Source organism: Lactuca sativa, chromosome 3, assembly GCF_002870075.4.
Source record: "Lactuca sativa cultivar Salinas chromosome 3, Lsat_Salinas_v11, whole genome shotgun sequence".
Lineage (NCBI taxonomy): Eukaryota > Viridiplantae > Streptophyta > Magnoliopsida > Asterales > Asteraceae > Lactuca > Lactuca sativa.
The window spans coordinates 17328308-17400396 of record NC_056625.2 but is presented as its reverse complement, the minus strand read 5'-3'; the positions used below and the strand labels follow the sequence as shown (position 1 = coordinate 17400396).

At 38.6% G+C, this 72089-nt stretch overlaps 1 protein-coding gene and 2 long non-coding RNA genes across 4 annotated transcripts; 1 reads left to right on the top strand and 2 right to left on the bottom strand.

Annotated features, from left to right (window-relative positions):
* Nucleotides 1-2363: 2363 nt before the first annotated feature.
* On the bottom strand, nt 2364-3569 carry LOC111893773 (uncharacterized). Its single transcript, XR_002850948.3, has 2 exons — nt 3063-3569; nt 2364-2718 (listed from the first exon to the last, which is right to left on the bottom strand). It is a non-coding gene; the product is annotated as an uncharacterized LOC111893773 (long non-coding RNA).
* A 24794-nt stretch (nt 3570-28363) lies between these two features.
* LOC111893771 (cellulose synthase-like protein G2) lies at nt 28364-33149 on the bottom strand. Of its 2 annotated transcripts, XM_023889853.2 has the most exons (6): nt 32586-33149; nt 32199-32348; nt 30185-30310; nt 29631-30065; nt 29110-29457; nt 28364-29013 (listed from the first exon to the last, which is right to left on the bottom strand). In XM_023889853.2, the coding sequence occupies exons 1-6, from the start codon at nt 33147-33149 to the stop codon at nt 28471-28473; spliced, it is 2166 nt and encodes a 721-aa protein (XP_023745621.1). In that variant the 3' UTR covers nt 28364-28470. The 2 variants fall into 2 exon arrangements, with proteins under 2 accessions (XP_023745621.1, XP_023745622.1); XM_023889854.3 differs by lacking the exon at nt 28364-29013 and having other exon boundaries at nt 29197-29453.
* Nucleotides 32586-33397, top strand: LOC111893772 (uncharacterized). The gene is made up of 2 exons (XR_002850947.2): nt 32586-32724; nt 32839-33397. It is a non-coding gene; the product is annotated as an uncharacterized LOC111893772 (long non-coding RNA).
* Nucleotides 33398-72089: the final 38692 nt, after the last annotated feature.

Here is a 72089-nt window from a genome sequence, read left to right as displayed (position 1 = left end):
CCTCCCCAACTCTCACTCTTTTAATTTTGTCATCTGAACTGCTATGACTTCATATATTCTGCCTCCAAACTATTAGTTTTTCCTCTCCGCCTACCCAATCCCTACTCTTTCAACATACTCAATCTTTTAACCTCACATGACACGACATATTTCAAGGTATAGCCCTAACCCGAAACCCGACACGAAAATAAACGAGTTGACACGACACGACACGTTAATTAAATGGGTCGGGTTAGGGTCAAGCTCTTTCAACCCGTTTAGTGTTTTGACACGACACGAACCCGACACGACACGACACGATTGCCACCTCTAATCAAGGGTCATGTTAATTACATCATTTCAAAACAGCCCTTTTATTGGACCGAAAGACCTAACTTATATTATTCGGGGAATATGACTTATTAAGGTAATTAACTTTTCGGTATGTTCACATCTGGGTAAGTATCTTTTTTTTTGTATATATCTAGGTAACAAACTTGTTGAAAGTGTTCACATGTGACCATTATGATCTGCTATAGCAGGTTAAATCCTAGATGTGAAAATTTTAAACAAATTCGTTACCTAGATGTGTACAAAAAAATAGTTACCCAAATATGAACAAAACGAAAAAAAAATTAAATTACACGAATGGTCCCTGTGGTTTGGGGGAATTTGTGTTTTTGATCGCTAACTTATTTTTTTAACTTAGATGGTCCCCACTGTTTATTTTTGTTGCGCGTTTGGTCCCTGTTTTACATAAAAAGACTATTGTGCCCTTGTTAATTTATTTTTTAATTAATTTTCTTATTTATGTATTTATTTTTTACATATTTAAAAAAATTAATAGACCACACATATTTGTATATCCTCGGATGATCCATACTGTTTATTTTTGTTACATGTTTGGTCTCTGTCTTACCTAAAAATACTATTTTTCCCTCATTAATTTTTTTAAATTAATTTTCTTATTTATGTATTTATTTTATATAAAAAAAATTAATATACCCCACATATATGTATCTCCTCACTGTAAACCTGAAACCACATTTGAGAAATTTTATTTAGGTCTTACCTATCACCATCTCATCTCTCATCCTCCCCATATTCTATTTCTTTTCCATCTTTAGTAACATCGACGTCTTCACTATCCTTCTTTTTTTTTGGTACTTCAACTCTGACGAACCAACACCATAACCTACTGTCTCTTCATCTTTAATGGATTGTGGTGTTGATTCGACGGAGTTGAATGACCGAAAAAAGAAGTGATGATGAAGATGTCGATATCACTAAAGATGAAAAATAAATAGAAGTTGAGAAGGATGAAAGATGGGATAGTGAGGAGATACGGTTATGTGGGGTTTACTAATTTTTCTTAAATATATAAAGCATAAGTACATAAACAAAAAAATTAATTAAAAAAATTTATAAGGGCATAATAGTCGTTTTAGGTAAGACAGAGACCAAGTTCGTAACAATATAAAACAGTAGGGACCATCCGAGTTAAAAAATTAAATTAATTAAAAAATAAACAAGGGATAATCCGAAGAGATACAAATATGTGTGGTCTATTAATTTTTTTAAATATGTAAAAAATAAATACTAAAATAAGAAAATTAATTCAAAAATAAATTAATAAGGGCACAATAGTCTTTTTAGGTAAAATATAGACCAAACGCGCAACAAAAATAAACAATAGAGACCATCCAAGTTTAAAAAAAAAAGTTATGAACCAAAAACACAAATTCTCCAAAACCACAAAGACCATTCATGTAATTTAATTTTTACTTTTCATTTTGTTCATATTTGGATAATTATTTTTTTTATATACATCTAGGTAACGAACTTATTAAAAACGTTCACATTTAGGATTTAACCTGCTATAGCAGGTCATAATGGTCATATGTGAACACTTCCAACAAATTTGTTACCGACATGTGTACAAAAAAAATGATAGTTACCCAGATATAAACATACCGAAAAATTAATTACCTTAATAAGTCATATTCCCTACTATTTGATAATAAATAACTATATTACTGCATCTAGTTAAATAATCCATTTGATCTCATAAACTTTATAAAACTAATATAAAAAAAAAAATATCCATTGGGTTAAGCCTATACACGTACTAACATCATAAAGTTTATGGACATGGATTCTCCCTAGGAGATGCAACATCAATGTAATAAGAAGTAGTAAATATACATAATTTATTTATTTATCCATGGATAGCTTTAGTTCTACTTTTATACTAATTGTTTTTGTCACCTAATGATGCTATTTTTTTAAGGATTCCTTATACACTTAAAACTTTATACCACTACATGGATATATAAAATAAAAATTAGGAATATATATATGTTAGACACATTAATGATATGGAATTTTATAATTAAAAAATACCACTGAAGTGGCCTTTTATATATTATTTCAAGTTATTTATTTACAAATTAATATTTATAAATATATACATTAAGCAACTCCATGTACATTTCAGGAACAATTTTGGTTACACAGAGGGACACATAACCACCCTTGCTTTACAGGTTCCAAGGCCATCACCATCCTTTCCATTTTCGCTTTTCCTTTCGCAATTCGCACCACCATCCTCACTGCTACCTGTCAATCGTCTTTTGATACAACAATGACGTATCAAAAGGCACTGAAATTCAAGCTCAAGAGACTGGGAGAGTGATGAAAGTAACCTTAACCTCAATGATCTCATATGCAAATGCACAACTGTAGTCCAGCAGAAAATATTAGTGTGAAGCAAGAAGACGAAGGGTAAGCTACATTGCAGGATTTAGACCTAGAAACGGTAAATCTTAATACTATGAATTTTGATTTTTCTATATTGCTGGAAGTGATCCGAGAAAGATAATCAACCAGACACTTAAACATAAATACATTAAAATAGATAAAGCAGACATACATTGCTATCTAGAGAGAGAGAAAGTTCAAGACGCGGAGAGGAATTTAGATTCAATCAATTTAGAGTTTTAAGAATTAGAATTCAGATGTAAAAAAAATAAAATTTTCTAAAGACAGGAATCAAAAAACCATAAGCCTGTTCAAGAATTTACCTTCGGAAAAGCGTTGTCAGCCAAATTTTGGTCCATGGTTGGTTGATGAGACGGTAGACAGATTTGAAGCAGTTGTTGGAAAGAAGATTAAATTGCAACCCAACTCTGATTTCCAGTTATCTTACATGGAGAACGAGATCGTGGGTAGAAGAGAGGAGGCGTGGGGCAACACTTTTGTAGTTGACGATCGTGGGTATTGGAGAGAAAACAGGGTAATTTTACAAAGGATGTTAATAAGCTTAAAAAAAAAGAGTTTGTATATTTAAAAAAAGTGTTTTTTAGAACAACTTTTTTTTATAGGAAAAATAAAGCTGAAAAACCATAGTTTTTTTTTTTTTTTTTTTTTTTTTTTTTTTTTTTTTTTAGCTTTTAGCCATTTTACTTTTAAAAAACAGATTTTCTTATTCAAACACTTTTTAAAATCAGATTTTCCTAAAAGTCATAAGCTAATAAACAATTTTTTTAAAAATCACTTTTTGTGATTAAAAAAAAAAAAGCTAACCCAAACACACCCTGAACCGTGGGGGTTGCTGCGATTTTCAGATCGTGGAAAGGGATTTACAGGAGAATGTTGGTAAAGAAAAGGAGATAAATATCGTTGTGTGTGGTGTCCGAGTGAAGGCCACCGACTCACAGGTGTAGAGTACAGATCGGTGCTCAATGAATGGTAGTCGTTGTGGAGGCAGTGATGAAGAGGTTTGAGAGAGGCGATATTTAGGGTTCTTTTTGATGCTAATAAGTGATAACTATGGACGAATCCGAACTTTATATAGGCCGAAATTGAAGATCATGGGTGCGGTTACCTTATTGTAGGTTCTTTCTGCTGGGATAGTCGGAGGAGACAACCGTCGAATGTGACAAACATAGGGAAAGAAGAAATGGGAGGAGATTGCGGGCTATGAAGAAGTGGGAGGTTGAAGGAGTATGAATCGTTGTGAGTGGTGTCTGACTGCGAGGAATGTGAGGGAGAAGAAAGACTATGTGGCTGTGATTAAAAGTTGAAGAGATCAAAGGGCTGAAAATGAAGAAGCGGTTATTTGTGACCTGCTATTAGTAATAATAATAATAATTTATTTTAGAAAATCTCATACATCCCACCATTATCAGACATAAACCGAGTCAAGAATCACACGTTGGTTTATAAAAAAAACTAAAATGGCTAGAAAGATTAACAACGTAACATTAACTTGAAAAACAATAAACTAGAAACAACCTAATCGGTATTCTATTTGGATTTTAATTGATTAATGTTTAATTACTTTGTATGACAATCTTTATTTGGATTTTTAAATGATTATTATGTAATTTTGATTTTATATGACAATTTATATGTTTTTATAATTATTCAACAACTTCATCCATCACAGTATAGAACAACATAATGATAATTCGCACAGTCGGTCGGTCAGATGTACACTTAAACAACATGTTTTTTTTTCCAAATTAGAAAATTTTCTCATACAACATTTTTCTTAGACAACAACTATCAAACGAGACCTTAGTCTTTTAGTCTTTTTTGGTTTTATAGAATATCATTATATTTTCAATTTCGGTTAATGTCTTATTCGTATAAAAACATTCATATCATTTTTTTTAAATATTTTTCTTAAACTAATATTAGATTTTTAAAGAAAAGAAAATAAATAAATGACCCTATCCCACCCCTTAGCTCTCTCCTTTACTTCTCTCCATTTTTGACCACCTCTTCACGTGGCCACCTCTTCATGACGGTGACCATCCTCACCCACCCATATAAAATTTTCCCACTGTAAATTAAGCACACCCTAGAAAATGTTGAAACCCACAAAATCAACCAAAAAATCTCTAAAAAAATAATCAAAACCCAAAAAAATTCTCACTTCTCACCAACAGGAGATGAATCAGATCCAAAAGAAACATTAAACAACGCAACTAAAATTTATAATCACAAAAATATTGAACACATATAAAAGGTGAAGGGGTCGAGGGTGGACAAATCGTTTATGAAGTTTTTGTTTTATTTTGTGCTTCAGTAATCTCCTTCACTATGTCGGCTCCGGGAATCAACGACTTGGATTGTGATGGAAAATCTCATCCCGATAGAATAACCGAATGGATTGTGAAACCGCAATGTTAAATGATGATCAAATACATGTACTGAAATCAAGATGTAAAAGTATGTATACATTAGTATTACTAGTATTATCACCCAGAAATTGTGACTTAGGCCCGTATTGACACATATAGATGAATAATACACCATCAAAAGCAGGCTAAAGTTCAAAAGAAAGTCTAAGAGGAAATAACAATAGTAGACAATATCGTTGTTTGAAAGTATTTGTGCCCAGATATGTCGGAAGATTTGATTGATATGGATGATGTTTGGTGTCTTGGAACTCATTCTACTTCTTTCGGGTTCCATAAAACTTGATTGATCAAAGCCCATGTAATCTTCATTTTGGTGTTCAATGTCATGTATAATTGGAACATTGGAATTAGAACCAAATTCTTGATGAGGAATGTTAAAGTAGTTTTCTACATTTGTAACCGCCTAATTCCCAATCGATTTGAAACGTCCCAAAAATACGGTCCAAAAATTTCGTTTTACATCAGTAATAAATAACATCAATCATATAAAATCATAGTCATGTACCTAAAAACATCATCATCAATGTATCAAAATCATATATCATAAATCATAGTGAATCCTCCCAGGCTAAAACAATGGTGTGTGTCATGCGATCATCCCGAGCCCTTCCATTTGCTAGTGGAAGTACCTGAAACCAAAACTGAAAACCGTAAGCACGAAGCTTAGTGAGCTCCCCAAACTACCACATACCATACACATAACATATCACATAACTTTGGGACTCTGCCCAGCTGCATCGGGACGAACCCGACATCGGCTTACCCGGCATTGGGCTCCGCCCGACATCGAGCTTACCCCAACATCAGACCGCGTCTGGCATCGGACCTCGTCCGACATCGGGCTTTCCGCGGCATACATACAACATATCATGCAACATAAACAAATAACATAAGCATATAACTTTCATCGGGCTTGCCCCGACATACAACATATCATATAACATAAGCACATAACATAAGCATATAAACATTCACCGGGATTGCCCCGGCATCCGACCGGAGTCCGAAACATATAACACGTAAAATATAGGTTAACATATATCGGGTATGCCCCGACATCGGAACGAAGCCCGAAACACATAACACATAACATGCAAGAATCACAAAGACATCAAGCATACATAAACATTCCTTGGGAGCGCCCCGACATCGGATCGTAATCCGGAAAGCATATAACCTACATCGGGCCATGCCCTGCATCGGACCGTAGCCCGAAACTACTAACATCTAAATGTGTCAGCATTGTGACCTTAGACCCATTCATACTGGAGAAAACTCACCTCGTAAAGCTGTCTGCAAAATCTCGCAGTAAGGAATATCTGATAGCTGCTCCAACAACTCCCCGACTATCAATATCACAATAATACTTAGTCACAATCTGATAATCCTTCTCAGGGTAAAATGACCATTTTACCCTTGGTTAAAGTCAGCATTCTGTCAAGGTCAAAGTCAAGTTCAACTCCCAGTCAACCCAACTCATCGAGTTATCTCCTAACTCGTCGAGTTCTATGTTATCCAGTCTCATGATAAACTGAGTCAACTCATCGAGTCCCTTCACAGACTCGTCGAGTTCTATCTTGTACAGAGTCGGGACAAAACGAATCAACTCGTCGAGTCCCTCCATGGATTCGCCAAGTTATTTGGTTTTCGAGTCCTAATCATGCCCATTTTGTTGAGTTATTTCCTAAACTCAACGGGTTCACTCAAACCCAGAAAAGGTTGGGGAACCACGACCTGACTCGCCGAGTCACATGAACAACTCGTTAAGTCCCACATATGCCAAATTCATACAGTCGATTCTAATCAATTCCAATGCCTCCAACTCGTTGATCTAGACTCCTTAAACTACCATTATACATAAAGTTGCTAACTTTACATGCATGCATGGTGTTATGAAGCTCAAACACCCACCACAAGCTAAAAATGGAGGTCTAAGTAATGGAATAGGGCCATGGCTGAATAAAGCTGGCAACTTTGAGTTTCTAAAGCTCAAGAGTGCCAAGATCTAAAGTCCTTACACCACCAAGGGTTTAAATCTCGGGAATGACCTTGGAAATGGCCCAAAAGTGACAATATACATGCTCAAATGAAGATCTAAGAGAATAGAAGCCAAGGTATAAGCTTTATACATTTATCAAGACAGAAATGTAGTCTAAGCTCTGGATCTTTAGTCTTCCTCTTGCAACTCCAAGTCTTTGCTTCCTTCTTTTAGCTTTAAATCACAAAAATGGCAAGAAAATAGCTCAAGATCACTCAAGGTTGATTAGGGTTTCGAGATTAGGGTTTGGAGGTGATAGAGGTTGGGGCGGAGGCTAGATATGATGCTTATAAAGGGTGCAAGCCCTAAAGATTAGGGTTTCATCTTGACAGTCCTACTCGTTGAGTCGAGGCTCCCGACTCGTCTAGTAGGTCACTTAAAACCCGTGCATATTATGTTGGATTAGTGTCTAAGTACATAACTATTTTGGTATGTACTTGACCCGATTATGAGCATGGTCCTTTTGGGTTGCCTTCACCATTGCAATATGTAGGATGATTTAAGGAGAGAAAGGTTTAAATATGATTTATTAATATATTATGAGAATAATATATTAAAGGAGAAATCATATTGTTTAATTAATATTAGTCAAGAATTAATTGATAATTAATTTTGTGGCTAAAAGAGATTAATTAAATTCAGGGGACTGGACTGCAATTATTGGATAATTGAGTTATTGGGCTAAGGAATGCTAAAGGAGTAAGGGGTGAACAAAATTATGATGGAAGCCCATCTTATTTTCGTCCATGGCCTTATCCAGAAGGTTCCATGGGCTGCTTAGAGTTTAAGCTGTCCATTAGGGTTTTGACTGAAACCCTAGCAACCCACACAAGTATATAAAAGACCCCTTAGGCCCCAAAAACGTGGACAACTGATTCTCTAGGGTTTCTAGTCGTTTTGGGCAGCCTCTCTTGTTCTCCTTTTCATCCAAGTTGCATAAGGTGTTTGTGACTCCATTAGAGGTGCAGCACTTGAGGCACTAAGCTTTTGAAGCCAATTTAAGCAAGGAATTGATTGTTACTGCTATATAACAATCAGAGGTAATTCTCTAAACCCTAATTCAGTTCATAATATGTTAGATCTAAGTTTATTAGTCTTGGATTCAAAGCATGTACAATAGAGAAACCTAGATCCAAGCATTAGGGTTTGTATGAGCACATAGGATTGTTCTTATGCATAAAACCCATCAGTGGTATCAGAGCCTTGATTGGTTTCAGTTGTATGTGATGCTTAACTGCTTTATTTGATGAAAATCGAGTTTCTTGGCCTCTGCCCGACCTGACTCGACGAGTCAGTGGATGAACTCGGCGAGTCTGTCTGACTCGGCGAGTCCAGTCCCTGACTCGGCGAGTCCAGGGGTCAGACAGAGGGATTTTCGGGTTTTTGCTGCTGTTTTGTCTTGGATTTGATGCCTAATTTGTTTTATGAAGTTAAAATCCGAATTTTATCTTAATTATATCTTAATCCTTTCCAAAACAATGGATAATTTCAAATCCTTTAAATAATAGTTTCTTTATATGATAAATATGGATTATTTAAATTTTTTGGTAATTATCTTATGAATAAAATGAGATTAGGTCAAATATAGATAATCACCAAATTAATTGTTTAATTTATGTTATTTGTTATTTGATCCCTTATGTTTTTGAAATGTTTCAAAACTTGCCCTCAAGTTTTGAAATTTAAAAGTTGATTAAAAGTTTAATTTTGAAATGTTAAATTCTAAAACCCTTGTAATTTGAAAAAGTTCAAATCACACCCTTATGGTTTTATTAATTAATTAAAGTGTATAATTAAAAGTGATTTAATAAATCCATAAAATTTTGGTTTGCATTTAATTAAATTAAAAGTATAATTTACTAAGTTAAACCACCTAGTATTTTAAAAATGTAAAATACACCCTATACTATATATAACATTAAAAGTCTAATATTATATATGTATGAGTAAACAGTCAGTTTTACCGTTAGTAGGCCTCATTCACGAAGCTGGTCTATAAGGGGTGTTTAAGGAAATTGTCTATAAAATGGCGATTGAATGGGTATCCACTCTTACCCACCGCACTCTTGACTAGTGGAGGGTCGTTAGCCGAACGGGTAGGATAGGACAGAAACCTTCCATTATAAGTATAATGAAGTATAAAGTAACTAAATGCTTTTTCAAATTCCCAATTCATAGTTACTTTAGGAAAAATGTGAAATTGTATGCTAATCCATAGAATTGCACTTCGTACCCCTGTCAAACGTTAGTGGAGTGTGTGTGGTTAACCGGCACACTAATTTGGGGATGACATTGGTAGCGAAGGGTGACTCGATGTTTGTCATAGATCAATGGAGTGCGTGTGGCTAACCGGCACATTGATTAGGTGATTGTAGCATTGGGTGCACCACGTGATTCTTATGGTTATTCACACCTTGTTTGTGATCCTCGACATCCCAGTCACAAATAGAAGGGCATAATCGAGATTAAACATGCCATTGAAAAGTTCAATGAATCTCAAAAGATCTAGGAGTTTCAATTCATTTAAAACTTAATCTTCCTTTTCGTTTTTCATGGTGGAAATTGGTAAATCGTCATTTACCTACCTTCAAATATTTTGCAACTAGATTACGGCATCCCTTTTCTAGGTTGTAGAATATTGTGTTGGATCCTAGCCTTAATAACTCATTTGAGTGTTTTATTAAGGACTCAATCATCTTAACTTGAATTTTCTCCCATTTTGTAGATGTCTGAATCTGACAATGGTCTTCCCAAATCCTTTGGAACAAGCTTTCCATATGAAGATGACGTTCCAAGATACGATCAAGGAAATGAGAGTCACGCTTCACTTCCTCCACCTCCTCCAATTATTCTCCCTGACCCACAAGTTCAAAGGCTTGAAAAGTTCAAGCTCACTCAAGCCCTTTTGGCAAGTAAACACGAAGATGGGAAACCTGTATGTGCACACGTCTTAGAGATGAAGTCACGCATTGATAGGTTAAAGATGTTGGGTGTCAAGATTTCAAGTGAGTTGACTGTTGACTGGGTTCTTCAGTCACTTCCTGAATCATATAGTGAGTTCGTTAGAGAGTACTATATGATGGAGCACGACGTGACCCTAATTGATCTCACCTATTTGCTTATAGCTGCTGAATCAACAATGATTTGGCGTGCTGGTCAAGCAAATTTGTCTGGTGAATCAAACTCCCAAACTTCAATGGACACTGGCAACATTGGAAGTCCAGAAAGAACTAAGTCTGTGATTGTCCGATGTGCTGTGCCAAAGGATTCCATTTGCTTTTATTGCCAAGAGAAGGGGCATTGGAGACGAAGTTGCCCTAACTACCTGGGAGATCTAAGAGATGGGAGAGTCAATACGTTTGGCTCTACTTCAGGTAAAATCCATTATCTAACTCTTTTAAGTTCCTATTCTAGATTCTTAATACATGATGTGATAAGATTACATTTTGATGTCTTGTAGGATCGAAGAAAAGAGAGGAAACTTGAGAAAAGAAGTGAGCTGAATCTAATCATGAAGAAATGGATTGCGATCGCATTACTTGAAGAATGGATTCTTGAGCTACTACTTGGAGTTAGAATAGATTGTTAAGAAATATGTAATGACATAGTTTTTCAATTGATTTGCATTGTAAGGACAAATTTTTTCCGCAATAAAATGAATTTTGATTTTATCTTATTTGTTTATCCTTGCAATGAAATATATGAAAAATTGATGTTTGTGTACTTCTATTATTAGCAAAATGGATTTGATTCTTAATCATGTTATTTGTGGAAATGTCAAAAGTTTACCAAATAGGGAGAGTTTCTCATCGCCCAAGTTTCAATTGGACAGAAACTTGGAATCATGCAATGTGTATTGTATGATGAATGAAAAACTTTCACATTTAGGAAACTTAGACTAATTCTTTGACAAAGTGTAAATTGAAGGACTAGGAGATCAAGTACACTAGGTTGTGCATTGATCAAGTCCACCACAAGAGTTACAAAGATATTCGTCATGATTTACTAAAGTTTAGTAAATATGATTATACTTATAAGATCAAGTGTAATTCTGAGTTGATTGAAAAAGTTTCAATGAATAGTAGAACGAATAAAGAAGAATCAAGTAGGCAGAAAGATAAAAGTTTCTCTATTCTAAGAAGAAGAGAGAGTACCTTTTATTGTGTTTCATGATAAGTCTTAATGATTAAGAACCATGTCTCAATTGATTCTTAGTGCAATTGCATGTCTAAGAAGAGGAATCGAGAATTGTAGAAATGGTTAAATCAATAAGTCAATCATACTTCGTTCCAATATCAAGTCTTAGAGTCAAGATTATGAGATTGAGTGAAAAGTCTTAAGTAGGTTTATAACACTCATCAAATGTGGAACTTGGAAAAGTTTTCTTATTCTTGCACATTTGAAATTGATAAGTTGTGTTGTCTTGGATAAGACAAAGACCAACTAGGACCAATTATGTGAAGTGTTTTGTCATGATAAGAACTACACTAACTCTTGAATATTTGCTTTGTCAAGAAATGTTTCTTGACAAGAGAATCTTATATATCAAGGAGTCAGTGGGAATCTTAATGGTCTTGAAAGGTTTCAAGATCAAATCAAGAATAAACCTTACAAATCATCACTAGCACACGACTTGAGGTTTACAACATGTCGTGCTGACATTATTTTTGTTTCTATGCCATTCCAATTGATTTAATTGTATGTGAGTTCTATGAGTTCTCATTTGAACGCATACTAGAGCCTTAGTCGATGGAAAGTACATTGATATGTAAGGACAAGTTACTAAACTACTTGGAAGACATGGTGGGCACTCATGTTACCATAGGGCAAGAAATCAAGATTAAGAAAGTTCAGTCCATATGAGTTTGGATTTGTCGCAAACCTTGGTTTTGGCAAATTCACATGGATAGGAACTCATACACCATAAAATCTAAGTGTCATAAGATTCCCTCCTTCATGAAAATGACTGTGAGGAAATACTTTCACTAAGAGAGGTTTTAAGAAGATAGCAATTGTGAAAATTGTATTCTCACATTCGATTATGGTTACGGCATCCCTTTCCATAGTTCGAATTGTGAGATTTGGCAATTAGTTTGAACATTTGGAACTTAGTAACATAAATTCTAAATTGCTTAAACACACATATGATCTATCTAAGGTGAAGGTGTATAAGTTTAAGAAGCTTAGATAAAGGCTTATCGAAGCATCTGGTATTAGAAATATGAATTTCAGAAATTCAATAGGCTTTGTTTTCTGGAAGTTCATTTGTTTTCTAAATACATGTCAAAGCTAGTGGGAGCATAAGTGTTATGCTTATATGATAATAATCATCATGATAGTGGGAGCATAAGTGTTATGATTATTATGGCAAGTATTGCAAGTTAGCAATATTAATTATAGAAAAACAAAGATTCAATTTGCAAAGTTGCATGGGTTGAAAAGTTGTTTTGATATAATTAAGGGAGAGAATATTATACTTCGTTTCAACATCTAAAACTTAGATTGAGAAATTTTAATAGTTTCAGTCAAAGGATACATTGTGAGTTCTTAAAATTCGATTATGATTACGGCATCCCTCTTCATAGTTCGAATTATGAGAACATGACACATAAAATATTATGGCAAAAGATTGGTAAAGTATCATATCTTTATGTGAGACATTATGCATTGTGTCCCATACACTTTGGGTATAGGATCGATTGCAAATGCTATAATAATTTACCATTCTAAAATTTTCCAAATGTCTAGCGCATTAAGAGGGAAAAAGGACTAGAATTGGTTTTGACTAAAACTATTGAACAACTATTAAAGGACGATCCAAAGTTCGCTGAGGATTGGTCGCTTGTAAGTAGTTGGAAGTATGGTATTGGATGGACCATATCGACATTATTATGAATAGATAAGATTCTATAAAGAATGAGTTGTCATATGGCAAATGTGGAAATGTTTCCATATTGGGAGTTGGATATTGAGTGTCTATGCCTAGATTAGAAACTTTTATGCAAGAAGGATGTTCAAAGGAATGTACTTTGAATGTGAGACTTCACGTCTATAGAATTATCTTGTAACAAATTCTAAGTAAGTACTTTGTAATTTCATTAGCCAAGTCTTGGTGACTTTTGTGCTATGACTTTACGAAAGGATCGTTGCGTAAAATGTTAGAATCTAGCATATTCTAGTAGTGGCAAGAACCTTGTGTTCTTACACTAACAATGGGGATTAAGGAATTGTGAAATAAGCATCATTGAAGAGATTTTTCAATTGATCTATTTCACAAAGCATGGACCATAGGAAACAAAGTGTGCATGCTTAGAGCATGGGACAATTGTTGTTGTAATTCAATTAATAAGTTGATTTTCTGAAACAGTAAACGATAATAATGAGTAATCAATATGGTGGATAAATAGAAGTGTTTTATTTACTCTCACAAGTTTGAGGCCATATAGGATTAAGTATTATTGTTATGTTTCAATTTGCATGTTTTGACTTCCAGAATAACTAGGGTATTCAAACATCCACAGTCGGTCATACGTTGGGAGTATGTGTGAATAAAGACTGTCATGAATCTGTCTGTAGATTGTTTGAAGTGTTTAGACATGGCACAAGTTTGCTGCAGAGTTCATGAGTGCTTTGATAAGATTAGAGTATTGGATTAAACCCACGCTCACTTGGATCACTTCATGGTTTTATCACGAGTGATTAGTGAGACGATAATATTGTATATTCTTGAAACCGAGACGTGTGAGTTGTTATTTGTTGGTCGGTTGCACATTGATAATAAGTAAACGCACCAGTAACTTGGTGTTATAAAACTTATTGTTGTGTGTGATTTGATCAGTAAATGCAAGCGAGTATATGAGTCAAAGTTTATCCATTCCTTTTACCCAAAGTGGGATAAAAGCGATATCTGTGGGCCTCTCAATGATTTAGTGATGACACCTAAGCGCTTGGCCAAGCCGGGACTAAGTTGATGTGTTCAATTGTAGTCTGTTATCAGTCGTCATAAATCGGAAGTCGGGAAACAGTATAGAGAGAATGATTAAAATTCATGTCTCTTGTCTATACGATATCTTGAGAATGGAGGAATATATAATCCCTTATCTAGAGGACACGCTATCTGATAAGATCAGAGTTGACAGCGGCTTTTGAAAGCTACGATTGCTGATCAGGTTCTGAAGTCATACGGAAAATAGTTATTAGACTTATCCAAGTGGGAGACTGTTGGATTAGTGTCTAAGTACATAACTATTTTGGTATGTACTTGACCCGATTATGAGCATGGTCCTTTTGGGTTGCCATCACCATTGCAATATGTAGGATGATTTAAGGAGAGAAAGGTTTAAATATGATTTATTAATATATTATGAGAATAATATATTAAAGGAGAAATCATATTGTTTAATTAATATTAGTCAAGAATTAATTGATAATTAATTTTGTGGCTAAAAGAGATTAATTAAATTCAAGGGACTGGACTGCAATTATTGGATAATTGAGTTATTGGGCTAAGGAATGCTAAAGGAGTAAGGGGTGAACAAAATTATGATGGAAGCCCATCTTATTTTCGTCCATGGCCTTATCCAGAAGGTTCCATGGGCTGCTTAGAGTTTAAGCTGTCCATTAGGGTTTTGACTGAAACCCTAGCAGCCCACACAAGTATATAAAGGACCCCTTAGGCCCCAAAAACATGGACAACTGATTCTCTAGGGTTTCTAGTCGTTTTTGGGCAGCCTCTCTTCTTCTCCTCTTCATCCAAGTTGCATAAGGTGTTTGTGACTCCATTAGAGGTGCAACACTTGAGGCACTAAGCTTTTGAAGCCAATTCAAGCAAGGAATTGATTGTTATTGCTATATAACAATCAGAGGTAATTATCTAAACCCTAATTCAGTTCATAATATGTTAGATCTAAGTTTATTAGTCTTGGATTCAAAGCATGTACAATAGAGAAACCTAGATCCAAGCATTAGGGTTTGTATGAGCACATAGGATTGTTCTTATGCAAAAAACCCATCATATTATGCCTTCTACTCGATGAGTTAGGGTCACCAACTCGTCGAGTAGCCCTTCAAAAATGAATAAATAAATAAGTTAAATGCATACCAGGAACCAGACGTTACAATTCTTCCCCACTTGTCTTAGACTTCGTCCTCGAAGTCTGCTGTATTTGAAAACAACTTTAGGTAGTGCTCCCTTATCTCCTCGCCGGGCTCCCAAGTCCACTCCGAACCCTTGCGGTGCTGCCACTGCACCTTTACCAACTTCACCCTTTTGTACCTCAGATCCTTTGACTTCCTGTCAAGGATAGCTACTTGCCGCTCAATGTAGTTCAGGCTGTCATTAACCTGAATATCCTCAAGGGGTACGACTGTTGAATCATCCACTAAGCACTTCATCAACTGGGAAACATGGAAAGTATTGTGGATCTAGTTGAGCTCTACTAGTAGATCCAACCGATATGCCACCTTGCCCACTCGGGCTATAACCCTAAAAGGTCCAATGTACCTGGGGCCCAGCTTGCCCCGCTTTTGGAACCGAATGACACCTTTTCAAGGTGACACCTTTAGGAGGACCATATCGCCCACCTGGAACTCTAAGTATGAATGTCTCTTATTTGTGTAGCTCTTCTGCCGACTCTGAGCAGTCTGGATCCTGCTCCAGACTTGTTGGATCTGCTCGGTAGTCTTGAGTACTACCTCAGTACTCCCCATAACTCTCTGACTGACCTTGCCCCAACAGATTGGGGTCCTACACTTCCTCCCGTAGAGCATCTCAAAGGGAGGCCGGTCTATTCTAGTGTGGTAATTGTTGTTATACGAAAAATCTACTAACGGAAGATATGTATCCCAACTGCCATCGAAATCCAGAACACATGCGCGTAGCATGTCCTCGAGAGTCTGTATCGTCCTCTCGCTCTGTCCGTCTGTCTGAGGGTGGAAAGTGGTGCTGAAATGGAGACCAATACCCATCTCCTTGTGAAACCGCTTCTAAAATCTGGAAGTGAAACGAACATCTCGATTTGACACCACCATAACAGGCACTCCATGTCGTGCTACTACCTCACGCATGTATATCTCAGTCGGGATACTCTTCTGGATCGGGATAAAATGAGCACTCTTGGTCAACCGATCCAAGATTACCCATATCGAATCTACTCCACGTGCAGTCCTGGGAAGCTTGGTAATGAAATCCATAGTGATATCCTCTCATTTCCACACAGGAATGTCTAATGGCTGCATCTTGTTGTGTGGTCTCTGGTGCTCAGCCTTGACCGTCCTGTAGGTCAAACACCGCTCTACGTACAAAGCAACGTCCCGCTTCATGTAAGGCCACCAATAATCTAGGCGAAGATCCATGTACATCTTTGTCACCCCCGGATGGATGGAGAACCTCAACTTATGGGCCTTATCCATCAGAAACTGTCGCACTCCGCCCCAGTACAGAACTCAAACCCTCCCATGCAGGGTCAACAACCATCGGCTGTCATAGTCAAACGAGGCCACCCGGCCTACAATCCACTCACACTTCTGGCGCTCCTCCTTCAGGCCCTCAACCTGTGCCTCTCTGATATGCTCCAGATGTGGATTAATCACTATCATCCTTAGACATATGTCTCTAATCGGAGTCGCCACCGCCTTACGGCTCAGGGCGTTGGCCACCACATTGGCCTTGCCCGTGTGGTAAAGGATCTCACAATTATAATCCTTCACTACATCTAACCACCGACGCTGCCTCATGTTTTGATTCGGCTGGTGCATGAGGTACCTTAAACTCTTGTGGACCGTGTAAATGGTAAAATGGACTCCATAGAGGTAATGCCACCAAATCTTGAGGGCGAAAACCCCAACCCCCACTCTAAATCGTGCGTTGGATAGTTAGCCTCGTGAGGCTTCAGCTGCCTCGAAGTGTATGCTATCACATGACCTCACTGCATCAATACCGCACACATGCCTGTGATCGAAGCTTCATAGTAAACTATGAAGTCGTCGACTCCCTTTGGCAAGGTCAGAATCGGTGCCTCGCATAACCACGGTCTGAGAGTCTCGAAAGTTGCCTGCTGCTCAGGCCCCCGGCAGAATGCCACTGACTTTATGGTCAGTCGGGTCAAGGGAACATCGATCTTGGAGAAATCCTGGATGAATCTCCTGTAATAACCCGCTAACCCTAGGAAGCTCCGAATCTTAGTTGGAGACCTCGGAATCTCCCACTGTATCATGACTTCAATCTTGGCCAGATCGACCATAATGCCCTTCTGGTTGACAAGGTGACCCAGAAATTGAACCTCGCACAACCAGAACTCACACTTGGACAACTTTGAGAAAATTCTCTCCCTCCTCAGTGTCACCAGCACCTCTCTTAGGTGCTCCTCATGCTGCTCCTAAGTCTATTTTAGGAATATCCTATTTGGTGATTTTAGAAAGTGATGTTCTTTTGAGAAACCGAATCTCCAATAAACTCTCGAAAGGAAAAAACGAGTCATCAGAAAATTCATGTTCAATACTTCTCTGCCTCCTTAACCCTTCCAAAGCGGCGAATCGTCACCACCACCACCCACCACAGCCACCGACATTAGTGACGGTGCCGGAGATGGATCCATATTATGAAGTTGAATCTGTAATTAAAGTGTCTCGGATTTTATCTTTTCAACTATCAAATTCCTTTGCCTTTTCATCTCTTCATCTTCACGAATGTATTACAGCGGTACGGTTTTCCACACCTTTTTCTCCAGATAGCATACAATTGAACCAATTTGCTTGACCTGCAAATATAAGAGAATGGGAATAATAAGGTGGTGGATAAATAGAGGTGGGTTGGGTTGCTATTTATTTCTTTATTTCTTTTCTTTTAAATAATATTAATTATAGAAAAATTAAAAAAACATTAAAAGGTGTAAATAAGTCATTTCATATGGGTCAGTGACTAACCACGATAGAAATTGAAATCATAAGGACCTTTTATGAGACTAAAAAAGGTTAAGGACTAAAACTGTAACACCCTGACTCCCACATATAAATTTCAAAGCTTTATATTTATGTTTTTAAACCTCCTCGACGAGTTGGATGCCCCAATTTTTCGAGTAGAAAAGGATCCAGCCGCATGAACTTTGGGACCTACTCGACAATTTGTAAGACCTAACTCAACGAGTTGGAGCTCGAATATGAAACCCTAATTTCTAGGGTTTTGCACCCTATTTAAAGGCTCATTACCCCCTATGCCTCTCTTATCGCCTCCTTGACCTCAGAAAACCCTAATCGTGTATTACTCCTCATTTTGTGTGTGTAAATAGCTTAGAAGGTGGTTTTAGTGAAAGAAGCTTCAAGACTCAAGAGCTTGTATCAAGGAGAAGCTTGTAGATCCAGTACGTACTCCGTATTGGCTTCCATTTAAAGGTAACAACTTGTTACCTTGATCATTATAGTGTTATATCTCCTCATTCAAGGGTTTTAGGCCATTTCTAGCATATTTGTGGGTCATTTCTAGTATTGAGCATGATCTGAGGTTGTAACTTCACATCTAGACTCCTCTAATACCTCATAGTCATAAAGTTATCAAATTTATCAAGCTTTGGTTCTTCTCTTTGGATTAAACCTCTTCCTTAGCTTGGTTTTGGCATTTAAGGCCTTGTATGCACGTAAAGTTTGCAACTTTATGTGGTAACTATCCCCAAAGAGGTTAGATCTACAATTTGGATCTTTGGGGTAGCTTAAAAACGTCTGAATGAGAAATTACTGAAAGAACTTGACGAGTTGGATAGCCAACTCGACAAGTTAAGTCGGGTTTTCCCGCTTTCTGGATTCTGCATGAACTCGACGAGTTGGGAGTTGACTCAACAAGTTGGTCAGGGTTTTCCCGACATTTTGGACACTGCATGGACTCGACGATTTGTTTGGAAACTCGGCGAGTTAACTGGGCTTTTCACGATTCTTTAAGTTATGAAGGAACTCGACGAGTCAGTAAGCTGCGCTCGACGAGTTGGGTCAACATGGACTGTTGACCTTGATTGTTGACTTTGACTTTGACTAAGGGTTGACCAGTTGGACTTTTGAGGGTATTTTGGTAAATTGGGATCTTGATGGACTTGGTCCTATGGTGGTTATAGGTGGTTGAGTTTGTGGCTGTGATTCAGGAGTTTGATGTTGTCATTACAGATCGACATTGTGAGGTGAGTTTTTCCTCACTATACTCAAGGGTCGAAGGCACCAAGACCGTCCCTTTGGATTGTTATCCTGCTTTATTGTTAGTATGATTTGTTAGATCGGTATCCTAGTAGATAGGATGTTTCCATGTGTTTATGATCAGTTAGATCGGTATTCTGGTAAATAGGTTGTTGCTATGCTTAGTGATCTTTCGATCAATATACTATTATGTGATTATATGATACAATTGTACATGATTGATTGGTGGTTGAGGCTTATCTCCTTTGTGCCTGAGCCAACAGACCAGGGTATTCCCCCCGATGGTTGTGGGTCGAGAGTATTCCATCCCGAGGATCATTGGACTCATAATATGTAGGCATTCCAACCCGATGGTTGTGGGCCGAGGGTATACCATCCCAAGGATGATTGGACCCATAGTATGTTGACATTCCAACCCGATGGTTGAGAGTCTGGGGCATTCCAACCTGATGGTTGATTAGGCCCATAGTATGTTGTTATTATATTTGTGTTATTTGTTGTATGGTTATTTTGGAGGAACTCACTAAGCTTCGGGCTTGCAGTTTTGGATTTTGTTTCAGGTACTTCAGATGATCACGGGAAGATGAAGGCGTGATCGTGCACCTCCTCACAGTTTTATGATTTGACTTCTAGGATACTTTGATATGAAACTATTTTGAAAACAAATTGTAATAATTAAAGGTTTTTGAATGCTTGAAAAGTTTTAAATAGGCTTGAATTTTATGGATGTTACAAGTTGGTATCAGAGACTTAGTTTGAGTGAATTGGAGGAACACTCATGTGAATCCAGTCTCAAACTAAGGAAAAGATTTTCAAAATGGTTTTCAAAATATTAAAGGAGGATGCAGAGTGTACGATCAACCATAGCCAGTAAGTAAACCCCAAATTACCATACGGATATATGATATTGTGATATGTTATAACAACATGCTAGTGATAGGCTAGGGATCTTCAGGAATTGCATGATAGAACTGCTTGATTATATGATGCCTGATAGCCTAGGGTTTTCTTTATATGAAATTGACATCCTTACTATAGTTACTTGGTGTATGTATCATAGTTGTACATAATTAAGATCTTTTAGCCCGAGAATGTTTGGTTTGACCTTATTTCTTGTTCTTGTTTGATGAAGGGCTTAGGGTAGGGTCAGATATTCGGGTGTCTATAGGGTCCAACGTTATATATGGCTAGCATATACTAGGCTGCAGGGTTGGTGGAAGTTTCATGGATGAGTTGTGTGGGGTCAGTCGGCCAGTTATATGATGTTTAGCCTTCCTCTAGGAGCAAGTATATGCTTATGTATATTGTTAGGGAATTGTGATGATACTTGATGAGAATATGGGTAGGTGTGGAAGGTAGTATGAGCCCGTACTACTGAATGCACAAGACCCATACGCGTAGCAAGGAAGTCACAACCCCTAGGGTTGAGTTGGGAGTTGGTTCCCTGTTGTTTATGCGGATTATCTGATATTTTCCTGGTGTATTTTCAGTATGGTGGTTACGAGGCGATTCAACATCAGAACTGGGTCAGGACCAGGAGCTGGCAGCCAGGATAGGCCAACATTGATAGAGGATCATGTCAGGGATATCATCCATGAGGAGGTGGTCAAGATTTTCTGGGGTCCGATTCTGGAGATGTTTGGTCTATCAAGACCTTCATGATAGAGTATTTTCATGATAGATACGCAACCATTGTTGAGATTGCGACTACTGCAGCCTCCGCAGCCATGGCGGCTGCAGGTGCGGGTACATGGCAGGCTTTTCAATACCGGGACTTCGATAACATGAAGCCCCCGACGTTCGATGGGACTCAGGACCCTATCATAGCCATGAGGTGGTTGTCGGATGTGGATGGATGTTTCTTCATGTGCTTATGTCCAGCTAACCAAAAGGTTAGATGTGCTTTGAACCTGCTGAGGTCTGGAGCAAAGGACTGATGAAGATTGATTACTGGATCGTATACTGATGATCAAAGAGCTGCGATTACTTGGGAGTAGTTAAGGGAGATGTTTTGCGCTCTCTACATTCCACGAGTCGAGCACGAGCGGCTGTCACATGAGTTTTTGGATCTGAGACAAGGTACAAAGACGGTGACCGAGATCACCCGCTTGTTTACTGAGAGGACGATGTTTTGCCTGGAGTTTGCTTCTGAGCAGTCTCAGATGACACGTTATCTGAGTATGCTCAATATTGATATCCGTCAGTTTGTTGCTACCCTACGTTGTGATACACTGCTGGAGTTACAGGAGGACGCTAGGCGGCGTGATCTTGAAATCGAGTTATAGTTACGGGAGCTGAGGCAGGTCCTTCCGCAGTCATAGTCGGCGCCAAAGCGGTCCAAGACCGTTGTTTCCAGGTCTGGAGGTCAGCCCGACCGCACTTGTGGGAAGTACGACAAGGCTCATTCGGGGGTTTGCCGATCTGGTAGCGGGTGCCACAAGTGTGGCAAGCAGGGCCACATTGCTAGGGATTGTAGACAGAAGACTCCGGCTTTTGGGTTCATATTTTGTTATCATTGTGAGCTGGTGGGCCATATGAAGGCCAGTGTCCCCTATTAGCTGCCAAGCCGGTGCAGGCTCCTGCACCAGCTACACTGAGGATTACTGACGGGAGTCAGGGTAAGAGCAAAGCGTCTGAAGGCTCGGGGACACGCTTTCCAGCTTACAGTCGAGGAGGCCAGGACAGCACCAGATGTGGTTTCTGGTATGTTTCTATCATTTATCTTATTGATTATACATGTTTTATGCTTATGTGTTTGTACGTATGATTAGGTACATTTCTAGTGAACTTTTTACCTACTTTGGTATTATTTGACTCGGGGGCGAGTCGTTCATTTTTCTCTCAGTCATTCAGTAGGGAGTTCAGTTTGCCATTAGGAGAGTTAGAGTGTTCGTTGCGAGTCTCTATCGCCAACGAACACGAGATTTCTTCTTCTTTAGTCTATCGGGGTTGCGTGATGGAGATCTTCAGGGTATCTTTCCTGATAGACTTGATTCTAATTTCCATGGGGGATGTGTGCGTGATTGTGGGTATGGACTGGCTTAGTCACTTCTGTGCCATGATCAATTGCGAGGGTTAGCGGGTGGTAGTTCGAACCCCAAGTGGGGGGGGGGGGGGGGGGGGAAACTGATTATCTATGGCGAGGGCACCAGATTGGGATCATGGTTTTTCTCGGCTGCCAGGGCTTGGAAATATATTCAGCACAGGTGTGTGGGTTACTTAGCATATGTGGTGGATACGCGGGTCAGGGATCAGGTTTCGGTTGCAGATGTTCCAGTTGTTAGAGAGTTCGCTGATGTGTTTTCGGAGGAGTTACTCCGAGTGCCTACGACAGGTCGAGTTCATGATCGACCTAGTGCTAGGTGCGTCCCCTATCGCTAAAGCGTCGTACCGATTGGCATCACCAGAGATGCAGGAGCTGTCATCTCATCTGTAGGAACTGCTGGGCAAGCATTTCATTTGTCCGAGCAGTTCCCCGTGGGGAGCATCGATTCTCTTTGTTAGGAAGAAGGATGGTTCACACCGGATGTGCATTGACTACCGGGAGTTGAACAAGTTGACAGTGAAGAACCGGATAGATGATCTTTTTGATCAGCTGCAGGGAGCATCTTGGTTCTCCAAGATAGACTTGAGGTTTGGGTACCATCAGGTAAGGGTTAGGGAGGAGGAAATGGAGAAGACTACGTTCATGACTCGTTATGGGCATTACGAGTTCGTGGTGATGCCGTTTGGGCTCACCAATGCACCGACAGTGTTTATGGACCTGATGAACTGGTTCTGCAGACTGATGCTCGATCGCTCGGTCATCGTGTTCATAAATGATATCTTGGTGTACTCCAAGACCAGAGAGCAACATGAGGAGCATCTCCATGAGCTACCGGGGGTTTAGAGGCGAGAGTGGTTGTATGCCAAGTTCTCGAAGTGCGAGTTTTGGTTACGAGAGGTTCAGTTCCTTGGACATCTCATTAACCAGGACGAGATTTTGGTCGATCCGGCCAAGAGCGAGGCAGTTATGCAGTGGGAGATTCTGGAATATCCCTCAGACATCAAGAGCTTCTTGGGATTGACAGGGTACTACCAGAAATTCATACAAGATTTCTCCAAGATTGTGGTACCTCTCACTCGCCTGACGAGGAAGGGGGTGGATTTCCGATGGGGCCCTGAGCAGCAGACCGCATTCGTGACATTGTGGCGGCGAATTTGCGATGCGCCAGTGTTGACACTCCCTGAGGGAGTCGAGGATTTTGTGGTGTTTTGTGATGCATCGATCACCGGATTGGGATCAGTCCTTATGCAGAGAGGACATGTGATAGCATATGCATCGCAGCAGCTGGGGCCGCACGAGACGAGATATCCCACACACGATCTAAAGTTGGGAGCGGTGGTTTTCGCTCTCAAGATTTGGAGACATTATCTCTATGGGGTTCGTTGTACCATATACATGGACCACAAGAGTTTGAGACACATTATGGATAAGCCGAACCTGAACATGAGATGACACAGGTGGCTTAACGTAGTCAAGGACTATGACTACAAGATCCTTTACCATCATGGTAAAGCGAATGTGGTTGCGGACGCCCTGAGCCCCAAGTCAGTTGGATCTTCTGTTCCAGCTGCATGTATGAGGATATAAATGGATTCTTCACTTGTGAGCTTGACTAGAGAAGCTTAGGCTGAGGGTATACGGTACGAAAACTGGAAGCTTGAGAGGATTAGGGCCGAGAACACCCGATTTGTGCAGGATAGTCAGGGATTGTTGACCCGATATGGTCGGGTATGGGTTCCGATGTCTGGTGGGGTCAGACAAATTGTGTTGGAGGAGGCTCATAAGTCTCGTTTATCTATTCACCCCGGGGCCACCAGGATGTACCGGGATCTGAGTTTGAGCTACTGGTGGCCGTGCATGAAGAGAGAGATTTCTTGGTACGTCGAGAGGTGCTTGACCTGCAGGATGGTCAAGGCCGAGCACTAGAGGCCGCATGACAAGCTGTAGCCTATGGAGATTCACATGTGGAAATGGAAGAAGATCACGATGGATTTTATCACCAAGCCACCGAGGACGGCGAAGGGATATAATGTGATATGGGTTATCGTGGATCGACTGACCAAGAGTGCCCATTTTCTGCCCATCCGTGAGAGCTCATCGGCCGGGAAGCTGGCTGATGTGTATATCCGTGAGATCGTTGCTCGCCATGGAGTTCCGGTCTCTATTGTGTCAGACTGTGATGTTCGGTTCACCTCCTGTTTCTGGCAAAAGTTCCATGAAGAATTGGGCAAGCGACTGCATTTTTGATGATCACCTGAATCACGTAGAGAGGCTAGTGGACATTTTAGAAAGGAAAATCAAGGTTCTACGAAACAAGGAGATACCTTTGGTAATGGTACATTGGCAGCACCGGAGGGGATCCGAGTGGACTTGAGAGCCGGAGGCAAAGATGCGGGAGCAGTATTCGGAGTTGTTCATCGAACAAACTTCGAGGACGAAGTCTAGTTCAAGTGGGGGAGAATTATAACACCCCGACTCTCAGGTATGAATTTCAAAGTTTTATATTTATGTTTTTAGACCTGTTCGATGAGTTGGATGCCCCAACTCGTCGTGTATAAAAGGATCCAATGCATGAACTTTGGGACTTACTCGACGAGTTGGAGCTGGAATATGAAACCCTAATTTCTAGGGTTTTTCACCCTATTTAAAGTCTCATTAGACACCCCCCTCTGTCTCTCTTATCGCCCCCTTGACCTCAGAAAACCCTAATCGTGTATTACTCCTCATGTTGTGTGTGTAAAAAGCTTAGAAGGTGGTTTTAGTGAAAGAAGCTTCAAGACTCAAGAGCTTGCATCAAGGAGAAGCTTGCAGATCCAATACGTACTCCGTATTGGCTTCCATTTAAAGGCAACAACTTGTTACCTTGATCATTCTAGTGTTAGATCTCCTCATTCAAGGGTTTTAGGCCATTTCTATCATATTTGTGGGTCATTTATGGTATTGAGCATGATCTGAAGTTGTAACTTCACATCTGGACTCCTCTAATCCCTCATAGTCATAAAATTATCAAATTTATCAAGCTTTGGCCCTTCTCTTTGGCTTAAACCTATTCCTTAGCTTGGTTTTGGCATTTAAGGCCTTGCATGCACGTAAAGTTTTGAACTTTATGTGGTAACTATCCCCAAGGAGGTTAGATCTACAATTTGGATCTTTGGGATAGCTTAAAAATGTCTGAATGAGAAATTGCTGAAAGAACTTGACGAGTTGGATAGCCAACTCGACGAGTTAAGACGGGTTTTCCCGCTTTATGGATTCTGCATGAACTCGGTGAGTTGTGAGTTGACTCGATGAGTTGGTCAGGGTTTTCCCGACATTTTAGACACTGCATGGACTCGACGAGTTGTTTGGAAACTCAGCGAGTTAACTAGGATTTTCACGATTCTTTGAGTTCTGAAGGAACTCGACGAGTCAATAAGCTGCACTCGACGAGTTGGGTCAACATAGATTGTTGACTTTGACTTTGACTAAGGGTTGACTAGTTGGACTTTTGAGGGTATTTTGGTAATTTGGGATCTTGATGGACCTGGTCCTATGGTGGTTATAGGTGGTAGAGCTTGTGGCTGTGATTCGGGAGTTTGATTTTATCACTACAAATTGACATTGTGAGGTGAGTTTTTCCTCACTATACTCAAAGGTCGAAGGCACCAAGACCGGCCCTTTGGATTGTTATCCTGCTTTATTATTAGTATGATCTGTTAGATCGGTATCCTGGGTAGATAAGATGTTTCTATGTGGTTATGATCAGTTAGATCGGTATCCACGTAAATAGGAAGTTGTTATGCTTAGTGATATTTAGAGTAATATGTTTGTTTGTAGACTGTTATGTGATTATCTGATATATGTCCGCATGATTGATTGGTGGTTGAGACTTATCTGCTTTGTGTGTAAGCCAATAGACCAGGACATTCCACCCCATAGTTGTGGGCCAAAAGTATTCTATCCCGAGGATGATTGGACTCATAGTATGCGAGCATTCCAACCCGATGGTTGTGGGCTGAGGGTATACCATCCCGAGGATGATTGGACCTCTAGTATGTTGGCATTCCAACCCGATGGTTGAGGGCCTGGGGCATTCCAACCCGATGGTTGATTGGGCCAATAGTATGTTGTTATTATATGTGTGTTATTTGTTGTATGGGTATTTTGGGGGAACTCACTAAGCTTCGGGTTTACAGTTTTAGATTTTGTTTCAGGTACTTCAGATGATCGCGGGAAGGCGAAGGCGTGATCGTGCACCTGCTTGCATTTTTATGATTTGACTTCTGGGATACTCTGATATGAAACTATTTTGAAAACAAATTTTAATAATTAAAGGTTTTTTAATGCTTGAAAAGTTTTAAATTGGCTTGAATTTTATGGATGTTACAAAAACCCAGAATTTGAAAAACCATATGGACCATTTATGAAGTTTTGCATTAATGTAAGCGTATTTTCCTAAACAAATATGGTCATTGCTACAGATGTGTGGCATGTAAAGGAACTGGATGTAAAAAAATATCACATGTCTCATTTTATGTAACCAGCCATAAAAAGAAGACAACATAAATGAATATACCCATGGACTTGACATAAGGCACTTCCAATAGAGAAGAGAATGTGTGAAGGAGTCATGGAGAAGTCTTCATTTGTCACTCAATGTATTAAAACTTAAAAATAATCTGTTTTTTTTATTTATTTATTTTTTTTATTTATGGAATTTAGATGTTGTTGGTGAGGAATTGTCTACCTATTGCACATATATTTACAATTTCGATGGAATCTTTCAACTCCCAAAAGAGATGTCGGCGTTGTTTGTTTTTTTATTTTTGTAAAAAACCTCTTCAGACCTCTTATTGTTGCGCGGCGCAGCACACACACAACACTTTTCATCTCACAACTGTTTGTTTTTTAGAAGTCTTCCGGGTAAAAAAACATTTGCGCTTGTTCTGTTTGGGGCAGTACTTGTATTGCCTCTTTCAACATCTTTTTTTCTTGCTGAAATCTTGATTATATGTTGTTGAATTATTGTCTTACATATATATATATATATATATATATATATATATATATATATATATATATATATATATATATATATATATATATATTTTCTCGTTTTTTTGGTTTTTTCTTTCTAAATGTTTTTTTTTTCGTTTTTTTATAGTGAATAATGATAATTTCTTGTTGAAATATCATTATTTTTTTTGCTGAAATATCATAAATTCTTGCTGAAATGTCATACATTATTAAATTTTCGGTATTAAAAAAAACTATTTTCGTTATATAAAATAATTTTATTTTATTTTTTAAATATCTGCAGCAACATGAAGATGTTATAAAACAAACATGTTTCTTATTATAGTCTGCAACCGTTGGTCCACCTCTTCTGCTACAGAGAGTTGCAGAGATGGTCCGCAAACTTAATAATTTTTTGCTTAAAAAAAACAAACAAACACTAGAGTATAGCAAATGAGTCCATATATTGGTTTTTGCATAATTTATTACAAAAGTAGTAATTATGTTGAAGTATGTTGAACCAATTGATGTTTGTTTTGTGTTATTTGCATTTTCTAGGTCGAAGCCCAATGATATCATGTCTTTATCTCCCTTTTTGAGGTAAGGGTTCAAATCCCCCTGGGGTATATGCGAAATTAGGAGTAGTTTAGGAATTGACTAGAATCCCCGTTTTAAAAAAATAAGACATTTATGTTTGAAAGGATCAACTACAAATAAAAAATGCACTCACTTTATAATTATAATTAGTTTTTATAAATTGAAGAACATAATGTGATTACTATGTAAAAGATATCTTAATTGTGAGTTACCACTTTGCATACAATAATATCATACTAAAACCTTTTATATAGTTAATTCATAAGATAATATAATACTAAAAAATTATAAACCTAGTCATATAAACAAAATAAATCATGTGCATATCATGAAATCTCTAAACTATTAAACTGTTAAAATACAATCTTTTACATTTTATTAGTGATAGTAAAAGAGATGGATCGAAAGTTACAATACAAGCCTACCATAATCTAAAAGACCAAAGGGGAGGTGAGATACACCATTGAAGCAATGATAATTGATCTTAATGTTATCTTTAGTGGCATTCTTCCATGGTCATTCCTAATGAACATGGCTTCATAAATAGGCCAACTATTTAAAACTCCAAAACCCACCAAAAAGAGTTGTACAAATAAGTCCTCAAATCCTCCATTCTTGATCATTTTCATAATCCCAACTATTAACGCTACAAGGTTGACCAAAGCAACCACTGATATAGGGTAAAAGAAAGGTGATTCCACTCCAAATTCCATCATTCCTTTCTCATATCTTATATTGGCTTCTTTATCAATCACTTTGTTTGTCACATTAAATGTAGAAGAAGATACATGTAACTTCGTTAGCGTATACTCGATTACTCCAAAAATATAGCTTGAAAGAGATCGAATGATCCACGCCCTTTGGTTATTAAACCAACCTCGTGGAGTTCCACCTCTTAGTATGAACTCAAATAATTCTTGACAATAGGCTCCTATGAATGAGAAGACATATAACAAACACCATGGATTTGAAACCTGTATAATATATGAAATTTTAAGTAGTTAAAATCTAATTAACATGCTTTTGGGACTCATTTTTATGATTTTTAGTTGATAATATAATCATGATACCTTAGGAAAAAGTGGAAAAGAGTGGATGATGGCTAATTGCGGTAAAATGGAATAGATAAAAAGCGGGATGCACCAAATGGGCCAAAAGGTATAATGAAGGTAACATAGGGTTTGCAAAAAGGGTAATATTTTGGACCCATAGTTAATTGGGTTGTACTCCGAAAATGCCATATCTAAAACCCCCATGGACCATCTTTGGGTTTGATTGAGCAAGTCATGAAGGTTCATGGGTGCGTCCCCTAAGAATGCTGGTCTTTTTGGTAAACAAAAGACGGACCTCCATCCTTGACATTGAAGAAGATATCCTGTGTAAAAGTCCTCCACCAATGATCCATATCGATAGCCTAACTATACAACAATAAAGAAACTTAGCTAGTGTATAATTATAAGTGTTAGATATATTTGAAGTCGTTGGTAACTCTTCAACATAGCTCTTATGGATAGAGCGGTAACTCCAACATTTATAGAAATGTGTGATATACTAACAATAACATATTAAAGCACAAAGTTCATATACATACCTTGGAGCCCCATTCAGTTTGAGCCTCAAAATCACATCTAGCTACCTCATGCGCTCGAGCCAACACTTCATTAGATTGGATTGCTTGTCTTTGATTTTGACTTTGACTTTGTTCAAATGTACATGATGAGGGTTTTCCATAAAAGGCCCCTCTTCTGAAGAAACACCCAGTGCCAGCATGAGAAGGGCCTATTAAACCATCTAACCCGGTCATATTGATTTGGAATATGAATTTAAATTCAGCACCGTATAAATCTTCTTTATTGATCCCATGAAATAGTTGAGGATATTGGATATATGCTATGTTTTGAGAATCTTTTGAAGGGTCTAAGAAGTAACACAATGCTTCTAGTGGTGTTTTTGGGTCATTTGAGTACATGTCACAATCCATAGTTAGGACAATTGGTGCATTTGTCATGGTATGTGATACACGAAGCTGAAACAAACAAAAGAAACATTATACAAGTATTTACATATTACACAAAAGAAACATTATACAAGTATTTACATATTACACAAATTCGAAAAGACATGCGAACAGTTAAGTATTTTTACCAAAACATTAAGAGCACCAGCCTTAAATCTGTGAGGTGTGCCTTTCCGTTTCTCCCGTGAGACATAAATAAGGTTTGGCATCACATTACCTTGGACATCGTTGTCTATAGTGCCATTTAACAAAACCTGTTCACATCATACATTAGCATCGTGGCATTTATATTTTGCAATATATAGACACAAACAACTACATATAGAAAACACATGTTATTATATATAAATCTTAAACGCTTAAGAAAATATTTATACAACCACATATTTTTCTTTTACGAACTTATTTAACATAAAGAACTTTTTACTGACCTTCACAATAATGTTTAATACATTCTCAAAATTTATTTTACCAATCCAAATAATAAATTTCATCTTTTATGAACCATTTATACATGTAAAAATTTATGGAGCTGTATTAACGAATTAAAACATAATTAAATAATTTATATATAAAAATTGTTTTATATTATAGATCAATGAAAGTTATAATATAAAAACATCTATGAAAGATAATACTAGTGGGGCAGAAACCTTTTTTGTATTGTATTTTTTTCAGCAACTATTTCTTTTCAACCTTCTCTTGTCGCCTTATTTAAATATCGTTGCGTGTGGTCTGTTGGTCATTTTGTGATATATATATATATATATATATATATATATATATATATATATATATATATATATATATATATATATATATATATATATATATAAAAGGTTAGATTCATGTGAGACAACCTAATTTTGTAAGACCCTGAGTTGCATCCTAACCATTCATTTTGTAGATAAAAAAACATTTTTAAATGCAAAATAATTGAAAGTTTTCTAATTTTTTTCAAATATTTTTTTCGTCATTTATATTTTCCGAAAAAAAACAAAAAATAAAAATAAAAAATACCGTTTTTTTATATAGTCTAGTAGAATATTATAATATTTTACATATGACAAATCTAGTAGAATATTCTAATATTCTAAAAATCACATTAGAATATTTATCGTGTAATATTTTATTAGAATATTTCATTTATTTTTCAAAGAAAACGGTAATTTTTTTTTTAATTTTTTTAGGTAATTAAAGTGACAAAACTAGTAATTAAAAAAAGAAATTTTGGAATTTTCCTTTTATTTTGCATTTTAAAATTATTTTTATATTGCGTCTCACGGTTTCACAAAATTAGCATTGTCTCAAATGAACCTGAACATATATATATATATATATATATATATATATATATATATATATATATATATATATATATATTAATAATAATAATAATAATAATAATAATAATAATAATAATAATAATAATAAAAATCGAACTTTTGTTTATCGTATTTTATTTACTAAAACTATATACTTGATCAATATCAAATATTATATTTTTGAAAAGTTTTATTAAACATTTAAAATATAGCTGGTGAGAAAAGCTTTATAAAATAAAAGTTGTGTATTGAAAACTAGGTGTGAGACTAATGTATTACATAAGTTCATTTAAAAAAAATTAAATATGAAATTTTAACAATTTGAGAAGTTTAAATTTATAAGAAAAATGAAAAAAAATTTAAATTATTAAAATTAATGAGACTTTAATACATTACATATATAAACCTTTCTAATAAATACCTTACATATATATTACCTTATATATTAAATGTGGAATTTTAATTTAAAAAATAAAAAATACAATAAAATGACAAGTGTAAAATAAAAAATTAAAAAATTCTAGAAAATATCATGTATTCAAATAAACGAGAAAAAGAGATGTAACAAAAATATTTTGATTTATTATGGAGAATAATGCATATAACCCAATTTATTGATACTTTGCTAGCTTCTTCTTGCAAGCTTTTAATAAAATTTTCATTTTTATTTATTTATTTATTTATTTGTTTTTGCATAAAACCCAGTTTCTGTAAATTAAACTGATGAATACGTTATATACCAAAAATAATAAATTTTAGAATGAGCTAATTAAATGCTCTAGCAGCTACATGAATTTTCTTTGGACCCAATTCTAACCTGGACAACGGTCGGGTGGTCCACACGTGTGAATTCAGTGTTCCAATGGTTGAAGACATGGCCATACTTCTTATCATCATCATCATCAAGATCAACATTTCCACATACGACACTTTCTTCCACTTTCACTTTCATTCTCTCATACATCGACTGCAATAAAAGTTTGGATTTTGGTGAAGATTAGGTCGACCACACAAATCTTTTCGTAGATAAGTTTCACGATAGATAGATAGATACAATGATGTTAAGTTTGGGTAAAAGGTAAAATGCCAAAACATAAATCTTATTATATGTCATTTTCTTTATTTTTTGTAACAAGATAATTTTGATAAATACTTTTTATATTATAATAATAATAATAATAATAATAATAATAATAAATAAGACCTTGATTTCATGGGTCTCAGGGAAGCGAGGGTAGTGGGAGCTAAAATGAGCTTCTGGACATCTATCCATTATTCCGTTCTTCTTGCAATATGGCAACCATTGTTTTGCAAACTTAGCAGCTTCCATGAAAGCAAACAGTGTAAGTTTTGAGCCTCCATCGTCTGACAAATAAACCGACAATTTCTCTGTCGGGTAATCATAAGCCATGATTGACAAAGCCGTATTCACCACCACCATTGGTGGTTCTTTGTAGGGATCCGCCGTGCATATGAACACATCCATGGCCGGATATTTGGTCTCATCCTTTGGGAGGTTTTCAGGGAAGGTTCTCCGGTGAACCGGATTCATTCTAAAGCCTTGGTGAGTGAACCACATAAAAGCTAAGACGATATCAGCCACTAACATGAGTACAGAGACGGTGGTGTTGGTGGTGTGGAAGAGGATGGTGGTTTGGTGATAAAGAATGGCTACGATGTTGCATGCGTATATCAGTGCAAATATACGATTGGGCCATGTGCGACGGCAGGTCAACCGTGTGTGAAGTGGAGGGGGGTGGTTTTGCATGGTGGTTCTTTGGCTTCCGGTGGCGCTCCGGCTACGTACCCAATATTAATTACTTGATTTTGATTTGATTGTATAGGTTCTTTAAATATCGAAATGTCATCCTACTTATATTAATTTAAAATTGAGACCAATAGGAAGATATTTTTACTTTATAATGAACTACGATGTAATATGTAAGTTTTAGCAAATGAGTTGCATAGTTCATACTAACAACTATGCTGTTATTTAATACATAAATGTTTTAACCATGATGTATTATGATGATTACAGTTATATATATACCGTAATAATAATATAGAATATTATAATCATTAAACCGATTATATGTAATGGAAATAATTAAATAATAATTATAATCTTCTCAAAGATCTTGTAATTAATAATTTGCACCTGATTTGAAAATGAAATTATTGAACTTTTAATTAATAAGCCGTCTTAATATCATATTACTAAATTGTTAACGATGGTTATGGAGACATATAAGCCAAGAACAGAAACAAAAAACTTCCAATAAAACAGCTACGAAAAGCAATAATCATGCCGTCAACAAATTTTACTCTATTATTTTATGTTATCAACAACAAACAAATATATTCAGTCTTAAATGATGTAATTCATAATTTAGGTGTAGTTTTTTCTCTTAAAAGGGAAACTGTTTAAGAGTACTTTCTCTGTACAACAATCTTATTTTGAAATAGCAATCAGGTTATTTATTTTGTTGTGGTGTAGGACTGGATTTGTTAAAAAATGTACGTGAGTTACTGCTGGACATAAAAGAAAAGATAAGGGGTAGGTCACAAAGGGTTTGTTTAATAAAGAAATTTCCCAATTTGTAATTAATAATAGATAAATTGAGTAATCTAACCTTATAAAGAACCATTTTAACAAATATATATATATATATATATATATATATATATATATATATATATATATATATATATATATATATATATATATATATATATATATATATATATATATATATATATATATATATATACTAGCAATTGGCCCGCGCAAAACGGCGGCAAAAGATTAGTTTGTTCTTAGAGAACATATTCCAAAAAAACAGTTACCACATTGGTCAATCGAATATGGAAATTTTTGAACTTTCGTGTTTTATTGGACATGTGTTCTAAGTCTATTGATTGTCTTTGTGTTTGTTTGGTATGTAATTTCTTACATTGGATTCGTTATACCAAAAACAGATAATATACAACTATATTTTCATCTGGTATGATACCAAGAAAAGTGTCATCAATGAATAGTTTTTTTTTCGGAGGCATTTCACATTCCAAAAAACATGTGGTGAATATTTTTAATAAAATATGTTGAATATTAATTGGGTAGGTTGGTTTTAACATGCTATTCTATCTCTTTGTTGATTTTATAGCTTTTGAGTAGATTCTTTCTACAATTGTTCTAACAATAATCTCTTTTTGTCTTTCTAGAAAAAACATGTGGCGAAAAAAAAAAATTAATGGTCACTTTGCTTTTCGATTAATATATTTATCGATTTTGCATTTGTTGTATGTGTGTTATTATATATTAGTCGGTTTTGCATTTATTTTATGTGTTTGGTTTGCTTTTGGATTGATTTAGAAATATCAAAGATCACCTATAGTCGTTTACCCGCACAAAGCAGCGGCGACAAATAGTTTTCTAGCAATGATTAATTCATTTCGTTGAATAGTTTCATAGCAGCTATAAGATCAAACAATTACGTGTTAACCAAATTACAACATATTGATAATTCTTTAGTTCTTACAATCTTCAAACAGTGATAAATCCATTTATATGTTACTTCCTTGCAAGTTTCACTTAATCACTCATAAGACAACCTCCAAATAACTATAACATCTTAAGTTGGTCCGAAACTTTGGCCGGTTTGGTGGGTGGTGCGCTGGTGGTGACCACCGTCGAAGGTGTGCGCTGGTGGTGGTGACCTTCGATGGTGGTGAGAAGTCACCACCATCGATCATGGAGCAAAGAAGAATTGTTAATATTATACATGGAACAGAGATGATGGTGGGTCAAGGGTTAATTTGAGAATGGTGGCTGAGAGGAAGAGCAGTAGCAGTTTGGCATGGTGGCATTAATGAGTAAAGGGTGCAAGTCGCCTTCATTTTTCTTGTAGAGAAAGAAAAATTGTTAGTTCGAGGCTTTTGGTTTCTGAAGGAGTCTCCCACTTCAAATGAACTGGAAATTGCTCAGTTAACTAAAAAAAGGGATTTGCCAAGATACGTGGAGAATTAATAAGCCAGGTCAATAGGATGATAATGTGAGATGAGCTGCGTCAAAGGTAGATAAGAGGGTGTTGTTAAACACATCTGATTTTAAAGAGAAAAACCATTTTAAAAAGTCAATACCATCTTTACATGAGTTAAATAACCCTAATTGATATGATTTGAGGTAATAATTACATATTAGCATAAATTGTTACATTTTTATTTTTATTTACCGATGGAAACAATATTTTATCAAAATATTAAATAACTTTTATATCTTTACCCCTTTCAATTAAAACATATTTTCAATTTATATCATTTTCTATTTTGAAAATTTACTTTCAACCCTTATTACTTCACTTTAATATATATATATATATATATATATATATATATATATATATATATATATATATATATATATATATATATATATATATATATAGGATATAGATCCGGTAAGAAATTTTTTTTGATAGGAAGGTAAGAAGTTTTTTTCTACATATTTTTTTGACGAACAAAAGAAATAAATCACTAGATGATTCATTTGTAAGATGATTCACAAGAAAAAAATTCCCCAAAAAACATCTTTATGATTCATTTTTAAGTAAATTAAGAAAAAATTCATTTTTGTGACAATTTTAGTGAATAACAACAAAATCATTGTATAAATGAATCATCGAGATGTTTTTTTGAGAATTTTTTCTTGTGAATCATCTTACAAATGAATCATTTAATGATTCATTTTGTTTGTTCGAGAAAAAAATATGTAGAAAAAAAACTTCTTACCTTCTTATCAAAAATTTCCTTCTTATTTATCTTGATTATATATATATATATATATATATATATATATATATATATATATATATATATATATATATATATATATATATAATACTTCTTTGTTGTGTCGGTATTCGGAGGGTTTTGCGGAAAATAATTTACAAGTCGATCACTGTACCAAATAAGAAACTAAATAAAAATAATTTTTATACAAGTCGGTCAGTGTACCAAATAATAAAAATAATTATTATTATCACTTATATTATTTTTTGGTTAATATAATTTTTATACAAGACGCTTTTAAATAAGAAACTAAATAAAAATAAAGTATAAAACAACCAATATATTCTTGCTTTTAATCTTAAACAATAATAATAATAATAATAATAATAATAATAATAATAATAAATTGTTAAAAAAAAATGAAAAAAAAAAGATTAAGTTAGTCTTTTTATCCCAAAGGACCAAAACTGCTATATATATAAACCACAAGGATACAACCTATTAACTTTTTAACTTAGGGACCAAAACTTTAATCAGACCAAAGCTCAAGGGTCATTTCTATAATTTACTCTAAAAAAACTAGAAAATAGTTTTCAAAAATGTATTTGAATGAGTGGTTTTGACTTTTTATTGGGCGCCTTTAAAATCTCCCTGGATAAGATTTCAAAATATAGTTAGTTTAACTTTCAATTATTATTTTAATAAGAGATAATTGTACTTTAAGCTTATATATTTGTACAACTTAAAAATATTATTATTTTATTAATGGTTACTTGTACTATTAGCTTAATGACTTGAACGTCTTAAAAAAATATTATTATTATATTGAATCTATTTTTAGAAATAGTATGATTTACTTTATAATGTAGTATATATATAGGGTTAGGTTCATGTGAGACGGCCTAATTTTGTGAGACCGTGAGACACATTTTTAATTTTATTTTTATTTTTTTAAAATTTTTTTACTTAATTCAAGTTCCAAAATAATATTTAAAAAAAGAATTTTTGGATTTTTCCATTTATTTTGCATTTTAAAATTATTTTTTAGAATATATGTACAGTGTAATATTCTATTAGAATATTTCACGTATTTTTCAAAAAAAAATGGAATTTATTTTTATATTTTTTTTAGTTAATTCAAGTTCCGAAAATAATATTTAAAAAAAGAATTTTTAGATTTTTCCATTTATTCTTCATTTTAAAATTATTTTTTAGAATATGTCAGTGTAATATTCTATTAGAATATTTCACGTATTTTTCAAAAAAAATGGAATTTTTTTTATTATTTTTATTTTTATTTTTTATTTATTTTTATTTAATTTTATTTTTTTAGTTAATTCAAGTTCCGAAAATAATATTTTAAAAAAGAATTTTTGGATTTTTCCATTTATTTTGCATTTTAAAATTATTTTTAGATTTTGTCTCACGGTCTTACAAAATTAGAATGGTCTCAAATGAACCTGAACATATATATATATATATATATATATATATATATATATATATATATATATATATATATATATATATATATATATATATAAATGACCACTTGTTCCGGAACATAGCATTCTAGAGCCGTGGTATTCGTTCCGGAGTTCATACTCCACATTATAACCTCAACTTTTTTTTTTCGTATATAATATATATATATATATATATATATATATATATATATATATATATATATGTGTGTGTGTGTGTGTGTGTGTGTGTGTGTGTGTGCGCGTGCGCACGCTCGTAGTGCCTTAACGTTAATCAAGTAATTTGTAATTATCTCTTATAAAACTGTTTTAAAATGATTTTCTCCGAGCGTCAACACGAATAAAGCTTTAACAACCTGTGTGTTTACCTTCACAACTTTAGGCGAACCGACACGCATACTTACAATCACATCCAAACTAATTTGATGGATCGCTTGGAAGCTTGTTTTGTGGCTATTGGATGGGTGATATATTTGTTTTTTTTTGCACTTTTCTATTGTTTCTTTAAAATATATAACGTTTCTACATCTAAATTAATTCATTTTTGTTCCCAAAAAAAAAAATACATATCCATGAATTCACAGGCTGCTTCTTGCCTGTCATCTTCATAGGTAGTGTCCCTTTTAGAGGGGATTACCTAAAAACAATGTTTGTAGCAGTTGCTATCCATAGGAACAACCAAACCTTCCCTATAACATTTGGTCTGGCCGTTGAAAATTAATCTCTACGGTTGATCCTGGTTCCTTATGAAGCTAAGAGAAGCTCTGAGATAGGGTATGTATGTATCGTTCATAAAAAATATGGAAGACGCTGTTAGTTCTTGCATAGAGCATGTATTCTCTGATTTTTATCATGGTTATACTTCTAAACGCGTGTTCAATTATATGCACACAAGATGCGTATCTAGCAGAAAATTAGAACCATTGTTTTGGATGACATCCAACTCATATACTGTGTATGATTTTGAAGAAAACTTCTGCTGGCTAACCCCTGAGGCTCGTGAAATTCTTGCCAACATCAGTCATGCGAAATGGGGAAGGGCTTATTTCCCTAACATCCGTTGGAATGTAGTCAACATTGATGTTCCCCAATTTTTTTGTGTGTTATCGGTAAATCAATGCAATGTATCGATAATAATGTTTACCAAGTCAATTCGTGACTACATTCAACGAACTTTCCATGAACGCAGATTAATGGCAAGTAAAATATCGGGTGATATATTAAATTTATTTAAATACCTTTATAAGAACCTTATTTGATCATATTTACTTTTCAACGAGTTTAACTACTGCACTCACCCCATATGCTGAAATAGTGCTTCATAAAAGGATGCAAAAGTGTAACATCCCAAAAATCATGACCAAAAAATTTCTTTTTAAAACATTAGTAAAATCATAAGTATCAAATCATTTCATCCATAAACAAAGGTTTATATATGTCAAATCAGAGCATCATCTCAAAACATGTTCTTTTTATCAGAGTAAACATCCCAGGCTAAAACTTCTTGGTGTGTGTCATGCGATCATCCCGAGCTCTTCCCTCCGCTACCGAAAGTACCTGAAACCAAAACTGAAAACCGTAAGCATGAAGCTTAGTGGATTCCCCAACCTACTACATATCACGCAAGCATATCCACATACACATAACCACATACTGGGCCCCCGCCCACTGCATCGGGCCTTACCCGAAATCAGGCACCACCCGGCATCAGGCCCCGCCTAGCATCAAGCCCTGCTCGGTATACAAATCTGTCTCTCTTAAGCCCCGCTTGTTACTGGGCCTCGCTCGCTATACACATACATACAATCAAATAACATACTAGCATATAAAGAAAACATACTCTACTATACTCCTGTACTAAGGCCTCGCCTATCTTGGGCCCCGGCCCTGGTCTGCTACTGATAAGTTATGGAGCCCCGTCCATACTCATGCTGTTAGTGAGATACGGGCTGTAACACCCATAAAGTTCGAGCCAATTTAAAGCTTTTCAAATCATTGAAAACCATTCAATTATTACAATTTGTTTTCAAAATAGTTTAAATATCAAAGTTCCCAGAAATCATAATCATCAATCGAGGAAGTGTACGGTCACACCTTTGCCTTCCCGCGGCCATCCACTAAACCTGAAACAATAAACTGAAACTGTGAGCCTGAAAGCTTAGTGAGTTACCCCAAAATACCCATACTCACAACAATACACATAAAATCATAAACAACATAATATGGGTCTAGTCAACCATCGGGTTGGAATACCCCAGGCCCTGAACCAACCGGTTGGAATGCCAACATACTATGAGTCCAATCATCCTCGGGATGGAATACTCACAACCCACAACCAACATGTTAGATTGCCCAGGTCTATTGGCTTTCGCACAAAGCATATAAGCCTCAACCGCCAAACAAACATGTGCACATATAATAGATAACAATCTATAAACAGACAAACCGATCTAACAGATCGTAACAGTATAACAACATCCTATCTACCAGGATATTGATCTAACAGATCATAGTGACATATAACATCACGTCTACCAAGATACTGATCTAACAGATCATAACATCATATATCATCCTATCTATCAGGATACCGATCTAACAAATCATAACAGCATATAACATCCTATCTACCAGGATACCGATCTAACAGATCATACTAGCATATCACATAATAACATCTTATAACCAGGACATCGACCTAACCAGGTCACTAACCATAAACATAACCTCATCATAACTACCAGGATGAAAACCAATAAACATATCATGCTATAACCGGATACAATCCATAAAGGCCCGACCTAATTGATGTAGTGAGGACAACTCACCTCGAATGCAGAAGGTTCCTGAAAGAAATCCTTAGCTGCTGCCTTGTCCACTTCCTGAGCTATCAATACCGATCAATATACCCAATTAGCAATTGGGTCCCTTACTAAAACCCTTAATCCATGCATGGAGTAAAATGAACATTCTACCCCTGGCCCAGTATGATCCAAAACTAAGGCCCAACCCAAAACAAAAGCCCAACACTAGGTAGGCTTTCCAAGCCCACTAGTGGCCCACTAATGGCCCAATTTGCTAAATTGGACCCAATCCCTTTAATGGGCCTTACCTTAAGCCCAAACATATTCTTGGGCCAAAACATCTGATTTCTGATGGTCCACTAAGGTCCAAAGGCCCAAAGTCTACTGCCTGGCCCAAACCGAGGCCCAAAACAATCCGAGCCCACAATTGATGAGTACGCGGGGAGTACTCCCTTGACGCTAAGCGTATTGGCTGAAGGTGGTGTACGCTGCGCGTATCTGCATGTGCGCCCAATGTACTCCTCTGTTAAGCTTTCATTAAGTGCTTAATACTCCATTCCAGCAGCTACAATTACAGATCCAAGTCCTCTTCGACATCTTAATCTATAAAGTCGAATGCTTTATGCCTTTGCTTGGCTTAATGAATCCCAAACACCAAATATGAATTCCTAAAGGTCAAAATCACTCCCAAAATGCCTCAAAACTTCTTAATACCTTAAGACCTCAATCCAAACTCCCAGATCTGATTTCAAGGGACCTCTTAAGTCATAAAGTTTCCAACTTTATGACTTAGCATAACTCGATGGGGTCGAAACCAAAACCCTAAGTCCTAAACTTCATCAAATGACCATTAAATCATGCATGGAAGGTTTATAGCCATCAAGATCCAAACTTTGTGACTCCATAACCTCAATAAGGACCAAATATAGAGCTTCAAAGGTTCTAGAGTAACTTCTACTCACAAGAACCACCACAAGGGACCAAAACCATAACCAAAAACCACCTAGCTAGATCTACATGAAAGAGTTGTCAAGGTTGAGACTTTATACCTACAAAAGCTTGCAAAGTTGATGAAGGTTCTGGATCTAGAAGCTTGACTCCAACCATAGCTCGATCACCAAGTTCCTTTTTCTTCAAGGTCCAAACATAACAAGTCATAACCCAACTAGATCCACATGAGAAAGCCACCAAAATCCAAAATTTATACTTTCTGGAGTTAGATCAATATGATTAGGGCTTGAATCTACAAGCTTCAAGCCAAGCAATGCTTCCTCAAGGAACTCCTTCTTCCACAATAAGCACCAAAAACCCACTAAATCACCAAAAAGAAGTGTTAGACGCGAAATCGAATGACTGCTTGGATTTCACGACTGGGCTTTGGTGTTTACGACCGTAAACGGTTCAAGGACACATGAAGATTCAAGTGTTTTCGGTTGTACACTCAAGTGTTTGTTCATAGTGTTCTTGTAACGACCGAAAAATTCCAACCAATTTAAATTTTTCAAAACAACCCGATTCCATTAAAATTATTACAAAAAGGTTTTCAATACAATTTATTTAAAGTATTCCCAGAATCACATCACGACCAAAAACATGAGGAGCGGTACGATCACGCCTTTGCCTTGCCACGGTCTCCTGAAGAACCTGAAAAACATAAAACCATAACTGTAAGCTCGAAAGCTTAGTGAGATATCCCCAAAATACCAACCACATATACCATACATGCGTAACATACCATAACATATCCGATCACAGGACAACCATGCACTTCGGGTCTACCGTGTGACTGGTCCGCCACACCGGCCAACAGTCCACCTGGTCCACCCTCCGAGTCTAGCCACATACATCGAGTCTGCAGTGTGATTGGTCCGCCTGCGCCGGGCCTTCAATCCACCTGGTCCACTCTCTGAGTCTACAGTGTGACTAGTCCGCCCGCACCGGGCCTTCAGTCGGCCTGGTCCACTCTCTGAGCCTCGACACATCTGGTCCGCCCTCTTGGGGCCTGCAGCCTATCCGGACCGCTCGCTGGGCCTTCGGAACAACCGGTCCGCCCTGGGTATCTTGGCCTACAGCACAAAGCAAGACCCGCCTCAACCCAACTCCAGTCCAAATAACCATCTGCACATAAACATATAATCATATAACAGTTCACAGTCAACAAGCCGATCAAACAGATCACATAACATATCATCATCCTAATCAGGATATCGACCTAACCGGTCACTAGCATAGCATTACCCTACCTCTCAGGATACCGATCTCAATCACGTCTCTATCATACACCATCCTAGCTACCAGGATGCAAACATATCAAAGCAATAACATAACAACAAATACCCGGATCTCAATCCGATAAGGGTCGGCCTTGGTGCCTTAGACCCTGTTGATATAGTGAGGATAACTCACCTCGCGAATGCTGATACTCTGAACTGAAGAAGCAGACTCTCGAATCACCAACTCACCGCAAATCCCGAACTAACCATCATAACAAAATAAACATTAGGTTAATCATACTTCCGCATAACGGACCAAGACCAAAGTCCAAATCTCAAACAAAGTCCACATTGGCCCAATTTACCAAATTGGGCCCACTTCACCAAATGGGCCTAGAACCAATGTCCATAACAATAATTGGGCCCAGAATACTCTATCCATAAATTCCCAGACTTGGCCCATTAACCAATTGTCCACCAACGGCCCAAACTCAAAGCCCAAAAAATGAAAGTCCAACAGGAGGAGTTCGCTGGGCGTACCCTCCTTCGTACGCTGGGCGTACAACAATGCAACGCGAATGAGGATCGGGGCTTTGGCCCGCTACGCGGGGTGTAATCACGGGTTACGCGGGGCGTAACTACGCTACTCAATAAGTCATGATAACTCCTTAATGGCTTAATCTCTTAAGCCCAAACTTCAGATCCATAGGCCAAATATGATTAGAATTCATAAAGTCTCAGACTTTATCACTTGGGATGTCCTTAAGCTCTTAATCCAAGGTCTTAATCCATTAAGACCTATATATCTCACACATGGAACAACTACAGCCCTTGGGACCACATTTTTCTCACTCAAGACCTCTCCAAAGGTCTGAAAGGACAGATAATCATGACCAAATCGAAATATGCAACAAGGTGAGGACTTTTGGGACAAGAATGGTGACAAAGCTCTAAAATACATAGATCTATACAATATGAAGGTCAAGCAAGAAGCTTTATACTTCAAACAAGCTCCAAAGGATGGTATCTCTTCAGATCTACAAGCTCCACACGTTCCTCTTCTCCTTTGACAACTTCTCTTTTCTCCTTCAAGCCTTTCTTTTGCCAAAATAAGCTTTCCAAGGTCAAACACATCCAACAATGGAGAAATACGGGTGTTCTAGGGTTTTCTGAGGTTGAGGATGAGTACAAGGAGGCTAAGGGATGAACCAACATGTTCCTTATATAGTGGCTGACCCTAAATTAGGGTTTGGAGTTTCTGAGAGTACGTTGGGCGTACCTCTAGTACGCTGGGCGTACTCACCCGGTCACCCCGCCATCTTTCCCTCTATTACGCTGGGCGTACCCAGCCAAACTTCAAAATACATATGGGACCTTTTCCCACTTACTCCACAAAGAACTATAAACAAATCATCTTTAAAACACCGCAACTCCTCTAATCTAAACCTGCTCCCAAATAACTTTACATTCATACGAGGGTGACGAGAAGCCCAATGTTTCTAACAACATACACCAGCCCGAAACCTCCTCGGATGAAACCCATTTCTCGAAAAAGGACCAGAATTAACCTTCCTCTTAAATCTCAGGGACTCATAATTAACCACTTAAAGAACGGGGTGTTACAGTTCTTGGTGAAACCAAGGAAATTCAAGGGTTCACGGCTGTAAACCCAGAAATGAAGGGTGATTGATCGATGAAAAGAAGAATAATAGATGTTCTTATCAAGATTCGAAGGTGAATCAAATGATCCTCAGATGATTGTTGAGATAAAACTAGGGGTTTTCGGTTGAAGATCTTGAGAGAATAAGTTTGAGTTTTCGGCAAAAAGTGTAGAAGTGAGGATTATTTCAGTCAAACACACACACACACATACACACACACACACACACACACACACATATATATATATATATATATATATATATATATATATATATATATAGGGTAGAGTTTGCAGTCCGAAGGGGTTTACGGTTGTGAACTGAAGGTTTACGGTTGCAAACCATTTGCGGTCCGAGGGTTTACCGCCTATGCGAGGGTTTGCGGCTCATGCGAAGGTTCTCGGTTCCAAATGTTTCCTTCCTTAAACACACAACACCTTTGAATATAAGGTCTATAAAACTAACTCATTAATCTAACCATATTAATATAATTAAAGAATTAAGTTTGGCCTTTATTGGTTAAGTTTGACTTTAGTTTGACTAAGTTTGACTTTTACAAGATTTTAAATTACGGGTTGTCACAAATGAGCTGGAAATGAAGTAAAACCTCTGGATCTACTTGCTTCCTCTGAAACCCCCAAGCTTCCACTTCTTTCTTCAAGCTTCAAACAACCAAAAACACACAAAAATGGCTCAAGAACACTCCAAACGCTTTAGGGTTTCGAGTTAGGGTTTTTCTAGACTGAGAGAGACGATGGAGGCTGAAATGGGACGAGATAAGGCGTTTAAATAGGGTGCAAACCCTAAATAGTATGGTTTCACCTAGACAGACCTACTCGTTGAGTCGGGCTCCCGACTCGTCGAGTAGGTTACTTAAAACCCGCGTCCAAAGTCTAGTCTACTTGACGAGTTAGGCCTCCAACTCGCCGAGTCCCAGTGCAAAAACATACCATTATTTAAATTTAAAATACGTACCGGGAACTGCATATTACACTACAATACCTAATTTCGGACTAAAACAACCGATCAAAAATACATTACAAAGTACTTACATAACATTAATACACGTACAACGACAAAAATATAAAAAAGAGGATATTTCAGAGTTGTTCCTCGTGTTCCGGACCATTCTGGACAATTCCAGAATACTTAATATGTTTCAGAAAATCAAATGCAAAGGTTGTTTCTGTGTAGAACTTACTTGGTTTGACGAATCCCTGCTGAAAATTTTGGCTTGTTGATGATATTGCCTAACAAGTGTTTGTTAAAATGTCTGAAAGAGAATCTAAAGAATCTAACTATGTTGTATGCATTCTGTTAGAATTAATAGCAACACATGTTTTATGTAATATTTATATTCTTATAAAATGAGCAACTTTTGCATTATGATATGGAAAAGAATTAAAATATGGCGAACGATAGTTTATTCTAACAAAATAACAAGTAATGCATGTTATTAGAATAAATCACAATTATCTAATGTCTACTATATTCTATCAGAATTTATAGTTTTTATTCTTTTAGAATGCTCTGAATATTTTAATATTTGAAAGTTGATTATGTTTTCTTTGTGGATTTAGGTTTTAAAAAGGCTGTCATTGATGTGGAAGAGAAAAAAAAAACATGGAGAACGAAAGTGTATTCCTGCAAAATTTATTATGCCAGAATGTATAAAGTGTTTATTAACAATAATATTCTTTCAGAATAGATTAATGTTTTTGCTAGATTTTGATGTTTTTTTAACAATTTTTAGTTTTAATCTTTAAGAACAAATGCAATTCTTAAACCATTATTAGTCATATTTTTTTAGAATAAACGTAATAATTGTTTATAGTCTTATTCTTTATGAATTAATGTAATTAGTGATTCTTAAAAAATAAAATTTGTATTCTTGATAATATGTTGTATAATTCTTTCAGCATATTTATCATAAAAAATATCTCGAATGGAACCATATTCTGCGAGAATAAAATCGAAAATATATTTACTAGTTTATGGTTGATTTTTGGTCATTTTGACAAAATAAAATTGGTTGTTAGTAAAAATTATATTAGAATTTAATTTGAATTAATTTAAAATATTCAGATTTTTAAAAATAAGGGAATTAATTATCCCTTAAAATCCAAAACTTTCCTTTTTTAATATAGTTTAATTGACTAAAATGCCCTTATGCTGAAATTTGTGTGATTATATGGTACATGTTACCCTATTGTGATATCATAGATCCTCAGATCATGACCATTGATTTTATTTCATCCATTGGTCCAAATTTATGCTTACGAGTACACAATAGATGTTAGGAACATTTGAACCTAACCCATATATATATATATATATATATATATATATATATATATATATATATATATATATATATATATATATATATATATATATATATATATATATATATATATATATATATATATATATATATATATATATCAGAGCCAACTCCGAAAATATATAACACTAGATTAAAAAGTTATCCAAAAAGGAATTATTTCAATTTATGTGGTACAATAAGTTCACATTCCATGACCAAAACAATATGCCTTCCAACCCCACAAAGCGGGGAATCTTCCCTAATTTGGTATCAAAATTTGGTATCAAAAGAAAAGATCCATTTGTTTTATAAAGTTATAGAAATTGTCTCAATCTAACACTGAATTTATAAAAATTTTCTTTCTGGTTACCATAGTTACATAAATGGTGCATGTGTTTCATAAAAATGTAGAAATGGTCCCTACTTATTATTATTATTTTTTTTTTAAAAGTAAAGAATCGGTTCCCGTATTTCATAAAATTAAAGAAAGACAAAATTGTAAGAATGGTCCCTGTGGTATGTCGAAAATTGCCACTCCTGGACTAGCACTAATGGTCCAAAAGTTTCCATTTTGTTGTCACTTTGGTCCATTTTGTTTTGATTTTTTTACAAAATAACGATTTTGCCCTTTGTATTTTCTTTTTTTCAGTTTTTTTATTACAAAAATAAAAAAAGAAAAAGGAAAATACTCTCTCTCTCTCTCTCTCTCTCACACACACACACACACTCTCTCTCTCTCTCTCTCTCCACCCACCAGTTTCCCCATCCCTCTTCCATCTTTGTGTTTCACTGTTGTTCCTAAGAGTCATGCTCAAAGAGCATCTCCATCTCCAACCACTACTAGAAAAACAGCCTTTTATGACGCTCATTGCGCGTTGTAAAAGGCTCAGACGATGCGCAAATGCGCATCAAAGAAGGCCCTATCATAAAGAGAGACGACGCGCGTTTACGACACGCAATGCGTATCAAGGAAGGCCCTGTCATAAAGGAAGACGACACGCATTCGCGTGTCGTAACCTTACGACGCGCGTCTTAATGACATGCAATGCGTATCAAGAAAGCCCCTGTCAAGAAAGGCCATGTCATAAATGAAGATGACACACATTTTTGCGTACCGTAAATTTAAATGCTTAAAAAATTATATATTTATTAATTTTTAAATTAAATTTGCATTTAATTTCTCATAATATAAATAAAATACCATATACAAAAAATACAATCCATTGCATAATATAAAATAAAATTTCATACTCAAAAAATAAAATAAATTGCACAAATTATAATGTCATACAAATAATCATTCAAATGTTAAACAAAAATAATACATTGCTAACATGGGTTATAATGCATGCACCATTCAGACCACCATCCAGACCTTCACCCAAACACATGACCAGTGATAAACAAACACATGACCAAGGGCTGCATGATAACAAGATCTTCTAGAGCTTTTAATTTGTCTAGTGATAAGGTGTTGTATAACATATCAACATCCTTAAACTCATCAAAATCCTCCTGTAGATGAAATGGTTTGTGGTGGTTTTACTTTAGATGCTTTGTGAAAAGTGAAAACCACAAGATTCTTTTATCCTGAATTTGTCAAGGTGGTATAGTGGAGAGAACCTCAAAGAAACTATTGAGCAAATGTGAAAAGGAAAAAAAGTATATGATGACCTGATTTCGTTCCACATAGTCATCAATGAAGTCCTTAACATCATTGACTTGTTCAGGGCTCAATTCATCATTATCCAACCTTCATTTGAGATTCCAGCTCAGACACCTAACCAATAATAAGCATTGTCATATATAATGTCTAAATGGGTAACCAACGACTAAGACATGCTTGCGAGGGAAGAGTAAGAAGAAAGGTGTAACGACCCGTCTCCGGTATGATGATTCCATGGTATTTATTTTGAAGTTTGCAAGAGGGACTCGGCGAGTTCATAGCCTGACTCGCCGAGTAGGTTCGAGATTTCGAGCACGTGTTAGTCGGCGACTCGGTGAGTCCATATTCGGGACTCGGTGAGTCTGCCTGTTTGGAAGAAACCCTAAATCCCCGGGTTGCTCACTATTTAAGCCACCTTATAGCCCCCAATCTCGCCTCCTTCACCCTCAGAGAGCTGTAAGAAAACCCTAATCCATCCTTGAGTGATCTAAGTGTTCTTATGTGAAATTGTGAAGGCTTGAAGAAGAAGAAGAAGAAAGGAGCAAGGAGAAGAGGTGTAGAGCAAAGATCCAAGGGCAAATCAGAGTTCCTTGAGGTATTCTTCGGATTTCCTCCCCTTTTATGCTTTAAAACCCCATTAGAACTCTTCTAGATCTAGTTTGATGCTTTTCTCAAGCCTTATGACTGTATGGATGCCCTAATAGGTCGAGATATCCTTAGATCTGTTCATTTAGGAGTTATAGAGCCCGAATCTATTGTCTTTTGTTGATACCTTGCATGAAAACCCTAGATCTAGCCTTTTCTTTATGCTTTTGAGCTATTTTATCTTCATGGATGCATATGGGCACGTAAAGATAGAATCTTTACGTGCTAATCGAGTTAAGGGAGTCCAAATCTATAAGTTTTATACACTAGATTCAAGCAGAATCGAGATTTGAGTTGTTGCATGCAAACGACTCGGCGAGTCTGAAGAACGACTCGGCGAGTCGAGTAGCGAGTCCCCGATTTTTCCCTTTTTGAGTGATGCCGAGTGGGACCAGTGAGTGGTAGAGTGGACTCAACGAGTTTGAGGTCAGACTCAGTAATGGAGGGACTCAGCGAGTTGTTCATACAACTCGGCGAGTCCAAGGCAATCTTCTTAGCTCGAAGAACAACTCGTCGAGTTGTTCATATGACTCGGCGAGTCGAATGCAGATTGCCTGAAGTTTTAGATTCGAAAGGGAACTTGTCGAGTTGATGCCATACTCGATGAGTAGCAGCGAGTAGGGTTGAGAAGTGAGTATAGGGACTCGGCGAGTTGGCGGCCCAACTCGGCGAGTCAGGTCAACTGTGGGTTGACTTTGACCAGGAGAGTTGACTTTGATCAGGAGAGTTGACTCTGACCAAGGGTAAAAGAGTCATTTTACCCCAGTACAGTGATTAGCATTGATTGAGTGTGTTTATGTACTTGTAGTCGGGGAGATACCGGAGCAGCAGCAGATAGCTTCCAGAGCCATACACACAACAGCCAGTTCATGAGATGAGTTTCCTTCCAGTAGGAACGGGTCTACGGCCACAATGCCGGCCCATTTAGTTAGTAGCAGTTCCGGACTTCAGTCCGAAGCAGTAGTTCAGTATGCTTGATGTCTCCGTGATTCAAGCACGTTGTGTGTTATATGTTCCGGACTATGGTCCGATGTAGAATGCAATATGTGTGTTATGTTAGGTGATATGTGTTATGCCATGCTATGACGAGTAGTTCCGGACTTCGGTCCGATGCAGTTAGTTCCGGACTTCAGTCCGATGCAGTCAGTTCCGGACTTCGGTCCGATGCAGCTAGTTCCGGACTTCGGTCCGATGCAGTGGGCAAGGCCCAGTATGTGTTTTATATGTATTGTATGGTATGTGGTAGTTTGGGGGAGCTCACTAAGCTTCGTGCTTACAGTTTCAGTTTTGGTTTCAGGTACTTCCGCAAGCAAAGGGAAGAGCTCGGGATGATGGCATCGCACACACCACCGCTTCCGTTTTTATCCTGGGAGTTGATTCAGTTTCTTGATTTTGATATGTTACGGTTATGATACAGTTTTCCTCACAGTATTTTTACTATGGTTGAGATACATAGTGTGTGGTATTATGATATGATACTCAGATTTATGGTTTTTTGGTTATATTGGAAAATGAAATTTTTGGGTCGGATTTTTGGGTTGTTACAAGTTGGTATCAGAGCCTTGGTTTGAGGGATTCGGATACACTTCCGAGTGTATCTGAACTCAAACTAAGGGGAAGATAAAAAGATTTTTAAAAAGGAAAATGTTTTCTAAAGAATTTTGAAAGCACTTAGAAAGAAAGAAATTTGTAAACGAGATAAGGGTGTGGTGCATGCGATCAGCCGAGCTCAAGTAAGTACTCCCAAATTACCCATACAAGTTATTTGTTTAGTTTCAGTTTCAGTAGAACAACATGCTAGTATAGGACTAAGGATCTAGGAGGATGCCTTATGTGCCTGCTATATGTGTATCAGCTTTATGAGTATTGCATGCTAGTATTGAGTAGACAGCAGTAGGATAGCCTATTTAGGTTATGCCTGATAGTATGAGCTTAGCATTGTATGCTAGTACAGTTTCTTGTTATGAGAATAGTTTTGCCTGAGTATGTTTCCTTTATCCGAATGCTGCTTGCTCTGTGCTTTGTGGGATTCTGAGTGATGGGAGTTAGCCATTAGGTGAATACGTCACATTACATGTGATCAGGGTTGAATAATCTCAGAGTGCTGGATTTGACCCTATTTCGCAGCTCTCGTTTGAGTCCAACCGTTGTAGGGACGAGTCTTTTACTCGAAGGATTATCTGAGCCTCGTCACATGTGATGGTATCCAGGTGGTGGCTAGTTGGCATCGCGAGGAGGCCTTCAGCAGCTGAGGACTGGCTTGAGTTGAGTCTGAGGTATCCCTAGGGCAAGCCTAGGATGAGAGTAGCAGAGATCAGTAGTAGTAGAAGTGACTTGGTGGAGTCAAGGCAGTTCTTGAGGAAAGTACGGATAGATGTGGAAGGTAGTATGGGCCCGTACTACTGAAAGCAGAGGATCTATACTCGAATCAAGAAAGGCTGAGACAAGACCAGGAAGCTAGTTGTAGTATCAATGATCCCTTGAGATATTTCAGTTTTCTGATGTAGTTGTGATGTGTTTCAGAATGGTGGTTTTGTGTTCGAGACCAGCAGCCGGCAGTGGAGGTGCCGGGGAGGGATCAGGTTCAGGCTCGGGGGACGAGCGCATGGATGTGCAGACCCGAGAGTTTCTTTCTTCAGAGATTATGCGTATCATTATAGAGCAGACTCCTGTGATCTTCGGTTCGATCAAGGAGGGAATCCTAGAGCTGATGGATGAGAGATTGGGCACCTTCCGTGCCGAGGTGGCGGCCATGATGGGGTCGCGCACCCTTACATTTAGGGAGTTCAGGGCGTGTGGAGCTCCAGACTATCATGGGGCGCGGGACCCCATAGCGAGTACTAGATGGTTGGCGGATGTGGCCAACGCTTTCCGCACTAGCAGGTGTCCCGAGGGGGACAAGGTCAGATTGGCGTCCTGTCTTCTGAAGGACAGGGCACGTGATTGGTGGGAGGAGGTCAGACATACCATGGGAGATGATGCAACATTGGACGCCATGACCTGGGCTGACTTCTCTACCAGGTTCAGGGCGGAGTTTGCACCGGTTATTGAGGTGCAACAGTTAGCTAGGGAGTTTCAGGACCTCACCCAGACTACAGAGACAGTGGCGGAGATCACCGCCAAGTTCAGGGAGAGGGCTCTTCTCGTTCCTCAGTATGCAGCCGATGAGGAGATGAAGAAGGCCCGTTATCATGAGATGTTGCGGAGCGATATCCTCCAGTTTGTGAGCTGGTCCAGCTGTAAAACGCTGGATGACATGATTGCTAGGGCTCGGGAGAGGGAGATTGATCTCGAGATGGAGAAGAAGAGGAAACCGTAGGCGGTTTCGGGTACAGGTAGTTCGGGCAAAAAGCCCAAGGTTTCAGATCACAGATCTAGGAGTCAGCAGAGCTACGGTCGATGTGGCAAGTGTGGGAGATTGCACGAGGGGGCGTGCAAGGCAGGGAGTTCCGACTGCTACAAGTGCGGTCGGATTGGACACTTGAGCAGGGATTGTACGGCCCCTGCTACTGCCGTTGCAGCATCAGATCTGATTTGCTTTCAGTGCAATCAGAGGGGACATAAAAAGTCCCAGTGTCCGAGTTTAGCCGCAGCAGGGAAGGTGGCTGCACCTGCCCCTGCTACCTTGAGGATTACAGATGGCCGGCAGGGCCGAGCCGAGACGCCAGTGGCGAAGAGTAGGGCGTTTCAGATGACAGCAGAGGAGGCGCGAGCGACTCCTGATGTGGTGACGGGTATGTATCTTCCCTTTATCTCTTATATATTATTGTTTGATTATTTCTTATGATTGTATGTTTTATTTAGGTTCGTTCTATGTGAACGGCATTTCTGCTATGGTATTATTCGATTCGGGGGCTACCCGATCATTCGTATCGCTTGCGCTTAGCAAGAGATTTAGTAGAGCTCCAGGGGAGCTGGATTTTCCATTAGAGGTTGAGATAGCAGATGATAGGACCGTGAGGGTCGGCAGAGTGCATAGAGGGTGTTCTCTTCAGTTGTTTGATGAGCAGTTTTCAGTGGACCTGGTTCCTATTCCCCTGCGAGGGAATAAGGTTATTGTGGGCATGGATTGGCTAAGCCCCAATGGGGCGGTGATTGATTGTGAGCTTCATCTAGTGAGGGTTCGCACTCCCAGTGGGGGAGAGTTAGTGATTCAGGGCGAGAGGCCACAGCACGGACCGACCTTTTGTTCCGCCGCAAGGGCGAGGCGCTATGTTCAGCAGGGTTGCACCGGTTACGTAGCTTACGTCTTAGATGCCCGGGAGAAGGGCAAGACAACAGTTGATGATGTTCCTATAGTGCAAGACTACCCGGATGTATTTCCCGAGGATTTGTCGGGGATACCTCCTGAGAGGCAGGTTGAGTTCAGGATCGACCTGATTCCTGGTGCGGCTCCGATAGCCAAGGCACCGTATTGACTAGCTCCCCCTGAGATGCAGGAGTTGTCTACGCAGCTGCAAGAGCTGCTAGACAAAGGTTTCATTCAGCCGAGCAGTTCGCCTTGGGGAGCGCCGATCCTATTTGTGAGGAAGAAGGATGGGTCGCATCGTATGTGTATAGATTACCGGGAGTTGAATAAGGTAACGGTGAAGAACCGTTACCCACTTCCAAGGATAGATGATTTGTTTGATCAGCTTCAGGGAGCGTCTTGGTTCTCCAAGATCGATCTACGCTCCGGTTACCATCAGATGCGGGTTAGAGATGAGGATGTACAGAAGACTGCTTTTAGGACCAGGTATGGTCATTATGAGTTTGTGGTGATGCCATTTGGGCTCACCAATGCTCCAGCCGCGTTCATGGATCTCATGAATCGCGTGTGCAGGCCGATGCTGGATCGGTCAGTGATAGTATTTATAGATGATATCTTGGTGTATTCCAAGACGCAGGAGCAGCACGAGGAGTACCTACGGGAGGTGCTGGAGGTTTTGAGGAGGGAGAGACTTTTCGCAAAGTTCTCCAAATGTGAGTTCTGGTTGCGCGAGGTGCAGTTCCTTGGTCACCTCGTCAACCAGAAGGGTATTTTGGTAGATCCGGCCAAGATAGAGGCCGTGATGCAGTGGGAGGTCCCGAAGTCTCCATCTGAGATTCGGAGCTTCCTAGGGTTGGCAGGGTATTACCGGAGATTCATTCAGGATTTCTCCAAGATAGCAGTGCCGCTCACCCGACTGACCAAGAAGTCGGTGGTATTTCGTTGGGAGCCTGAGCAGCAGGCAGCGTTCGAGACCCTCAGACAGAGATTGTGCGAGGCTCCGATCCTTATCTTGCCAGAGGGAGTAGAGGACTTCGTAGTCTACTGTGATGCCTCGATCACAGGTATGGGAGCAGTGTTGATGCAGCGAGGCCATGTGATAGCTTACGCCTCGAGACAGTTGAAGCCTCACGAGGCTAACTATCCTACCCATGATTTAGAGCTGGGGGCGGTTGTGTTTGCCCTCAAGATTTGGAGGCATTATCTTTATGGGGTCCGTTGTACTATTTACACGGATCACAAGAGTTTGAGGTACCTTATGGATCAGCCGAGTCTGAACATGAGGCAGAGGAGATGGTTGGATGTGCTAAAGGATTATGATTGTGAGATCCTTTACCATCCAGGGAAGGCCAACGTGGTGGCCGACGCCCTAAGCCGCAAAGTGTCGGCAGCCCCTATCAGAGATCTGTGTTTGAGGATGACAGTGATCACTCCATTGCTGGAGCGGATCAAGGAGGCTCAGGTTGAGGGCCTCAAGGAGGAGAGGCAGAAGTGTGAGAGGATAGTGGGCCGAGTAGCCTCGTTTGATTATGACAGTCGGGGATTGCTGACGCTTCATGGGAGGGTGTGGGTACCGTAATGGGGTGGAGTACGGCAGGTGTTGATGAACGAGCCTCATAAGTCTCGATTTTCTATCCACCCAGGGGCGACGAAGATGTATCGAGATCTTCGACCCGATTATTGGTGGCCCTGCATGAAGCGGGACGTCGCCTGGTATGTTGAGAGATGCCTGACCTGCAGGAAGGTCAAGGCGGAGCACCAGAGACCTCACGGCAAGATGCAGCCATTAGACATTCCAGTGTGGAAATGGGAGGACATCACCATGGATTTTGTCACCAAGCTTCCCAGGACCGCACGAGGAGTGGATTCGATATGGGTAGTAGTGGATCGGTTGACGAAGAGTGCTCATTTTATCCCGATCCAGGAGAGTATATCGGCAGAGAAGTGTTGGGTTTTGAGCATTCTAACACTTCCTAAGTGTACATGCAACCCTAAATACCTTGGATCTATGTTTTCTCTATTATACATGCAAATAAGAACTTCCAAGGTATTATCCTAATCTAGCATACAAAACAATAATGTAACAAGATAGAATACATACCTCTTGATGTAGAAAGTCTTCATGAAGCTTGAGTGCTTAGTGCCCCAAGTGTGACACCTCAAATGGAATCACAATCATCAAAACACTTAGAATGATTTGAGAGAATTCTACACTCTTCAAAATCGGCTAGCCCTTTCTTCACTATCTCTAGTGGCCGATTTTTCCTCAATAATAAGATGCTTATATAGTTACACAATTAGGGTAAACTCTTAATTGTCATGGCCTTCCATTTCCTTGGATCCATGGGTACAAATACACCATGGAGCATCCATGGACCATCCTATGGGTTTTAGCCCAACTTGATTATCCATGGAGCATTAGCCCACTATACAAGTATGGATGATTTACACAATCAACCCATATATTTAATTAGTCTTCTTTTGATCACTTAATTAATCCTAGATTAATTCTTGATCAATACTAATTAAATAATCTTATTATTCTTATTATTAATATACTAGAACTTATAATATATTAATAACCATAAGTGTCTTATTTCTCTCATTCAAGTGCATGATGGTATGCAACCCAAATGGACCATGCCGGGTCGGGTCAAGTCTTACCAAATATAGTTATGGACTTAGACATTAATCCAACAGTCTCCCACTTGGATAAGTCTAAAACTATTATTGCGTATGACTTCAGGAACCAACCGGCAATCGTAGCTCTCAAAAGCTTCTGTCGAACTCTGACCTTGTCGATGAACTCTGACCTTTGTCAGTGACTTGTCCATTAGATAAGGGATCATATATTCCTCCATTCTAGATATCATATGGATTGAGACATGGATTATAATCATTCTCTCTGTCCATTTGTTGTTTCCCGATTTCCGATTTATGACGACTGACTAATTGAACAAATCAAATCAGTCCTGGCCCGGCCGAGCACTTCCATTTGTCATCATCAAATCATCGAGGGGCCCACAAATATTGCTTTTATCCCGAAGGTAAAAGGAACGGATAAACTTCGACTCATATGGCTTGTTCTACTACTTGTTGAATCATACACAAAGGCACGTTTTATATCACCGAGTTACCAAATGCGTTTTCGTGCTATCAATGTACTATCAACTCATAGTAACAACTCATATCTCTAGGTTTGAAGAATATAAGATATTATCGTCTCATGATCACTCGTGATAAAATCCATGAAGTGATTCCAATGAGCGCGGGTTGAATCCAATACTCAGAACTTATGAGCACTCATGATTGTTGTAGCCTTGTCCAACACCTTAGACCTCTACAACCCATCATGACAGTCTTAATTCATATCTACTTCCAACATATGACCGACTGTGGATAGTTTGAATAACTTAGTCATTCCGAAAGAATAACCCAGTTTATTCGGGAAGTCAAAACATGCAAAGTGAAACACAATAATAATTGAATCCAATATGGTATCAACTCTTTGAACATAAATAAACACCTTTTATTTATCACCATATGATTACACATTATTCATTGTATACTGTTTCAGCTATCAACTTTAATCTTGAATTTAAAACAATAGTTGTCCCATGCTCCAAGCATGTACACTATGTTTTCTAAACACTAGTCATGCCACACACTAAGTATGCATACTATGTTTGTCTATGATCTTTACTTTGTGAACTAGATCCATTGAACATAACTTCAATGATTCTCTTTTCACACTCCCAAATCCTTACTGCAAATGCAAGAATTCCAAATTCATGCCATTTACTGGAATCTGTCAGATTCTAAACTTATATGCATTGATCCTCTTGTAATGATTATGCACAAAGTCATAAAGACTTGACAACAAACATTACAGATCATTCCAAAGGAGATCAACTCCTTGGAACCATCCTTCTTGCATTAAGTTTCCTTAATCTTACACAGAGTGAAAATTCTAACTTTGAAACATTTCCAGATTCCATTTTGACTATCACTTCTGAACAAGGGTTGCCTCCTTACAGATTAAGTCAATATGGTCCTTCCAGAATTATCACTATACTTCCAACTGTCCTTGAGCAACCAATCTTTGGTAAACCTTAGATTGTCCTCGACAATTGTTTAATCCTTTTAGTCATATCTAGTTCTAAACCTTTTCCCTTCTTAATGCCCCAGGCATTTGGAAAATTTTAGAACGGATGATTATAGCACATGTAATCGATCCTATATCCGAAGCATATGGGACACGATTCATGATGTCTTACATAAAGACTAAACCAGTCTTTTGCTATAATATTTCCATTTCAATTTGCCAAGTTCTCATAATTCAGATTATGAAAAGGGATGCCGTAATCATAATCGAATTTTAGAACGCAAATAATGGACCCATATACAGAATTTCCTTATGTTGAGCCATTCCAACATGAAATTCATATATATCCTTGACTAAATGATTAAAACCTCAGATCTAAACCTTATAGATTTGATATGAAGTATAATTTCCTCTCCCTTAATTATAGCAAAACAACTTTTTCCCAATTGAAATTTTTTGTTTTCTATAATTAACATTGCTAACTTGCAATACTTATCATAATTATCATGCTCCCACTAACATGATGATTATTAGCATAACACTTATGCTCCCACTAGCTTTGACATGTACTCAGAAATCAGCTGACTTTCTTACCAAAGTTCAGATTTCTGATACTAGATTGTTTTGATAAGTCTTTATCAAAATCATACACCTTCCCTTAGATAGCACACTTGTGTATCTAAACAATTATGAAGAGGGATGCCGTAATCATAATGTTTAGACCTTTTTGCCACTTCTCACAAGTCCAAATTAGTGTGCCGGTTAACCACACGCGCTCCACTAACGACTTTGAGAATGCAAATATCATAATTGCTATCTAGCTAAAATCTACTTAGTGAAAGTGCTTCTTCACCATCATTTTCATGAATCAGAGAGAAACCTTATGACACTTAGATTTAATGGCGTATGTGTTCTTATCCATGTGAATTGTCAAAACCATAGTCACAAGACAAAGATAATGACAAATCCAAAACCATATGGATTGAACTCAATCTTAACTTCTTGCCACCTGGCAGCTCAAGGGCCTGCCATTGCTTCCAAGTTGTTATGCAACAAACTGAGAACTCTAAGAACTCATATGCAAAGCCAACTTTAACTGGAATGGGCACATATATGTCAACACAATAGATTATAAACCTCAAATTGTGTGCTAGAGAAGAACTTTAGGTTTTTATTCTTGATTAGTTCTTGAGACTTTCAAGACCTTTAAGACTCCCACTGTCCTCTTGACATATAAGACTCCCTTGTCAAACATCCAAGAGATAGTGTGGATTCTAATCAAGAAAAACACTTTACCCAATTGGCCTAAGTTGGTCTTTGTTTTATCCAAAACATCACAACTTACCAATTTCAAATGTACAAGAGTAGAAAACTTTTACTCTTACATTTGACAAGTGTTTTAAACCTTCTTTAAGACATGTCACTCAAATGACAATCTTGGAGTATGACTCTAAGACTTGTATTGGAACGAAGTATGACTCATCATTAAGATGATCACAAAACTGATACTAAGTACTCTCCCATCTTTTCAGATATGAGAAACTTTTATCCTTCTGCCTAATTTGATTCTTCTTATTCGCCCTGCCATACATTGGAACCTTTTCCAATGTCTCAGAGTTACACTTAAGCTTGTAAGTATAATCATATTTACTGAGCTTTAGTAAACTATGACGAATAGTCTTATCAATCTTCTGTGGTGGACTTAATCAGTGCACAAGAATGTGTACTCGATCCCTTAGTCCTTTACTTGACTCACACATCCATGTGGCCGAGTAATTAGTCTTAATTTTCCAAAACTTGAAAGTTCTCATTCATCATGCTATACAACTTGCATGATTCCAAGTTCCGGTCCAATTGAAACTTGGGTGATGAGAATCTTTCCTTATTTGGTAAATCTAGACATTACCACAAATGAAAGAATCAATTTCATACTTCCACTCTTGCTACTAATGGAATCTTATAAGCAACAAAAATTTCCACAGATGCCATTGTAAGGATATTTTAAAATAAATAAAATCAAAAATTTCCTTTTATTTTAAAACTTTGCGGAAAAACTATCCTTACAATCCATATGAAAACTTGTTGTTATCTATTCCTAAGCAATATCTCATAACTCCTAAGAAGTAGCTGAAGAATCCGATTTTTCAAACTATGCGATAGAAATCCATCTATGCGATCAGATTCAGCATATTCTTCCTTTAAGTTTCTTCACTTTCCTTTGATTCTTAAACCATCACCATGCGACCCGGTCACATCATGTATCAAGAATCTCAGAATAGAAACTTAACAGAGTTAGATAGTGGATTTTACCTGAAGTAGAGTCAAACTTATTGACTTTAACATCCTTAGGTAAATTTGGCAGCTTCGCAACCAATGCCCTTTCTTTGGCAATACAAACATATGGACCCTTTGATAATGGTACACAGGACTATCACAGACTTAGCTTTTCTCTTTACCATTTGGTCAACCGAGTCGACTATAGTCGATCCCTTTCCATTGGGAAGAGAATGCTTTACTGGATATCCAATGTCATCATTGTCAATGTCCATAAAGTTTTAGGAAGTTGATCTTAACAAATAGATAAGATCATTAAGGGTCTTGTCATAGTCTTTTTCATAGGTGTTCCAAAAGAACTCACTATGTGACTTAGAAAGTAGTTGAACCACCAACTTTCTCAAGACTTTGACACCCAACTCTCCCGGCTTGTCAATATGTGACTACATCTCCAAGATGTGACCACACCTAGACCTTGCCTTGCCTAATAGGGCCTGAGTGACCTTAAACTTTTCAAGAACTTGTGGGTTAAGGAGAATAATTTGAAGAGGTGAAGAAGTATGATATCCATGGGACATCATCTTTATTAGGAAACCTTGTTTCAAGAGATTTGGGAAGATCATAGGTGTCTAAACCAGACATCTTTTGGGAGATATTCAAGATAGTTGATTTAAAGTCCTTAATATGACACCCAATATGAAATATTAAGGCTAGGACCCAACAAACTATTTTTATAACTTAGAAGAGGTATGCCGTAATCCAAGCTATAAAATATTTGAAGGTAGGTGAATGACGATTCACCAATTTCCACCAAGATAAACGAAATGTATTATTAGGTTTTAATTGGTTTTGAAACTCCTAGATCTTTGAGATTCATTGAACTTTTCAAAGGCATGTTTCAATCTCGAGTGTGCCCTTCAGGTTTTGTGACTGGGATGCCGAGGATCACAAAACAAGGTGTGAAGTAACCATGCAAATCACTTGGTACCCTTAATAAATTACCCCTCAATCAATGTGCCGGTTAACCACACACGCTCCATCGATACTATGATAAATATTAAGTCACCCTTTACCTACCTTGTTAAGTCCAAGTTAGTGTGCCGGTTAACCACACACGCTCCACTAACGACTTAGACAAAGTGTAAAGTGCAATTTCTTGGATTAGCACCTTATTCACATTTTTCCTAAGTAACTAAGATTGGGTATTATTAAGAGTTTAGTTACTTAGTATTATCATTAATACTTTTAATGAAGGGAGAATTCTAGTCCTGTCAAACCCGTTCGGCTAACGACCCTCCACCAGTCAAGCAAGCGGTGGGTGAGAGTGGACACCCATTAAGTTGCCATTTTATAGGCAACAACCTTATACCCACCTTATAGACCGGCTTCGTGAATGAGGCGTACTAGCGGTAAGACTGACTTTACTCTTATACATATATATATTATTAACTTATAATATTATAAAGTATAAGGGTTGAATTTTAACTTTTAAAATTCTAAGGGCTAACTTGGAATTAAAGTATTCATAAGTGAAAACTTTACAAATTCCAAAACTTGAGGGCAAGTTTTGAAACTATTCAAAACTAATTAATTCCATAACTTATGTGTTTAAAGTAGTTTTAATCCAAAAACTCTTCAAGTTCCATAACTTGAGGACAAGTTATGGAAGACTTTAAACTAATAAAAGAATTAACTTTTCTTTATTTTATAACTTATGGAATTAATTAAGGTTACACTTTTTATTTTATTTTATTTTATTTTATTAAATGAAGAGACTCTTGGTCCTCCATAACTTGAGGACAAGTTATAGAGTCATAAAACCATTTAATTAGAACTAGACTCTTCATTTTTGTAACCTTTGCCAATTTTTATGAGTTTTATGATTCTTAAATGTGACTTTTCATATAACTTGAGGACAAGTTACAAAAACACATTTTTGAATCAATTCTTAGATTAATTTAGATTAAAACCAACTATCACATAATTTTCATCATTAATCCAAATTCACTCATAAAACAAGATAACACAAAAAACTTTTGGTGATCCATAACTTATTCTTAAGTTATGTAATCCTTTAAAACATTAACACCAAATTTTGTAACTCCAAAAAAACTTTGAATCTTTTTTTTTTTTTTTTTAAAACCTTTTCAAATCCATAACTTATGGAGGTTTCAAAAAATAAAACTTTTTAGATCAAACTTTTAAAACTAATAAAATAATCATATTATTTTATCTTTTATTAAATTTGACCTAATTCAACTCATAAAGCAAATTATTCAAATTTTACAAATAATTAGTTTTTCACAAGAACAAGTAATTATCTTAAAATTTGACAAACTTCATGGTTTTTTTTTTTTTTTCAACTTTGAAAATAAAATATTTGCATCAATATAACAGAAAACAACCCGTGGCTCTGATACCACTGTTGGGTTTTGAGCATTCTAACACTTCCTAAGTGTACATGCAACCCTAAATACCTTGGATCTATGTTTTCTCTATTATACATGCAAATAAGAACTTCCAAGGTATTATCCTAATCTAGCATACAAAACAATAATGTAACAAGATAGAATACATACCTCTTGATGTAGAAAGTCTTCATGAAGCTTGAGTGCTTAGTGCCCCAAGTGTGACACCTCAAATGGAATCACAATCATCAAAAACACTTAGAATGATTTGAGAGAATTCTACACTCTTCAAAATCGGCTAGCCCTTTCTTCACTATCTCTAGTGGCCGATTTTTCCTCAATAATAAGATGCTTATATAGTTACACAATTAGGGTAAACTCTTAATTGTCATGGCTTTCCATTTCCTTGGATCCATGGGTACAAATACACCATGGAGCATCCATGGACCATCCTATGGGTTTTAGCCCAACTTGATTATCCATGGAGCATTAGCCCACTATACAAGTATGGATGATTTACACAATCAACCCATATATTTAATTAGTCTTCTTTTGATCACTTAATTAATCCTAGATTAATTCTTGATCAATACTAATTAAATAATCTTATTATTCTTATTATTAATATACTAGAACTTATAATATATTAATAACCATAAGTGTCTTATTTCTCTTATTCAAGTGCATGATGGTATGCAACCCAAATGGACCATGCCGGGTCGGGTCAAGTCTTACCAAATATAGTTATGGACTTAGACATTAATCCAACAAGAAGTTAGCCAATATCTATGTGCGAGAGATTGTGGCACGTCATGGAGTGCTGGTATCGGTGGTGTCAGACCGAGATGTCCGTTTTACATCCAGATTCTGGAAGCGGTTCCACGACGAGATGGGTACTCGTCTCCATTTCAGCACAACTTTCCACCCTCAGACGGACGGGCAGAGCGAGAGGACGATTCAGACTCTCGAGGACATGCTCAGGGCATGTGTTTTAGATTTCGGTGGCAGTTGGGATACGTATCTTCCGTTAGCGGAATTTTCATATAACAACAGTTATCATGCGAGCATTGATCGACCTCCCTTTGAGATGCTTTATGGGAGAAAGTGTAGGACCCCGATTTGTTGGGGCGAGGTCGGTCAGCGAGTCATCGGGAGCACAAAAGTGGTGCTCAAGACGACCGAGTTGATCCAGCAGGTCCGTAGTAGACTGCAGACTGCGCAGAGTCGGCAGAAAAGTTATGCCGATAGGAGGCGTTCAGACTTGGAGTTCCAGGCGGGTGATATGGTCCTTCTGAAGGTCTCTCCTTGGAAGGGTGTCATCAGGTTCCGGAAGAGGGGCAAGTTGGGTCCCAGGTTTATTGGTCCTTTCAGGGTTTTGGCCCGGGTGGGTCGGGTTGCTTATCGGTTGGATCTTCCTGAGGAGCTTAGTCAGATCCACAACACTTTTCATGTGTCTCAGTTGAGGAAGTGTTTGGTGGATGAGTCAGCAGTCGTTCCCCTAGAGGATATTCAGGTTGATAGCAGCCTGAATTATATTGAGAGGCCGGTCGCGATTCTGGACCGGAAGACGAAGACCTTGAGGAACAAGGAAGTTCAGTTAGTGAAGGTGCAGTGGTAGCACCGGAAGGGGTCTGATTGGACGTGGGAGGCCGAGGAGGAAATGAGAGAGCACTATCCGGAGATATTTGTTGATTCAGTCGTAGCAGACTTCGAGGACGAAGTCGGAGACAAGTGGGGGAGAATTGTAACGACCCGTCTCCGGTATGATGATTCCATGGTATTTATTTTGAAGTTTGCAAGAGGGACTCGGCGAGTTCATAGCCTGAATCGCCGAGTAGGGTCGGGATTTCGAGCACGTGTTAGTCGGCGACTCGGCGAGTCCATATTCGGGACTCGGCGAGTCTGCCTGTCTGGAAGAAACCCTAAATCCCCGGGTTGCTCACTATTTAAGCCACCTTATAGCCCCCAATCTCGCCTCCTTCAACCTCAGAGAGATGTAAGAAAACCCTAATCCATCCTTGAGTGATCTAAGTGTTCTTGTGTGAAATTGTGAAGGCTTGAAGAAGAAGAAGAAGAAGAAAGGAGCAAGGAGAAGAGGTGTAGAGCAAAGATCCAAGGGCAAATCAGAGTTCCTTGATGTATTCTTTGGATTTCCTCGCCTTTTATGCTTTAAAACCCCATTAGAACTCTTCTAGATCTAGTTTGATGCTTTTCTCAAGCTTTATGATTGTATGGATGCCCTAATAGATAGAATCTTTACGTGCTAATCGAGTTAAGGGAGTCCAGATCTATAAGTTTTATACACTGGATTCAAGCAGAATCGAGTTTTGAGTTGTTGCATGCAAGCGACTCGGCGAGTCTGAAGAACGACTCGGCGAGTCGAGTCGCGAGTCCCCGATTTTTCCCTTTTTGAGTGATGCCGAGTGGGACCAGTGAGTGGTAGAGTGGACTCAACGAGTTTGAGGTCAGACTCAGTAATGGAGGGACTCGGCGAGTTGTTCATACAACTCGGTGAGTCCATGGCAATCTTCTTAGCTCGAAGAATAACTCGTCGAGTTGTTCATATGACTCGGCGAGTTGAATGCAGATTGCCTGAAGTTTTAGATTCGAAAGGGAACTTGTCGAGTTGATGCCATACTCGACGAGTAGCAGCGAGTAGGGTTGAGAAGTGAGTATAGGGACTCGGCGAGTTGGCGGCCCAACTCGGCGAGTCAGGTCAACTGTGGGTTGACTTTGACCAGGAGAGTTGACTTTGATCAGGAGAGTTGACTCTGACCAAGGGTAAAAGAGTCATTTTACCCCAGTGCAGTGATTAGCATTGATTGAGTGTGTTTATGGACTTGTAGTCGGGGAGATACCGGAGCAGCAGCAGATAGCTTCCAGAGCCATACACACAGCAGCCAGTTCACGAGGTGAGTTTCCTTCCAGTAGGAACGGGTCTACGGCCACAATGCCGGCCCATTTAGTTAGTAGCAGTTCCGGACTTCAGTCCGAAGCAGTAGTTCAGTATGCTTGATGTCTCCATGATTCAAGCACGTTGTGTGTTATATGTTCCGGACTATGGTCCGATGTAGAATGAAATATATGTGTTATGTTAGTTGATATGTGTTATGCCATGCTATGACGAGTAGTTCCGGACTTCGGTCCGATGCAGTCAGTTCCGGACTTCGGTCTGATGCAGTTAGTTCCAGACTTCGGTCCGATGCAGCTAGTTCCGGACTTCGGTCCGATGCAGTGGGCAAGGCCCAGTATGTGTTTTATATGTATTGTATGGTATGTGTTAGTTTGGGGGAGCTCACTAAGCTTCGTGCTTACAGTTTCAGTTTTGGTTTCAGGTACTTCCGCAAGCAAAGGGAAGAGCTCGGGATGATGGCATCGCACACACCACCGCTTCAGTTTTTATCCTGGGAGTTGATTCAGTTTCTTGATTTTGATATGTTACGGTTATGATACAGTTTTCCTTACAGTATTTTTACTATGGTTGAGATACATAGTGTGTGGTATTATGATATGATACTCAGATTTATGGTTTTTTGGTTATATTGAAAAATGAAATTTTTGGGTCGGATTTTTGGGTTGTTACAAAAGGAATACAAATGGAAACATAAATGACCTTCTTACCCTTCGAAAAAGATTTGTTTAATAATATATTAACTCTTAACATATTAAATAAAAACAATAAAAAATAAAACAAAATAAAACAAAATAAAATAAAATAGAGCTCACCTTTTTGTTCAACAACTTCAGTAAATTGATGAGCTTCTTCAAAGATCTGACTGATGTCTGCTTCTTCTTCATCACCTATATGTTCATGTTCATCATCACAACCCGTTTTTTATTAAACAAAAAAAGGAAAGATTAATTAATCACTTACAGAAAAGTTTTGATACTCAAACAAATCTGCCCGTTGAGATTCAGTCTGCCCGATTTCATTAGAACACAAACAAAATATATATGTGTAATCCCTAAATGTTGCAGTGTTTAAACAGATCTTGCAGCTAGTGCCCCTCCAATGAATAGGGTATTTGTGATCAGTGAAGGTTTTTCTGTGTTTCCAGCATCAGATATTAATAGGGTTGTTCAGTATTTGGATAAAACCGAATTGTCCAATTGGACAATTTGGATTGGACTATTTGGTTCGGATATTCAGATTTTTGGATTGATTTTCAACAAAACCGAATTATTATTTTGGATTTAGGATTGGTTTTGGTTTATAAAATAAAAACCGAATAGTCCAAAAAAACCGAATAAGAATTTGTTATGTATTTATTTTCAATATATCCATAATTATTTAATAATTTTATAATTTTTTTAAATAAGTTCGAAAAGTTTTACCTAATAAAAGACATTTACTTTCTCTCAAAAGTTTTTTATTTATTAAATAATAAACTGTAACGACCCAAAAACACTACTAAAAATTTCTTTTAAAACATTACTAAAACTGGATTTATAAAACGTATCATAAGTCAATATAACTTTCGAGTATTAAATTCAAAACATATTATCATTATAAGTTTTCAAAACACATGTTTATTATCAGAGTAAACACTCCCAGGCTGACTACTCTATGGTGTGTGCCATGCGATCACCCCGAGCTCCTCCCTCCGCTACCGGAAGTACCTAAAAGCAAAACTGAAAACTGTAAGCACAAAGCTTAGTGAGTTCCCCACCCTACCACATACCACACAAAATCACATACTACACATACTGGGCCACGCCCGCTATCCTGGGCCTCGCCCTTCTACTTCGGGCCTCGCCCGCTATAACGGCCCCGCCGCTCCAGGCCCCGCCTGGCTTCGAGCCCCGCTCGGATACAGATATGTTTCACTTAGGCCTCGCCTGTCACAGGGCCTCGCCCACTAACATATAGTAGCACATAACATATCACATAACATTACATAAGCTAAACATATACTAACAACTCTTGCCCTAAGGCCTCGCCTATCTCTGGGCCCCGCCCGAGTCCTGCTACTGATGAGTCATGGAACCTCGTCCATACTCCTGCTGATAGTGAGGTTCGGGCCCAACCCACCCTCACTCCTTTCCTAACTTGGGCCTCGCCCCTGCTCTGCTGCTACTGAGATGTGGAACACCATCCACACTCTGCTATTGGTGAGATACGGGACCTCGCCCTCACTCACCTCCCTACCAGGCACATACAAGTATCACACAGATAACAAGTATAAACTATCACATAAACCGCTCCTTGGGAACCCTCCCTCTGTCATTGGACCTCGTCCAAATATCATACTAGCATACTGTGCCTAGGGCTAACCCCCGGGTCTTCTACTCATAACTGCATGGGCCGGCATTGTGGCCGTAGACCCATTCATACAAAGAGAAACTCACCTGATACTGTTGAACTGCTGCTGCTAACCCCTTTGACCGCTACCTGACCGCTAACTCCGAACTGCTGCTCCGCTAGCTCCCCGAGCTACCAATAACAACCCAACACTTAGTCTCACTGACCTCCACAGATCAACCAAGTCAACTCTGGTCAAAGTCAACCTTCCAGGTCAACCCTACTCGCCGAGTCATCCTACTGACTCGCCGAGTTCATAAATCCAGAGTCCTTCCACTCGTGACTCTACTCGCCGAGTCAGCCCCTGACTCGCCGAGTTTACTGATTCCCGATTCCTGTCCTGTCCGACTCACTGAGTCCTGGCTCGACTCGCTGAATCGAGTCTTAACTCGAAGGGTTTGGGACCACTCGACCTGACTCGCCGAGTCTAAGAACAGACTCGCCGAGCACACGACAATCTTCATCCAACTCGCCGAGTTGTTCATCCAACTCGCCGAGTTCATGCCTAACTTCATCCGACTCGACGAGCTGTTCATCCCACTCGTCGAGTTCCTCCTCATCTTCAAGCTAATCGCCGAGTCACACTCGAAGGACTCGGCGAGTCCACTAAGATCCATTTACATGCAGAGGACTTCCGAGTCATGCATGAGCTCCAAACTGTAGATCTACCCTCCCCAAGCCTATTTCCCACGTAAAGTTGCAAACTTTACGTGTAGAGAGGGAGATCTAGGCAAAATATACCCATAGCTAGGGTTTAGGACCAAGAGGCTCCAATTTCCACCCAATGGCTGATACTTTATGGGATTCCATTCCAAAACAAGCATGGATCTGAGGTAGCAACCTCAGATTTGGACTTCAAACTCGAGATTGACCTTAAACATGGCTTAAAAGCCCCAAACTCATATCCAAGGAAGATCTAAATGAGGGAAACGAATTGATACCTTCCAATGCTCTGAAATGCTTCCCAAACTTCAGATCCAAAGCCACTCCCTGATGCTTCAAAGATTCCCACTCCTTCTTCTTCCTTAAAACCACTCAAAAATGGCTAAAAGCTTGAATGAACACAATGGGGGCTTAAGGTGCGGCGTTCTGGGTGTGAGAGGCTGTAAAGGAGCCCTAGGAAGAAGATTGAGACGTTTAAATAGGTTCCAAGTCCCGGATTTAGGGTTTTCCTCGCACATACCAGGCTCGCCGAGTCCACTTGACCGACTCGTCGAGTTGGTCACTTTCGTATCGACCCGGATCCCACTCCGACTCGCCGAGTCCTTCCTTTGACTCGTCGAGTCCCTCTTGAATTTAGGGTTTTCTTTGCTTTCTTGGCTTTCAAAATCCTGGGTGTTACAACTCTCCCCCACTTAAACTGAACTTCGTCCTCGAAGTTTACCATGGCCCACCGCCTACGGTCTGCCTCCAATACCCAACACTAGCCGCCTACCTGCGCTGGTCTTCCACCAATACTGCACTGAACCCGCAGAGGTTCTCCACTTCTTTCCTTGCGCAAATCCCTTGCCTTCCCAAGGCAAAGCCTCATAACCGACTTTTCCTTTGACACTGCGAAGGTCCTATCCTTCACTAACTCCATCACCTCCCTGCTATTCCCAGAACGGGTCATCACCGTCAGCACTCACTGACACTCCTTCCTGCCAACACTTGGTGTCGAGCACCCCTCGACTTAACTATCTGAACTCCACCATACGCTGCGTACTCGCACTGCCACCGACTGGCAATTCAACTATTCCCCGACTGACTTCTTGATAAACCGGGACCGCCCTGGTCCCTACCAACCTATCAATGACTGGATTACCGGTTCCCACCGGTAGCTAGTCCCAACACCATCACTGGTCGCTCCCAGCGACTTCCAAAGAAACCTCGACCACCTATAACTGTTCATACAATCCTGCCATCCAGGCACTACAAACCTGGGATCCCCGATCCCCTAACTTGACACTAAGATCCCGACCAGGTCCCACCTGCGCTGCTAAACTCACGGGCCTCGCCCTCGGGTCTCACCCAACCATACTACTAAGCAACCCTGCTCCCAGGTCTCATCTACACTGCCAATCTCATACGGGCCTCGCCCACGGGTCTCACCCAGCTATATCTTGGAGCGGCCTCTCCCAAGGTCTCACCTCTCTAGAGCTATACAGGCAACTCCTTACTACTCTCATTCACTGCCCATTCCTGATCCCTACCTGATCACTAGGAGATAAGGGCCTCGCCCCGACTCCGCTAACGAAACTACTAAGGAATGCTACGGCTTACCCGTAGTCTTACATCACCAACCATTGCCGACTGCTAGTGAATGCTACGGCTGCCCCGTAGTCTTACAACACTCCCTACCACTGACTGCTAATACGAAGGCACCCACGTGCCATCGGCTTCTCAAGATCCTTATTCCGACTCCCGCGAGTCCTTCAGGCGATCCACAACCTGAATTCTCAATCATAACCAACAATACCATCCCACGCGCTAGTTGATATGGAGTTTCTCAAACTCCCAACCCTGGAATCCTCAATCCATCAAACGTTGAACTACTTCTCTTCCCTCTCGGAGGTCACATACTCGTTCTGGGTCTGCGTGCTCCTCTCTGGGCACATCCAGAGGATTCTCCCCCACTTCGATCCTGCTTACCCCTTGCTGCTCAATACTCAAAAAGATCCCGATCTTTACTACCATTCCATAACCCATCTACTGAGGAACCCAAGCCTGCCATAGCTAGGGATTTAGACAATCCATCACAATCACTGCACCACTCTGAACTAGCGAAACGAACCAAATCCCTCCCAAGCATGCTACAGTTACTGCATCCTTCGAAACCTTCTTCAAAAGAGCACTTCCCCCTAACTACCATACAAATATCCAAGGTATGCAGATGGCATATAACTCGATCACAATCAACCAATCAAAATAAAATACTCATACCGATAATGATGCAGAACCATAACAATGAAATCATGCACAAAATAAAAGAACTGAGAATGGAAATTGCATACCTGCAACGTCCGGCGATGCTTGCGTCTCCAAAGTCGTCATCTGGAAAGCCCTGCTCCCTGCTGCAGGTGCCTCTACCCGGCCCTGACGGCCATCTGCGATCCTCAAGGTTGCAGGGGCGGGTGCCATCACCCGTCCTGCTGAAGACAAACTGGGGCACTGGGCCTTCTTGTGGCCCCGCTGGTTGCAATGAAAACATATCATGTCTGATCCCTGCGCGGCGGTAACAATACAATCCCTGCTAAAATGACCAGTCCGACCGCACTTGAAGCAGCCAGACTCACCACCACTACCACTCCTGCACGCGCCCCCGTGCGCCCTGCCACACTTTCCGCACCGACTGCGGTCCTGATGATCCCTCGATCTCGAATCCGATCCCTTGGGCCTTTTGCCTGAACCCACCGATACCTGAACCTCATCCGACTTCCTCTTCCGGATCTGCTCCAAGTCAATTTACCTTTCCCTAGTCCGGGAAATCATATCTTCCAGCGTCTTACAGCTGGACCTGCTCACGAACTCCCTGATGTCGTCCCTCAACATCTCATGGTACCGAGCCTTCTTCATCTCCTCATCCGCTACATACTGCGGTACAAGAAGAGCCATCTCCCTGAACTCGGCGGTGATCTCCGCCACAGTCTCAGTAGTCTGCGTCAAATCCTGAAACTCTCGTGCCAGCTGCTGCACCTCAATAATCGGCGAAAAATCCGCCCTGAACCTGGCCGAGAAATCGCTCCAACTCATCGCGTCCAACACGGCATCATCCCCCAAAGCATGACCAATCTCCTCCCACCAATCCCTCGCTCTGTCCTTCAGAAGACAGGAGGCGAGTCTAACCTTGTCCCCCTCGGGACACTTGCTCGTACGAAAAGCGTTGGCAACATCAGCCAACCATCTGCTGCTAGCAATGGGGTCCCTAGCCCCATGATAATCTGGTGCCCCGCAGGCTCTGAACTCTCGAAATGTCAAGGTACGCGCTCCCATCAATGCCATCATCTCAGTACGGAAGGCTCCCAGCCTCTCCTCCAAGATCTCCAGTATGCCCTCCTTGACCGTGCCAAAGATCACAGGAGTCTGAGCTAGAATACTGCGCGTAACCTCAGCTGATATCAACTCCCTCATCCGCTCCTCGAGCTGCTCGGTCCCTGAACCCGAGCCTGATCCCTCTCTGGCGCCTGATCCGCCCGCTGGTCTCTCTCGCAATGTCACCATGCTGAAAATATACCACAACCACTATCAGAATACTCATCATTGATACGAGACCAAACATGCCCTACCAGGTTCCCGGTTTTGTCTCTGCCCTTCCTGAATCGAGTATGGATCCTCTGCTTTCGGTAGTACAGGCCCATACTACCTTCCACATCTATTCGTGCTTTCCTCAGGAATTGCTTTGACTCCACCAGGTCCCTTATCCACTAATACTGCTCCCAACTCTATCTCATCCTAGGCTTTCCCTAGGGAAACCTCTAACTCAACTCAAACCAGTCCTCAGCTGTTGAAGGTCTCCTTGTGATGCCAATCAGCCATCACCTGGATACCGTCACATGCGACGAGGCTCAGATAATCCTTCAAGTAAAAGACTCGTCCCTACAACGGTTGGACTCAGACGAGAGCTGCGCAATAGGGCCAAATCCAGCACTCTGAGAGTATTCAACCCTGATCACATGTGACGTGGCGTATCCACCTAATGGCTAACTTCCATCACTCAAAATCCCATACTGCACAAAGCAAGCAGCATTCGGACAAGGGGAAAATCTAACCACCACATACTCAAGCAATCATATCCACATAGCAA

Coding starts and splice junctions, on each gene's coding strand:
- LOC111893771 (XM_023889853.2), bottom strand. CDS start 33,149: ATGCAAAACCACCCCCCTCCACTTCACACACGGTTGACCTGCCGTCGC. Junction 32,349..32,585: donor CTGAGACCCATGAAATCAAG/GTCTTATTTATT, acceptor CTTTTATTGCAG/TCGATGTATGAGAGAATGAA. Junction 29,458..29,630: donor AAACTGAATGGGGCTCCAAG/GTATGTATATGA, acceptor ATTGTTGTATAG/TTAGGCTATCGATATGGATC.